General features: G+C 42.4%; 1 protein-coding gene and 1 long non-coding RNA gene across 5 annotated transcripts; one reads left to right on the top strand and one right to left on the bottom strand.

The window, feature by feature from the left end:
• Positions 1-39,347: 39,347 nt before the first annotated feature.
• LOC116784493 lies at positions 39,348-40,119 on the bottom strand. Its single transcript, XR_004356094.1, has 2 exons — positions 39,875-40,119; positions 39,348-39,764 (listed from the first exon to the last, which is right to left on the bottom strand). It is a non-coding gene; the product is annotated as an uncharacterized LOC116784493 (long non-coding RNA).
• Positions 40,120-40,458: 339 nt separating this feature from the next.
• ZBTB18 (zinc finger and BTB domain containing 18) lies at positions 40,459-47,877 on the top strand. Of its 4 annotated transcripts, none has more exons than XM_032683173.1 (3): positions 40,527-40,747; positions 42,051-42,134; positions 44,223-47,877. In XM_032683173.1, the coding sequence occupies exons 2-3, from the start codon at positions 42,122-42,124 to the stop codon at positions 45,803-45,805; spliced, it is 1,596 nt and encodes a 531-aa protein (XP_032539064.1). In that variant the 5' UTR covers positions 40,527-40,747; positions 42,051-42,121; the 3' UTR covers positions 45,806-47,877. The 4 variants fall into 4 exon arrangements, with proteins under 4 accessions (XP_032539067.1, XP_032539064.1, XP_032539066.1 ...); XM_032683175.1 differs by lacking the exon at positions 40,527-40,747 and adding an exon at positions 41,409-41,546; XM_032683176.1 differs by lacking the exon at positions 42,051-42,134 and having other exon boundaries at positions 40,459-40,747.
• Positions 47,878-72,089: the final 24,212 nt, after the last annotated feature.

Below are 72,089 nucleotides of genomic sequence, written 5' to 3'. Positions count from 1 at the left end.
CAGCAGTGCAGAGGCAGCACAGTGGCTCCCTCTCTCCTCAGGACAGTCATGAGGAGAACAGGCCTTTAGCACAGCCCTATTGAACCTGCCTATGGTCAGTACACACCCAGAGCTTTGTTTTCCTCTGTCCCTCACAGCTCAATGCACTTGACACAACTAAACTGACATCACATGGGCTTCTCCTTATCTGCAGTGGTGGAATAAGGGATTGGGACCAGGGCTTTCTCAGTCAGTACATCAAATGTGTGGGCAATTTTTACTGTAACCATGGGGATTATTTACAGCCTGGATACCATGACCCTTGTCTTTATCTGTTCATTTCTCTGCAGCTACATCCTCTACAGGAAAAAAATAATCTTGACATTAAGACAGAACTTGAATCATCACACTCTATTTAATAAGATCAAAATAATTTTGACCAAACACAGGATGACAAACAAAGTTTTGTTTATGGCGAGATAAGATGTAAAGCAGTTGTAGTGGTGATTTAGAACTGATTCGATCTAAGTGCATCTCAAAAAATTGTGAAATAGAATCTACCAGCTAAAACTAATGAGCACAAAACTACGTTGATTTGGCCCAGGGTGGACAAATAGAACATCTGGCATATTTGGCACCGATGACACAGCTGGCATTGTTGGACCCGTTTCTGCAGAAGGTACAGATGCAGAAATGGGAGAATTGGTACAAACAGTGCAGATGGAACAGTTGGAACAGATGACAGTGGGCAGAGCTGGCGATGCTGGCACAGGTGTCATAACCTCAACAGCTGGCACAAGTTGTGACAATCCTGGGATTTCTTAGTGCAAGGCACATGTTCATTTTGGCTTTGGCTGCAGAGAGATAAGAGCATTTTATAATTAGTAAATGTGCCATTTAAAAAAGAACTTTTTTTCCCATCCTTAAGGACATCCACCTCCAACTGTTACAGCCTGGAATGTGGAGCATTTCTGAAAATTACAATTTCCCAGAGAAAGCCACGATTGATAAATACAGATTTAATATAAGGTAATTAGACATTTTTATTCTCATATAGATAATAATCATGAATAGGATTTCTTCATAAGAGGTTTGTTAAAAAACATGGTCAGATCTGTAGCCTGATCATGGAGATTAAAACAAGCTTTGTCTTAAAGCCAAGGCTTGTTTGCCACCAAATTGGTGGGCTATATTTTCCAAAAGTGCAATGCTTCACAATGAAATGGAGTTTGACAGAAGCCACTGGGAAGAGCAGGGCATTGGGTGAGCACCACAGAAATAGTTAATTCTTTGGCTGAAATATGAACCACACTTAGGGCAAGAATGAAAAAACAGAGAAGCTACAATATTGCCTTTTCTTTAGCAATGCAGCTTTGTTAAACGTTATTGAAAATACTACCGGTCAGAGTCTGATTTTCATCTGAGAAAGCAAATACCTTGCTCTCCCTCGAGCCTTTGCTCTGCTAGTAGCTGTAACGAGGCAGGATCTTTGAATCCCATGAAAAGATAAGCAACGAGATGAAGTTGCTTGCCAAGAATTTAAAACAGAAATTAATTCCTTCTTTTATTTTGGTTGTTAAGTGCTGTGGAGAGCAGGCAGGAAGCAAGTTTTGCTGAACTCTGGGGCCTGATCCTGTGAAACCTTATTCATAGCTGTCTTCAATAGCAACACAAGCCCACAGTGGAAGGGCTTGGAGGATTCAGCTTCCCTTTTCAGAAGACTTACACCCTGCAGAGCTTACTTGTTAGATATATTTCTGAATGCACCTTTTATCATGCTGCTTGCACAGAACCAGTTTTCACCAACCTGATTTCACCGCACAAAGAGACCGTTGGTTGGTATTTTTAGTAATGAGAATTTACAGGAAAGAGGATTTAAAAAAAAAAAAAAAGACAAGACCCAGGACAAACCAATAAAATACCGAATTGAAAAATATTTAACAGCTTGAAAAACCTCAAATGAGTACGCACTGTCACGGCTGGAGAGGTTTTTAGTACTCAGCCATTTTAAGCAATTCTTTGTCCTCTGTTTAGTCATGTGCTCCCCTACCCTGTGCTGTACAGTATGAAACCACTAGTTAGTCAGCCACACTTTACATCAAGCGATAACTACAACCTAAATCCTCATAAAACAAAAGAAAAAATAGTTTGGAGCAGAGGAAGTTCCAGCTATACCACGAGGAAGAGTGACACTGAAAGCAAGACCCAAATTTCCTGTCCCTCCATTTCCAACATAGATAGCTATTGGTCTTAGCAGATTGCTACAAAACCCAGCCTACAAATGTTTATAAAATCGGGAGTAGGCCCTTTATACTGGCACAGCTGCAGTAAATTTTCTTTTCTAAGTTGCCTAGCTGATGAGCTGACCTTGGCAAATTAAAACAGGTCTGTCTCCTTCAAGCCAAGTTCAAGGAATAGCCATAGCTCTCCTGTTTTCCCAGATGTGGCCATGCAGCCAGCACCACCACCAGCTCCCGATGGGGACCAGGAGCATCCTCCACAGCTGGTCGCACAGCCATCCTTTCAAAGCTGTCAACCACCACTGCTTGGTCACTACTTGTCACCCACAAATGGTGGATGCACAACAGGAACTGATCCGAATGCTTGATAGGAGGAGAGGCAGATGAGGACTTCGCCTGGGCTGCTGCCTCGCTGCTTTCTGGGCTTCTCAAGGAGAAATAAACATGCAGTTTCCTGTGTTTTGTGAGTGCTTTGCTCTTTGCCTTTTATTTAATAGCTGTCTGCACACGCAGTGCTTCATAACCTCTGGATGTCTCATGAAAACATTCCTCTCTTGCTTCTGGCCACAAACTTTTATGATGTGCTTTAATCCCCCCTTCAAACAGTTGCTGTACATGCTGTCTCACTGTTGTCCCTGGAGAGCTGCTGCCAGGGTGTGATATTCCAGCTGGAGTGGCAACTGGGGCAGGCAGCAGCTACTCCCGCCTTGTACACCAGCAGATACACCCCAAAGAAAATTTCTACTGACCTTGGGGTTGAGCTTCCTGCTTCTGGCAAGTCCTACAGTAAAATACAGCCATTTGTTCATGGAAAAAAGGTAATGATGGATGTCTTTTTTTTCCCTTCTGCTTTATTTAAGCAGTGGCTTTCCCTTCGTGATGCAGAGAGGCCTTTTGCTTTTGTATTAGGTGTTTCATTTTTATTTGGTCTTTGCATATTTATTGCCTGAGTCCACCGTGTTCTAAAGACACTAAAGCTTACTCATAAAATTAACTTCTATGCACCATTTTTTATTCCGTTTAAATCTTCAAAATAAAGGTCACATGGGATTTAATTACTGTATATGACAGGTGTCGCCTCTCTGTACAGAGACCGTATTTCACCCAACCCCCCAGAAAGGAAGCCTGTTAATCATTCTCAAGATGCTGCTCTGTCATCACAGCTCAACGTTTTCTCTCGTCTCAACATTCCGTGATTGAGGGTCAGTTCCCCAGCAGATATGAATCATTTCATCTTCTCCAAAGTCAACACAACTCTGCTGTTTGCCTTATTGAGGATCCAGCCCTGTATACTATGGAATCAACATCTCCATGAAATTGATTTTGGAAGCAGAAGTCTAAGTTTCCTAATATGACTAAAGCACACGCTGTTATGACAGCAGTTACAGGTTGGACATGGAGTTAGTAAATAATGAGTAATGGCCCTTTGTATGCTTAAGCACCACTCTCGGTGATCCCCTCCTTTACCCAATCCAGATGCTGCCCACTGTGTGTGGCATGCTATCCCAGTACCATGTAAATCTGGTTTTCTGGGTACTGGTTTAGGATCAAGAAGTCTGCTCTATCACAGATTCCTTGTGTAAACTGGAGCAGGTCTTTTGTCTCCCTGCCATTCCTGAGTCTGCCTTGGTACCCCAACTCACTTGCATAGGACACCAATACCCACTTGTCCTCTTGTCTTTGCTGCACTTCTGCAAAGCAGTCACAAGGAGCCATGGTGTGCTCTGGCCAAGTGGCTGACCCTGCCTGCCTCAACAGCCAGGGAGACTGGCTTTCCAATTTCCAAAAAACTCCATGTATAGCTTTTATTAAACCATCAGAATAATCCTGTGCCCCCACCATCATCTTATACCTTCTATCTCTTTCTCATACCTTTGCTACACTAAGTCTAGCCCCCGGAATAAAAAGGAGTACTGTCTCCATTTACCACCCATGAAGTGCCCAGAGCCTGGGAGGCACTGCAGTCACAGTAAGCAAAACAGTTGCTGATCATTTATGAACAGAGTACCACTAGTTTTTGCTGTAATTCCATACCTTACCTTGAATTGATTCCTATGTTAATGGAGTTAATCCAACTTTCTAAATTAATTTTTAACCTGATTTCTCTTCACTGAAATGACGAACTCTTTCATTTAGCACTATAACTTCTTTGCTATGTCAGAAAACTGTCTAGGTGGGGGTTTTCCCCCCAGTATTTTATGTAGATCTTAAATTCAAATCTGGGTCTTGCTCTTGCAGGCTCTGATCCAAAACTCAATTAGGTCAATGGAAGTCTCTCCTTGGGCTCTAAATCAGGATATTTTCAAGATTACCTGCTCCCCACATCATTCCCCCAGGACTTGTCTAGGTGTTTCAGCTGCATGCTGGGGATCTTCTTGGGGGCCTGGAAAGAGGAAGGTGCCTCCCTTTTTTTTGGTTCAACATTAATGCACATTATTTGCACTTTCATCCAGAGGTCCTTCTGGATTCCTCTCTGAAGAGTTTATGGAGCTAAATAATCAGGAATTAACAGCCTGTGCCCTGAAACTTGCTCTCCTGGTCCACAGGGCAAGTGTGCTTTTGCAGAAAAATCCCAGATTCTGGAGGTCCCTTGCAGAATATTTTCTCTGCAGGTTTCAATGGGAGTCAGACAGGCAGCTCTGCCTCCTCTTTTCTTGTCCTGGTTAATTATCTAGATCTATTAGCAGAGCACCTGCACATGTGAATAACCTCCAGAAGTGAGTTGCATCACTGGAGTTAGCACTACGCAAATGCTCAGGAAACAAATGCTGGGATCTTTACATTGTGCAAATTTATCTCCATAAACTACCTCAAATACTTCGCTGGTGCTGTTTGCTGAGCACAGTACTGTTCTTCTGCATGCTATCAGAATACAGCCCTAAGTGCTTTCCTGGACTAGGTCCCAATACCTGTACATTTGCCTTGGAAGATAAAATAAGTAATGATATATAGGGCTGGGTGAGAGTCATCTCATTACATTGTCTGCTTTTTCTTGGCTACTGCAGGTTTTCTGATGTGACTGTGGCTGAGAGAGGACAAATGTCTCTGCAGGTTCTGTCTTTGGGATTTACTGTGCTTTGCACACTCAGGAAGTGTACAGTATTTTTTCCAGACTAGATTAAACCTTCCTTTCCCATCCAAATATGAAATTTCAGTATTGGATCCATCTACCCAGAAGAACAACGTGTCCAGGCTCTTCAGAGGTCTAATTATGTCTCACAGTAGCTGTAATCGATATGGAAAAGAAAGCCTTACTTTTGTCTCAGCATTGGATCATCTTTGTCATCTTGAGCCTGTGTGACCACCCTCCTCTTTTCATTCTAGGTATTCCTTTTCACTTGTAGTCTGAGACTACAAACTTGTGAAATGAAAAGCCTTCTTCAGCACTCTCTCAGTCTTTTAAGACACCAGACACAGCTCTGTATTTCATCTCAGTTGATGAGCCTGGGCAGGGTTTGCACAACCTTTCTTCCCTGGACTCTGAAAAGGAACCTTCTCCAATGTGGAAATGCACTTGCTATTATAAATGGCAATGCAGGACATGACAAAAAATGATGATGCTCGTTTTGTCTCACTGAGATATTCTTTTCTTCACTTTTTGGTACCCTGCACACCAGGATCTTGGATGAAGCACAGTTTATTGAAATTTCTACCACTGATATCACTGAATTATGTTTAATTCAGCTCTTCAGCCACAAACCCTCAGTGCTGAAGGGCTACATATCAGGCTTCACTGCCTTCTGTAGGTTTCTATATTTTTCTCTTTTTTCATCACTGATGTTCAGTCAGTGTGGAAATTATTAGAATCATCTCTTTTGGGCTACTCATCTTCAGTGTCTTGGTAGCCACTCCGCAGTGGAGTTGCTTCTTGTGTTCGTTCTTGTGTTTTATCAGGTGTTCATGTACCTTCAAGCAATTCTAGATAAAAGTCCTGATTCTGGGCCAAATATTTCTCCAACGTGTGTTGCACAGTTACTATTAACAATAATCTCCATACTAAAAGCCTGCCGCTGAAGGGGAAATGAGTTCCACACTCTGTCAATATTAGAAAAGGGGACTGCTCATTTCTTGTAGCTATGTCGATTTTGTAACCAGCATAAAAGAGTAGATTTCCTGGAAGGGAAAGGTGGTGCACTGAGGGGATCTAGAATTTGACAGGAGAGTCTGGGGGGAAGACTTTCCTAGTCTGAAAAAAGACAGCTGAAAATCAACCCTGTTTTGAGGGAGAGGGAGAGGGAGGAGAAGAGAGAGGGAGAGAGAGAGGAAAAGAAAAAGGAAACAGAAAGGGAAAGGGGAAAAGTGATAGGGGAAACACAGAAAAAGCAGCTTGCTAACAAAAAATGTATTTTACACCAGTTTTTGCAGGATTACTCTTTGAAGTCAAGGAGATTGACTGATCAAGGAGACAGCTATCTACTTCACAGGACCATGACCCAGAAGCTGGCAGCTTAAGAAATCAGAGGTTAAGGGGAAGCAAGCATTTGGATAAGAAGGAGAAGGAACAGCTGTCTCCTACGTGGGAGGTGATCAGCACATAAAAATGTTTGGTCAAGGAGCACAACACCCACACCTGGCAGGGGCATATCCTCCTTAATCCCTGCCAGCAGCTGGCTGCCCGCATCACCCCGGCCTTGGGCATGCCTTGCTGTGGTCAGGGCTTCCTGGTGCTGCCAGCCGGGAAATTTAAAAGGCACTTGTGACCCTTCCAATGGGCCCATGGAAATATTTACCTCTGCAGCCTGAGGCCCTGCAAACTTTCCCTATACAGCTGAGTTATTCCTATCATCTTTCACTATGAGCAGAGATAGCACAGTTCAGTTTTGTCATATCTTTTGGTAATTATGTAAATAGACCATCTAATTTACTTCTGTCATAACCACCCACTAGTCAATATGTGTGCCAGTCTTGGAGATATAATTCGTGAGACTGGAAGGACAAGACTGCACTCGATATGCAAGTGTTTCATTCTTCCACTCGTGCCTGTTGTGCATCCTTAACTTGCAGTGCAGGACATACACTGCCTTGGCAGCAGTCCTGATTTGCACCACCAAAAAGCGGGACCAACTGAATTTGCATGCAAAAATATATGATGATGTGATTTTATATCTTCAGTTACCTTATTACCAAAGTTTCTAAGTTCTCAGACACCAGAAGGCAAGGATTGCACTGCGGAAGCACTTGGCATTAAATAACACTTGCACTCTCTTATCACCCCTGCCTGCTTTCACAGAACAGGAACTTTCTTTCCAGCTTTCACAGGTGATCACATCCAGTGGTGTACCCTGGCTCTCTATTCATCAAACCTGACAAAAACCTGTGCACTGATCCTAGACTTTCATTGCAGTCTGTGCACATTCCACATATGCACACACAGGATCTCCAGAGCCCTCACTGAGTTTATGTAATGCTTTCCTTCATCACATGTTGAAACCACCAAGGATGTCTCCTGTGAGACATCTCCCCTCGTGGAGGGAAATGACGATGAGATTTTGTATTAAAAAGGAAAGGTCTTCTCTGAATCCAGCTGAAGCATTCAGATCAGTCACACTCCAGGCATCAGCCAAAAAAAAAAAAAAAAAATTAACAATAAACTAGCGTCTGCACAGTTTCTGTTACTTGTAATATATAAGAAGAAACAAATCAAACCGTCATCTCCTTTAGGCCTGGTTGAGCTTAAGGTGTAATAAGTAGCTAGAGAAAGCTCAGCAATTCTGATATGGTTTTTACTGAAGAAAAGCCAGTAGAGAACCCAATGAATTGTTGAGGCAATTCTGTATCCATAACCAATGTCATCATGCTGGCAGGCAAGTTTTTGTTAGGCTGTCACATCTACGTCAGTTCAGAAGTGGTGTCAGATATTACCACAACAAATTCTCTTGTTATAAAAAATTGGGGTGCGTATTTTTATAACATTAATATATAATACATAAAATGGTTGGAATTCATACCAGTTGGCATTCAGTATAAGAGTCTTGTTTTGGCTGATATATACAGCATATTGGGAGAGGAGGAAATTTGCTTTCTCTGCAAACATGATGACTTTCCACAAATCAGAATTCTTCCTCTCCTGTTGAATATTGCGGGGGCTTTTCACAATTGAGCAGAACAAATTTAGGGCTATAAGTAATTGAGAGTTGGCTGCTTGCACACAGGAAAAAAAGAAGACAAACAAAATGTCACAGTGATTATTTTTATCTCTGTAAAGTGTGTGAAATTAATTTATGAAAGCAACATTTTTGCCCTTTGGAAGTATATGTACACAAGTTAGAAGTCTAGGTGGTTCTCTCCAGGCTATCAGGAAAGCAAAACATCTACTGTATATCTGCCCTTTAATCTAGCAGATCTTTATTTGCAGATCTGGCTGTGCACCACGTTTCTGTATCTGTGCTTCTGCCAAGTGCAGAACCAGATTTGGTTCTTAGATGTAATGGTTCAAAACTGGAGGAATCTCACTGGCTCCAACACACACTGATGAAGGAGGAGAGGAGAAGTGGGCATCTTCTCTGTTTCACCCCAATCTTTTCTGTCTGTGGGGATGTCCCTGTCTACAAGGAATTTTGCTACTTAGGTATTATTTATTTTAGATATTATTATGTATTCTGTCTGTGGTTGGACAGATGGGAAGAAATGAGGTAATGCTCACAGGAGCTGAACCCTCTCACCTTGTACTGGGGCTGGTCCCTGGTATGAGGTGGTTCACTGCAGCTTGTCACTCCACTTTGATAACGCTGTGGAAGTAGAGCTGTTGCTCAATACCCTGCATGCTGCCAGTCATCACACTAAACCATCCTAATCAAGGTCATTAGGAAGACCCAAAATTCAGGGATCAAATGAAGTAAAACAGACATAAGCAGCAGATAAGTCAGTCTGTATGAGCTTGGTTTATGCAAAGTCAAATTGACATCGGTTATACAGGGAAGGAAATGTTCTGAAAGCCAGTTTGCACAGCATGGAATCCAGAAAGGGCCACAATGGACAGCAGTGAGGAAGCAAGGAACCTCCTTGTTGGGAATGCTGAGCTTCCTTATGTCCTCCTTGGAGACTGCCCTGAGCTGCTGATGGTTTTACATACTCCTTCAGGCATTGCCCTTGGAATAATGTAAGCTTTTAAGGTCAAACACAAGCAGAAGTGTTAGGGGAGAGATTTTAGCTCGGCTGTTTAAATGGCAGATTGTCTGACACAGGGGAGGGGTGGGAGAAGAGGTTGCATTTTTAGGTGAAGATCCAGCAGTTCAGCCCACAGACAGAATACAAGATGTGCTCCTCTTGGGAAGAAAAACTAAATTACAGTGCAGCATAATACCCCTCTTTTTCCTCTTTTCCAAATCCCATCTCATCCTTGGCTTGGCTTAATTAATTTCCCTTGTCCATAAAATTTCCCGTAGTTCCTCATCTTTCTGTAGACTTATATAGTTCTTCAACCCTCCCTTGACCCTTAAAAAAATCTTTTTTTTTTTTAGTTACTCCTGCCATGCCCCTAATGCTACTTCTTCACATATTTTCTAAATATGGCTAAAATGTGGAGCTTCAGTTTGCTGTCTTAATTTACAGGTCTATTGAGTAATAAAATGCAGAAAGGCCTTGCCAGGAGCAACCACCAGTTACAGAAGGGCATGTTACATTAGGGAATCAGATGAGGAAGTTGGGTACCCTGGAAGCACTCCTGCATGTCATGGCATTTGATCAAAGCAGGTTGTAAACCTTCTGCTTCATCAAATGATAGCTTCAACAGAAAGCAATCAACACAGCAGGAGAGACAACCAGTACAGATTTCTCTATTTGTTATTTCTTTTTTTATATTTGTTATTACTTTCATGTTTGTTTTTGAGAGCGAGGGGTTGAGAAAGCCTGTAAAATGAAACGGACTTGGTGTGGTTTCTGAACCATAATTTAGGTTTTGGCTATTTGTTTTCCAAGAATATGAGTGAATTCTTTCTTCAGTCCCATTTCTTTCAGCTAGAGGTATCTCCAAAGACCAGGGGAAGAGATGCCCCTTAAATAAGATAGCCTATTTTTAGTAACATGTTTCCAAATATAACATCCCTATTGTCTTAATTGCATTGCTACAGTGGCCAATTTGGAATGGGATGGAAAAGCTTTTGGAGCTTTTCCATGCCAGATTCTCTGCCTTGAGTATGGAGCAAGTTTAATTTGCTAATTACAGCTGAAGGCTTATCCAGACACCGTACCCCTTCAAGCCATAAGGGGTACAGTGTCAAAGTTTCAATGGGCATGACCTCATCTTGACTGATGCCACACGTTTCTTCCAAGGTGAACCTTTTATGTTCCTGGATGTGAGCAGTGTGTAAACAGGTTTATGCTAATGCCGTGGATGTTCTAACAACAGAGGAAATGTATCAGATGTAATAATTGTGAGTCATCTCACTCTTAATAATAATAATTGAAGCTGAAATATTAAGGTACTCACATATACAAGGTGAATCTATGTATGATTTTGAGCTGTTGGGTTTGGTTGGGGGTTTTTCGCATGAAAAATGTAATTTAATTTACCCCTCATTGATGAACCTATTACTCTCTTCTACAGCCCAAATCCTGCCATCCCTACTTGCAAGACTGCACTCTGATTCCAGGTTTCTACTGAACCCTAGCTGCCAGTTGCTTTGCCCAGCTAGTTTGCGCTCCACACAAGCCAGGGTTATAACACAGAGTAATACGTGGACTGATACTCTGAGATCCAATAGCACCTTGAAGAGTCAGATTACAAGCATAAGTAAGGCCACAGACCCTGATTTTGCACAACTTGTTCACCTAAAGCCTTTACTACCTCTCAGACACTTGCCATCACTCATGTTCTTGTGATTAACCCAAATTGTTTTGATGCAGATTTAATCACATCAAATGAAATCACCTCCACTACTGATTTGTGCTCACTTACTTCCGGGGTAGAAGGAGGAGTACTAGCTTTTCCACCCCTCTCAAAGAAAAGAAGTTGGAAGCAACCAGCAAGAACTGATTATATTTCTTACCTTTTGCAAGGTAAATGTGGGGCTGTGGTCATCCGACTTTGGTAAGCTCAGCTTTGGCTGAGGCACACAGCTTTCCTCAAGGGGAAGGTTAATTCCCTACTGAAAACAGTAAGGAAGATTAGAGTTTAGTTCAATAATGCAACTTCTCACCATTATTAAGACCTCTCTCAAAAGAATCTGACAAGTTTTGCCCCAAGGTAATAATCCTACTAGAGGGACTTAGAAATGTTCATTATCACTGAAAGTACATTTAACTGAAACATAGAGGTTTCTTGTTGCAGAAAATGAAGATGATTTTATCAAAGCTACTACAGGATATATAGAATGTATGAAGGGGTTTTCTTGTTTCATTGGGTTTTTTTAAGTGGTGTTTGTCTACCAACAGTTGCAACTATGTCCTTTACAATCCATAATGTAATGTGCTGCTGCTGGAGCCCTGGTACTTCAGTTATTTTAGGGCAGTTATGTCAGAATGAAAGGAAAAAAAAAACCCTTCTCAGTGCTTTACATTTAAAAACTACTGGCATGACATGTGCTAATTCATTAAAAAAAATCCCATTCATCAAAACAATTCATTTTTTGTTTGAACAGGCTGAATAAACAATTTCTTACTGATTTAATCCTGGCAGCCTTTCGAGCGACAAGTGCCTCCAGTTCATGTACAAGCACCACAGTGTCCTTAAGTATCAAGAACAAATTGGGTACATAAAGGACATTTAGTGATCACCTCTGCATGACTGCCCAGCATTCCCACTCGCCTTTTTCTCCCCCTCTTTTAATTATTTTTCTATTGTAGCAAATGCCATTAAAATCTTGAGTTTATCAGAACATTCTGAGAAACATCTGGGTTGGATCCTTTCTTTTCTTTCTCCTGCCAATGATGGGCTGACATGGCATGAAACATTGTCCTGAATCAGCACTAGATTGTGTACTTTCAGAAAAGGTCACAGAATAGTGCTGGAACACTGAACAGCCCCTTGGAAATGCATTTAACTGTAGAGCTCACTCTTGTGAAAATAGAGGAAAACTTACAATATTTTCAATACTTTGAAATGTATACTTTCATTTTGATTATTATCTCCTTTTTCAGTCTTACAGTAAGCATAAAGGCAAAACCTTTGTGCACAATGGTGAAGAATATGTGCTAATATCCAACAGTTACCTAAGTGTGTTACAAAATAATAAATACATGAAAAATAGATCAACAACTAGTCCACTTGCCATGAATGAATCAGACAGTTGGACTAAATGATTGCTGTATGCCCTTTCAAACTGAAATATTCTATTCTATTCTATTCTACTCTACTTAAGTCGCTTGGTTCTTCTCTGAGTCGGGTCCAGCCAATCTGAGATGAACTTTCTCTCACACTAAGTCGCTGTCTGTCTCTACACTCTGAACTTCAGACTGGGTCCCTCGGTTCAGCACTATTTGACTACTCTCTGAAACACCTTTCAGAACAGTTTTGCCTTGAAACTGCTAGGAAAAAATGGTACCCTCTTATATTTGAGTTCTCTTTCTTTTTCAGATATAGTCACACTACCATTTCAGCAATGAACATATTTTTTTCCTGGTTTTTGTAGGATCAAGTTCTGAAGAGTGACAGCTTTCATGTACCCAGGTTGTTTTCCCTTTCCTGCACCAGCCATACCACCACTAACCCTCAAACTCCACGAGATGCCTAATTCTGACTGTGAAATACACTCAGACCATTCCACAGTGACTGTGAGCCAATACAGGGAGAAGCAAGGAGACTTGTTCTACCTGATTGGTAGTATACACAGTGAAATGGGAACCAGAAGATGCCGAAATAGAAAGCCATCTTATTTCAGCTAAGGAGAGCCAGGGAAAAAGATGATCTCTCCTTTCATATTCTAGGTTATTTTTCAGGCTTGACTACTAACAATGAAGTTTTTTTTATCTTATCAGTTATGTTTTACCACTATGGGTGAATACAAGAGTTTTTTATATCCACCTTTTTCATCGATTTTCATCAGAAGATTCCACACAGCAGCTTATGAGGACACTGATAGGTAGAAATATTAACCTTGCAGTTGCTCTCGCACTTAATTTTCCCCTCACAGATTGAGAATCAGGACTTTCCCAACCGGAAACATATTAGCTTAAACATGGGTTGCCAACAACAGAAAAAATTAAGTTACAATTTGAAGAACTAAAATAATTTTCCTTCAAAATCACATGTGAAAGTAATTTTTTTTTTAACCCTTCCTCATGTGTCCTTGTTGTATATGACCTAAAAGCTACATGACCTTGAGCTGAGCAGTTGGTACTTTTATTAGTCAGTACTTCCAACTATAATTCTCATCTTTATGAAGAAATCTCACCCTATTTAAATGGAACAAATTGAAAACTAAATAAAAAGAAAAAAAAAAACCTTGAGAAAGCTCAGCTCTGCCACTCCTGGGCATGCTGTAAGCATAGAACTCCTCTTCCAGGTGCACACAAGGAAAGAAGGGAGCCTGGCAGTTACTGAGTGATTTGCTGGAAATCAAATTGACACATGAGAGTTTCCAGAGACTTTTAGTTGCGTATGTTCAAATGAAAGCCCATGCAGGGTTTTTGGGAGTTTGGCTGATTGATTTTTCCATGGAAGCAATTTAAAGCTGACGGTTTGAGCCACTTTCATTCTTTAATTAAAGCTTAATGATGGTGGAAGGAAGGGAGGACTCTGCCAGCCTGATAAAAGTAGCATGGATAAGTCTGTCTGGAAGATATTCATCACAGCATAAAAGCTGCATGCACTGGGCAGCCTGCAGCACACGTAGAGAGGTTGTCAGCATCATATAGCCACTAATTTCACATGGGGAAACTCCCAGGACTGATTTTGACCTTACAGTCTCCAGTGGCCTCCAAGCAGGAATGTAGCCAGGGGAGAATGGAACAGTGAAGAGGCCAAGGCAGACGGAGGAACGGAGCCAAGCAGTCCAAGTTCTTACACTCAGGAAGGAAATACGTAAGATTTAAATCTCACGCCTTACAGATTCATGGCATAAACCCATATTTTCAGGGAATATTGATGGAGGACTGACTGCGGCATTTTGAACTCTTGAGAAAAAAAATGTTAGGAGAGAGATCCGACCAGCCTACCTCCAGCTGCTCCTCTCAGTGTCCCCAGCAAGAGGATGAGCACATATTGTACCTTCCAGGGGATCTGTAAGCAGAAGATTAGCAAGGCTTTGGAGCACTGTTGTTACTATTAGGAAAACATTTTTAATGCAGCCAGAGAGATTCCCCCATTTCAGAATTAAAAAGTGTCTCCCACACCTGGATGGGATAAGATTCACATTCCTGTTTCTCCATCTCTTTCCTTTCTGACATTCCTCCTCTGAACAGGATCAATTCCTTATCTCACAGCCAGCTTTGCTTGCAACACTTACTCTTCCCGTTTGCATCCTTTTGTCCTCCTCTTCTTTTACTCTCAAGCTTCCCCTTCAGCTCCAGCTTGCTTCCTGTCCCATATCACCTTCCCCCATCTCCCATATCCTCCATGCAGTCCCCAGCTCCTTCTGCTGCTGCGGGACCAAGCAGTGCTGGAAAACGTCCTCGTCTGCCTTGGGATATAAAATGTCAGGTTTAGGAGGACTGGTGGACCCTGGAGAAATTTGCAGGAGCAACTCGTGCATGCCTGCCTGTGGGTGCAGAGAGACCCAGAGCCATGAATCTGTACTCCCTCTGGATTTGGAAGATTTTTGGGGTAATCTTGGGAGAAATTAATTGCTCAGAAAACATCTGTTGCCATACAATATCAGAATAGAGCAGGAAAAAAGGAAGCTACTCACCTCAAATTGTGTCATTTTATAAGCTGCCACTCCCAGTTTTTGCAGCAAAACAAAGAAAGTCTTGTTGGGGCAGTGGGCACCACTTCCCCTGCAGCTGGTGCTGGAGGTGGAATAGCTTTCCTTGCCAGTTGTGGGCTACTTCACAGATGTCCTTTTGTTCCCCTTTCACACTAGCCACAATTTCCTCTTAAACTTTAATCCTCTCTCCATTTTAATGTATGTAAATATATGCCAAAAATCAAGTCAGAGTTACAAGACAGAGCAAGTTACTGGGGTGGGGGTGGGAGGGAGGGATGGAGGCAAGGAGGCAGTGGAATTTCTTTGTTAGCACAAATGTTTCATGGATCAAAATAGTTTAGAAAAATACCCAAAAGCAAAGAGTGAAGTGCCTTTATTATCCATACTAACCTGTGGGAAAAGGGAACAGCTGAATTTTCTATTCTGCACTATTTACATGAAAAGGGCTCTCAATGCAAGGAAGAAAACATCTGCTTGTCCTGCCCATGTACCAGGTTTCAGCCAATGTGCTGATGGAGGAGAGATTTTCCCTCTCTTGGGATTCCTCAGTATTCCCATTCTCCTAGGTCCAGGCCTACATCAAACCACAATTCCCATGGCTGCTCAAGTTCCATGAGCAAATGCTTGGAGAACCAGTTCTCAAAAGAAGCAGATGCACATAATATTCTCCAGTAACAGATGAGGCCCATAACCTCTATCTTTCCCACTTCTGAATGGAAACTATTTCCTATTGCCCCAAGTATATCAGCCAAAACTCACTGTCACCATATGTGGGTGCAAAGTAGTTGCATTCAACGAGTTTCTGTCCCCTCATCTTTGTGTAGTGCTTAGCTTTCCTCACAAAAATGAAAACTAAGGTAACTGCTGGGATTTGAGGCTCTTGGAAAGCTTACTGTGCAGTTCATATGCATCTACTCTGTGCTTTGTCTCCTTTCCTTTTAATGACACCTAGTTGTCTCTGTCATCCGTACTTCCCCCTCACCTCCCTTTTCTCCTTTGGTCGATGCCCTCATAGCTACTTCTGCCATCATGTTCTACTGTCCTACTGTCTACTAGTCTTTCTCTTTCCCTCAGTCCCTGAAGTCCTGCTCATTTGTGAATATCATGTAAAAAAAAAAAATCTCAGTGCTACCTAAATTGTAATTTAGAAAACCTCAGTAGTAACTTTTTGATAGAAAGGGATATTTTGGTCCCAGAAATGTTGGGTTCTACTAGAGAATAGGGAAGAAGAGGGGGAGATGAAAAGCATGGTTTAAATTGGTTGTTTGTTGGTTCAAACTGAAAAACATACACCAGGAGATCTTCTTCTGGGTCCTTTGTGTAGAGCTCAGCATAGCAGGGGATTTTCTTTACGCAGTGGTGCATACCTTTATGAAGAAATACAACCAAACCACTGTGCTGTTTTGGTCTCGCTGTCTGCTAGGTTTACCCCTGTAGTTCCATCACATATAGATCTGCTACAGTTCCCTCTTGTTCCTCTCCTGCTACTCCCTTGGGCCATCAAGTCTGGAGCATGAACACCCACTGCTAGCAGGTTGGGAGTGCTGGTTCAGTCTCTATAGGGCTGACACAGCAGTTGTCACTGATATGGTATCATCTGACCTTTAAAGTCCTGGGGGCCTTGGGCATTCAGCATATGCTTTTGCTGGCCAAAGGAAACCTGAAGCCTGCTGGCCAGGATGTATCTTACTAATCTCCTTTTAACAAATTCGTGGATTACATTAAGATTTTTGAGTAGGTGCATCAGATGATATCTGAATGTCTCAGCATCTTTTAACATAGTAATTCGCTGTGAATGCGAATGGTTTACCTCAGTGAGGTAAACCAGGGCTATCACTTCTCCTATTCAGAAATGGAGAATAAAAGTGTGGAAGGCTAAACTGGTTGCCTGATTTAATCACCCATAGGAAGTCTCTAACAGGGCCTGAAGTAAGAAACAGCTCTATGAATTGCTCTGCCACCTCTTTCATGAATCCATTGTGATTTCTTAGACAAAAAGCACAGGCAGACCGTCTGGATGCAAAAATAAAATTATGCCTTTTCAAAAAGTACAGATATGAAAAAAGTTTTAGATAATGATAACAAAGGGGAAAGGATCCCAGCCAAACTATGAATGCCCAATCTGGGGGAAAAAATGCCATAATTTGAAAAAAAACCAAAACAAACAAAACCCCCCAAAACTAAACAAAAAACAAAACCCAAACCAAACAAAAACCCTCAAAACAAAAACAAACAAAAACAAACAAAAAAAACCCAAAACCAACCACAACAACAACGAAAAAAAAAACCAACCTGACAAACTATTTCAAGTATGTGTCTATAGTGTATATAGGTATCAACATGCTGTTCTATCAGACCTCTCCAATATCACACACTGTAACTTCTGATTTTGGGTCACTCACTTGTTCTGAGTGACCCGAGCTTGTGAGAAGATATTTTTGAGGTAGACCAGGGTAGGAAGACAGGTAGGGTTGCTGTTTGGGTGTTCCTGACTCCTGCTCTGATGTTCCCCTAACCCTGTTATGCGATAATGCCTTTCAGAACAACTATGGTCTTGTAAAAACCATCTTCACTCTATTTGGGAACGAAAACTATATATCCAAGGCTTCCATAAAGAAGCTTATAAACAACTTTAATGAAGGCTTGGTAGGTGCAAGGCTATGTAAATGAGTTACATTTGCATATAAAGGCCACACATAAAGCCAAGACCCAGGAAGTAAATATTCTCATCTTGAAGCTCGCTCACAACAAACTTCAGATTCTGGAGTGAGATTTCTGATGCTGGTACAAAAAACTGCTGAGCCCAGTTCTTTGTTGGAAGATCAACTCCAGAGCCCCGCCGAAACCCTAGTAAACATCTCTGAAGAAACAAAGGTGTGTGGGATAAGTCTTGATGCTATTCTTGAAGGGCGGATGAGCAGTTTCTAAGGTAGCTGTTGCATGAAGTATAAGATCAGTGACATGCATCCAGTAGTTGCACTCCTCGGTAGCCCTGGATATGTTCTGCAATTCAAAGAGAAGTTACTGCAGATGGACTTATGCATACCCATGGAGCAAGGTATAGCGTTCAAACTATAGGCGCAGTATACATGCATGCCTGCTGTTCCAAAAGTTCTGTCACTTGACCTACACAGAATATTTTTAAACTATAGTTTTTGGCTGATAAGTATTTCAATTTTGGTTTTTGCTGAGAGAACCTCTTTTTTTATTTTATTTTTCAGCAGGAAGGCAAATCATCTTTGAATACTGCCAAATATAACAAACATCTACAGATGGGTTGGTCTGCAGCTGGAGGCTTTAACTTCATAGTATTTATTTGAAATATCAAAGCCAGCAGAGCAAGGCTAAAACATAGTGGGCACAATTCACAATGTTTTGGCTCTTGAGCAAATAGCAGTTGAACTTAGAGGTTGGGGTTTTTTTCTTGCTGAAATGAAATTTATGCAGATGTGCTTTGCACTAAATTCATTAACAATTACATCCTGGTGCGGTTTTCATATTTTTGTAAGGGATCTGCATAAGCGCTAATTAGATCTAAAACAATGTTACTGTGCAAATTACAGTGCTGATTGTTCAAGTCGCCTTACATTCTGCATCTGCTTTGCGATGATGATAACATAGGTGCATGCAGTACAAATGCCAGCTTTTTACATTTAGTAGGACTATTTATTTAAAAGATAAGATTTAAATATCTCAGAGATGCTTTTAGGTAATATTGTAAAGTAAAATAAATACTAATGCTAATAAGTTGCATAAACTAATTGCCATTTCATTAGTCCAGAGTGATCTTCTCTGAGGCACATCCACATTCCATTTGGCAACAAGTACCAACTGGGTATAGCTAAATGAAAGCAGTGCTTTGCAAAGATTTCATTCTTATTTGAATGGGGGACACACAAGAGAAAACATCTCAGTTCTGCTGCTTCAAACCATGGAAATGAAATCACTGACTTACTTATTCAACATCAGTTCCAGATAACACATGGTGGTGAAAGGCCACCAAGAATACAATCTATTTTTAAGGAAACACTAGTACTTCATCACTCCATCTGTAATGCCTCCAAGTGTGATAAGGCAGCATTAAGCTTTAAATTCAGTCATTGTGCTGCTCTCTTTATTAATTTCAGTGCAATTTGAAAAAGCAGTACAATAGAATGAGATTCAAGATGTCATGATGACATTCATGTACACAATGAATGTGATACTGTCAGGCCAAATTCAATTTCAGGAGAACTCATCTATGGTTGTCAAGTATTGGAAGGAGCTGCCCAGGGAAGTGGAAGGTATTTAAAAGATGCGTAGATGTGACACTTAGGAACATGTTTTAGTGGTGGAGTTGGCAGTGTTGGGTTAATATTTGAACTCAGTGATCTCAAGGATCTTTTTTCAATCTCAATGACTCTGTGATTCTGTCATAAATATCTTGCATCCCAACCAGCTATACCTTCACTCAGAATACTAACCAAGCACCTGGACATGCCAGGAGTGTCCCGGTATGCCTGTCTACCCCAGCCTTCCTTGCAGGTGGAAGCAGTACCACTAGACCAGTGCATGTGTGTGAACTCAAAGGCACTATACTCAAACTTACTGTCTTAATCACAATTTTTGTACTAGAGCACGAATAATGTCTCCTCTCACTGGGCTTTCTACAGCATTGATGGGAAAATAGCATAAGTGGAAAACTTATGAGGGTTTGCTTTTTATGGTAAATACTGGAGGGATGTTAGCCCAAGAGAATTACCTGAGGGACTGAGGCAGAAGTTATGCCTCAGTGTGGGAGATCCACAGGCTAGAAGTACCACATGTACCAAAGCATAACAATTTTCCTGATTCCTTGTTTACTTGCACTTAAGTACTCCTGTTCATGTATCCACTCTAGCTCTTCTTGAACAAAACAATTTAGCTTTCATCTAACTTGTAGATTCATGCACCTCACATCAAGAATGACAACGTAGAACAGAACTCTGGAAAAGAAGGGGAGACGGTAAAAGCAAAAAAAATTAATGGTGTAAAAGAGGCTGAATAGGGATGGTCTCTTCTGAAATAAGACTATGCTGTTAGATGGCAGGTACAAAACACATAAAAAAAGATTCACTGCCTTGACACATAGCATGTAGTTTAGCTAGAGATGGTCTGCCACAGGAGGCTGAAAGTTTATGTAGGCTTATGAAGCAACTGGACAAAATCATATAAGAAAATAAAATGCACTGAGGACTCCAAGATACCACCTCTGGCTCAGAAGGTCACTGAGCTACAAATTGCTGAATGCTAGGGGACTGTTATGTGGGGATGTTTCACTATATGCTTCTCTTGCTCTTATAGTCTTCCCACAATGTATTTTGGTCACTGCTCAGTGCAGAATATTTGTCGAGATGGACACTTGATCTGACACAGCATGGCTCTTCTCGTGTCCATCATACCCTCTGTCAACCATGGAACTTGCACTACTGAACTTCAAACATTTACTGCAGGGTGACTTTTGTCTCATTTCCTTGGATACATACATGCTTTAGGCATAAAAAACAGGCATTGTTTTGAGTACACTATGGAGAGGACTCATGCTAGCCCATTCCAAATACTTCCGTCAAATATGCTGCTCAGCAGATATTCTCTGCTTCATTTCCCCTATGTCCTGGACCATAAGTTGGGCAGAACTCTGGAGTGCAGATCTAATGAAGATATCTCAGGGAGTACCTCGCTCTTTACTGATTAGAAAGAGAGTTTTGGGAGCCTTTTAAAATCAAATTAAAGTTAGTATAGTGGATAACCCTCAGTTTTATATTTAGAACTGTCTTAAATGCCTGAATCCTACCGCCTTTCATGAGCAGGGCTATCAACATGTCTAATCTCTTTGAATTTACGCTCTACAATCACTCACATGCAAATCTTGTATGCATGTTTGAAATAAAAGAAGTTGGAATAGTATTAAAAATAAAATTAAATATAGTGGCATGCTTAGATGGTAGGCATTTTTCTGCTTATTTTATGAAAGTGCAGTAGTCTCCTAAATTTAATTAAGCCAGTCTAAGGACATGATGAAAGGGTTCTTTAACATAAAAGACTTTGAAGTTTCTAGAAAAGAGTGAGGTATATAACTCTGAATAAGGGAATCCCATAAGATTTCTCCGTGCTGAAATTAAAGTGCAAGCTCTTACCTCAAGGATGCTATTTCCATCATCTCCAGGGTATTATTAGCTTTTGCAGCACATGCTGCTGTGAATTACACTGCAGTGCCCACACAGGCCGAAAGGACAGAGAAAGAGAGAGGATCCAAGTAATCCGTAGGAACATGTTGATGTAAGGCTGGGGGTATGTGCATCACAGTCTCTCTCTACCCATGTACCAGAGGACATTTTTATTGTGTGGTCTCACCTCCTACCTTAAACACATGCCGGCTATTCTTTCCTTCATTTCACAATTTACACGAGGTCAGTGTTAATAGAGGTGGGAGACAAATTCTGGCTTCTCACATGTCACATTTAGCCATTTTTTCAAGCTCTGAGACTCCAGCAGCTGCTTTCCTTTAATCAAGAAAAGACTCGGGAGTCTGGCTCTCCAGTAAGTTATTGATGCATTGCCAAATACTTGCGGAATCTATCACTTAATTCTCTGTCAGATTCTCTTCCGTAGGTAGCCTATATAAAATACATTAGTTGCTTCCCTAAGTAGTATTTATCTGCTAAGGTAACTGAAAGTTTGTGGTTTAAATCTGCATGATGACATGTGCTCTTGTCTTCTTTTCAGTTTTCCTTTTTTAAACCTTCCTGCTTACATAATGAAATAGCATCCTTCGCACAATTTTTGCTACTAACCCCATGCAAATCTAAGACTTTGGTTCATTGGGAAGGAGAACTGAAGCTGGTGGCAGTTTGGTCCTTTGTCACATGTTCCAATTGCTGGTGTTACACCTTGACAAAGCTGAAAGGTGAGAAGCAGATTTTTTCCGACTACATGGGGCACATTTATGCTCCAAGTCTCCTGCAGTTGCTCCTGACTTGCTTTATCTAAAACTTAATGATTTCTGGAGGATTATCCTAGCTCAAGAAATCTTCTTGAGACCTAATTACTGTAATGGCATTGAGGTGCTTTCACTGGCTCCCTGGAAAAATCCAGTTATTACCACCAAGCAGCAACAGCACGCACATATTGCAAGGTGGCAGAACTCTTGTGTCATGAATGTAATACAGAAACATTTGCCTCCAGCTCAGACACATTCTGTCAGAGCATCCTCGACGCATCTCTCCCGAGGAGTCAGATCTGACACTTGGAATGGCTGGCTGTCTACTCATCCACCCACTTCTTCTCAGGGTTTCTCTTTGCCTAGCAGGAGTGGGTACAGGGTTCACTGAGAACCCTGAAAGTAGGCTATTAAGTGACCTAGATTATTGCAGGGGGGATGCTATTTCTGTGCTTCTCGGCCTGTGTGCTTATGTTAGTCCCTTTGTCTCTGGGGCAGTCTCTACCTAGCAGAAAATCTGGTAGGGGGAGTAGAAGATGTATTAGGGAGAGCAGGCTATCTAGAGAGAGGAGAGGAAATGATGGTGAATAAAAATAATGGACCTGAGGAATAACTGAAGTACAAAAAATGCAGTTGAAATCCAATCCTTTCTTATGTTTGTGGCTTAACATGTGTCAGTTGGCACATTAACAGTAGCATATGGGTTGCTCTGATGTGAGTTACTGCATACAGTATGTTATGTTCAGGCCTAAAATGTGTAATTCTTTTGGATTAGTGTTGGCAGATTTCAGTGTGCAGCATACAGTAAATGTTCATAAATTTAATATATTTATAAGCTCTTCTGTGGAGCTCATTGTCGTCTGATCTGAGAACGGCGCAAGCAGCTCTGCAGAGCACAGCACTGGTAACTCGAACTTCCTTTACCGAGGTAAGGGATGCCACATGGTGTCTGCTGCAGGGCTGAGGGCAGAGCCTAGACTACCTCCCGAGTTCAAACCAAATGACTTAAATTACTTGATCTCTCTCCTTGAGATTCCTACAGGGAAACCCCCATATCGCTAACGAAAACACACGTTTGACAGTGAGCTGGTGGCAGGTAATGTAGATTTAGTGCTTTCCACCATGCTTTTCCTCTTGGTACTACAGTTAAAACAGAGTACCTTCCAGGTCACTTCCTTGCAGCTCATCTCACCATTCCTACAAAAACCAGTCTGAACACAGAAGATGCTGTCTGAGAATGTCAATTTTTGTGGAACATATCAACAAATAAGCACACTCCATGTGAGCTCTGTCCAGCAGGACAGGAGCCAGTGCTTCTCCAGAAACGAGGCGGACAAGTTAGATTTTGCTTCCTGGCTCCCACTCTAGGGAGGGTGGCAGGTGGTAGGGAGAGGGTGCATGCAATCACTCTCCCTGACCAAGGCTGAGTAAGGTCTCATTAGATGTGTGAGTATCTAATGGTTTTAAAACAAAGGAATGCAGACAAATTCTGTATTTCTTTAAAGCTCATTTTAACAGGGTCTCTTTGTTCATTCCATGCCCTGAAATTATTGGTAGCCCCATGTTCTCGGTGAAGTGGGAAAGCTCTGGCTGTGGTCAGTTCCCATGGGTCTTTGTCTCATCAGCAGAAGGTCTAAGTATCATCAGGAGAACAAAATCTTTGGTAGAGAATATCTAGAAAGTGCAACACTATTGCTCAGCGTTGCAATATGTTTGTTCATTTGGCTGGGGCAAGGAATATTTTCTAGAGATGTGCACAATGTTTTTTCAGCCTTTAGCTAAAACTGGTCAATCTGAATTTTGCGCTTTGAAAAACATGTGACTCCCTGTCAAGCTGGCTGCTAATAGGGACAGATACACAGGAAAAAATCGTGGTACTTCTAACATTTTGTGATGACTAGAGACAAAATAAGACCAACTAGTAGAAAAAAAGGATGAAAATCATTTTTGTTAGCAAGAAAATGCAATCTAAGAATGAAAAATCACCACATAAATCTGTAAGAAATGCTAGAATTGAGCATTTTGTCCTGGCTCTGGGCCACAGTCCAGCCTCTTCACTAAGAGCTGCTTTGGTGGATGTGAGCTCTTTGTGTCACACAGGAAAGACCTGGAAGGTTTCCCCTGGTGCCTGGTGCCTAAGTCCAGAACAGTGCCAGAGACTGAGCAAGCAGACAGAGAAAATGGTAAATCCCCAGAGTCACTTCCCACCTGGGCTACTGGGGAACACTGTGCTCAGGGGCTGCAACTGCCACTTACCCCCCAAGGGTAGCCCAGGTGAGGCTGTGACTTGATCAGGCATTTGCCCATTTCCAGGATCCCCAGGATCTAGAGAGCAGGCTAGCATACAGCCATCCCTCTGCATCCTCAGCTGCACCTATGGAACAAGTAAAGCCCTGCAGCAGTTGTGGTAAATATACAAGACAAAAAGAAGAGAAAACCAAAACCAGAAAGCAAACAAATTTGTTTCTAAAAATGTGGTATGTAACCAATATTTTCAGTACTGATTAAATCAGGTATGAAGATGGCAGTGGACACGGTTATGGAGCTTGATAGTCTGCTTACTTTCCCTCAGTACTTTGATTTTTGGCAGAGTTTGTTTATATTTTTACAGTGATTAAATGCATGCTTTTTCTTCTGAAGCCCACTTATACCTGTTCCTCCTCAAAGCCTCACTGTGACTGTCTTAACAGCTCTGAAAACAGATTTATCACTTTTGGTTCTTATCTTGAAAAAAAAAAATTAAAAAAATACCAGCAATGATTTTTTAACAATGAAAACTTGCATTTTTCTTGGTATTAGTAACTAAAACCTGCTTAGCCGTATCAAGTCAGACAAATATTCAATCTATGACTGAAAAAAACAGTGTTAACAGGACTAGTTTTTAAACTTGTGGCCCACTAGCTAGCCTTCAATCCTCTTTAAACTGGAAAAAAACTATAATATCTTCCAAAAAATGGGTGTGATTGAAGAGGAGAAGAATTATTACCCAAAACAGCCAAGTGCTACTGAAAGAATAAAGTGTACCTGCACAGCATATACTGCATTGCATGGCACAAGATGACTTTGTTAAACAGGAAGCAAACTTCAGCTTTCCTTCTTCCTCAAAGGAATGGAGAGGTAGGGCAAAGTGAAAGTGACTGAGAAGCCAGAGGAAGCACTGGCTGCCTATGGAGCAGTGCAGCTCCCTGCCTGGATGCGGGAATGACATCGACCCCCCTGGACTAAGGAAACTTTTGTTTGCTATGCTTTTTGTTTGCTTTACCTAATTTTAATTGCAAAGGGTCTCCCCAGGCAAACACACTTTCTGGTGTGGTTTGCTCCTGTTTGGTTATCTCCTCATCCAACCAGCATCTGCTGTATCCTCAGGAGTGTGTGGAAGCTAGTGGGCACAGAGGAAGCAGCTCTGGCACCTCCTTCAGAGCCAGGATGAATACAGCTGTCTGGAAACAGGCAGCCCTTGCTTTCTGATTGTTAGTCTTGCTACTTCACGTTGCTGACTGGACTTGAGTAACACTGGCCAGCTCCTGACAGACACCCAAAGCAGCATGGGGTCTTTGTAGTGGAAGTACAAACACAATGAGTTGGCACCTGTTCCCATTTTCTAGTTTTCTCCTCTCCTCCAACTGAGGCTTCACTTGCCCCTCTCTGATGATATTCACTAAGCTCATTTCTTCCATCATGAGTGGAAGTCTTCAAGGCCAGATTGGATGGAGCTCTGAGTAATCTGGTCTAGTGGCAGGGTGTTTAGAACTAGATGATTTTTAAGGTCCCTTCCAACCCAAGCCATTCTATGATGATTCTATGGTCATTTCTCAGTGGATTAGAATATGAAACCTATCTGAGGATGGACTGGGCTCACCAGGCACAGACCTGGCATGAGCAGCCATATAAACCACGTTGGGATGAATCTTGCATGCCTGGTTGGGGTCTGGTGACTACAGCACTAGACACTTTCCACTTCACCTCCTTAGTTCTTGGGAGGAGCTGTGAAAACAGCACCCTAAAGCCTCTGCACATCTACAAACCCACTTTTCTAGTAGTGTTGTGTAAAAGGGTGATGTGCAATGCTAACAACCGCAGTCTGCCGTCACATTTGCCTGAGTATACTGGAAGTGTTCTCCTCGTTTCTTGTGGTTGCATCACTCAGTGTTAGATATGAGTTCACAATGTGACATAAGAGCAAAACATCCCCAGCGACACCAAGACCAGAACAGACCAGATAAACTGCTGCTGGCTCTGAAGTGAGCTCCTGAAACTCTAGGTACGTAACTGAGGCTCAACATCAAAGAACTGATAAACCAGAGCAGAATCTACAACTGCTCACAGGCTTGGAAGACCTAATTCTGGGGGAAATACTGAAGAGGAAAGTGGAAAAGTGCTATATGTTCATTAAATTTAGGGCATAAAGCTGCTAATGTTTTAAAAATATATAGGTAAGAGAAAAAGGAAAGGGATTCTTGACTCAGCAAGACCCAAACTAATGACATGACACTAAGAGAAAAGGTATTTTCACCAAAAATCTGACAAAACTCTTTTTATTTTTACTTACAGAATCACCCAACAAAGAGCCAGCAACTTAGATTGGGTAAAACACTAAAAATTAACTACACCTCCATCTGCAACAGGAGGGTTGGGAGAATTCAATACATCTTTCTAGCTTTATTTTATTACTCAAACAGTAGAAAATCAAATTAAGTTACTGCTGAAGTAGTTATTTGAACAATAATATTCCATTTCCATTACTTTTGACTTTTCAGAAATTTCTGCTCTGGATTGAAACTTGCTGTGATGATCATTAAACCAAAACAACTTGTTTGAAAACCCCAGCAAACCCTCCTTTCTTTCAGTCAACAGAATTGGAGGAAAATAGGTACTTTTGCTGGTACACGTACACCTGCACCCATACCAAAAGTGGTTGAAATGGCAAGTAAAAAGGTGTTCTGATGTGCAAACTTAAGAGCATTTTTGAGGAAGGAGCAGGGGGTGATGCGGAGGGGTGTCTGTAGATGGAAGAAAGTGCTGTGTGCCTGTTTAAAGATCCCAAGTGTTGCATCAGATATACTTGTAGGACATTAAAGCATAGCCAAGAGATTTGTGTGGATGTATTTTGGGAAAAAAAGGGTAACCATTTTTATGGGATGATCTCCCATATATATAGGAGTGGGTAGCACTAACACAGAAGACTGGAGTATCAGACAAAGCTCATGAAGCACGTATGTGTTCACAGGCACGTTCACAAGGCAGAATAAGCATTTGTGGATGAGGATGTAAAACGTAAAGCTCTTGCTTATGGTAGTGTGGTTTCAGGATTTTCGCCTGCAAGTAAGAACTTAGGAAGGTTGCGTTTTTTTCCCCCTTCCCTTAAATGAAGGGAAGAAACTTGGGTCAATTTGTGATGAGGTAAGGGAACAGATTAAGTCTGCAGTGGGTTTTCTCTCCCCTCCTTTTCTCCTGAGTGGCATAAAAAGGAGCCTCCATATTCCTCTCCCACATGCTGTCCTGAATTTCTCTCCTTTCCTCAACACTTAACTTTTTCTTGGAATGCCTTTACGTGCCAGATGACAGCAAGTTACTGTGCTAATTGCTTTATTCTTCAATAAGGACATTTACTATACCAAACTCCTACAATACTTATGTGTAAATTAGAATTTGGCCTTGGAACAGCCCTCTTTCAACAATTAAAAAGCTTTCTTGAATGGATAGCTTTATAGATTAAAAAAAGCTTTGTCTTGGATAGATTTTTTTCCCTTTTTCTGTCTTTTCTCAGCATTAGTGCCTGTTTTCACCCTTATGTACCCTTATCAGCCAAGACTAATAAGTCTTACAAAATTTCTCTTGTTTATGAATTAATCTGCATTCACATCTATTCTGTGATATGGAATTATGGAGCCTGCATACAAATTCCCTTCTCTAAATCACAGTTGTCTTCAAATTTATAAGCTGAGGTTTTAGACAAATATTTATCAACCTGTCAGCTATTCTGAACAGGGTTGCAGCTGCATGGTGAGCACAGAGAGCCATGGGGAATAAAAGAGGAACTTACCACTTAGTTCTTTTTGCCCAGAGAAGAAAGGATAATTTTAGTTATACTTTGATCGCTTGCAACAATAAAAACAAAATGAAGCCACAGAAGAAAACTGTCATGTTACACCCCTTCCATCTGGCCTGTGCTACACACCCACATATCCCGTCATTCTACAAATTAATCTTTCACACATTTTTAACAAAAAAAAGTGTTAATGTTATAGAAGAGAAAATAAGGTAAACAGAGAGCTGTGTAAAAATACATTAACATTAGAATATGGTGGCAGTTATGGATTTTCTTAATTGAATAGGAGAGTAAATATTCACATCAAATCAATGCCAATGGCATGCAAATTAAAGCTGCATTAGGGCAGCCTTGATATAGGCATTACCATTTTTGACACTTCTGTGATTTAAAATAATGTGCAGTCTTTATTCGTGAATTTTTTTCTCTTTTTTTTTTTATGTTATCTTTGAGTGGGTAATTTGCCATTACAGAGCAAAATCCTTCTCCTGTGCCCTCTTATGTTACACTACCTTATTTTCTTCTTCTGCCTGGACAGCCCTGTGAACGTTGGCTCAGCTTAATTTAGGGCTAATATTGAAGCTTCCCCATGGTAGGACAGAACTCTTTGAGCTGTTGCCTTCAAACCGTATCTGGCCCCACAACACAGCTAAATAACCTGTTGAAAGAGTCAGAGGAAAGGTGCCTTTGATTCACTGTGCCAGGTCCTACAGGCATCCCCCTCTCCTAAGCTCTGCGCCTACCTCTTCCCCAAGATCTTTCTACCATGTTCTGTCAAAAATTGCTTTAAAAGAGGAGAAAAAAAGCTAGGCCCCTAGCAGCTCGAAGAGGAGAAACCTCACAGGGCTATATGGCTCCAGAGATGAAAGTAGGAGCTATGAAACTTGCTGCATGGCACAAAAATCAACTTCACTCTGCAAGGAAGTGGGACCGATGGATCTATATGGGACAGAGATGAAGGAGTACACAGTCGATGTGATGGCAGCAGCTGGTGAGTAAAAGTTGTACCATAGCGTGGACTATGCAGATATTTCCTCCTGAACGACCAGAGGCAGCAGCAGTCAGACATGTGCAGCCTCCACTCCTATAGCACTTCCCTTCATTTGGAAGCTTCTCACTTCCTTGGCACTTTTCCAGTCCTCGTCAATCACTAATGCTTCTGCATGCTGCCTCCAGATTCTATAAAGATGGCTCCACAATCACAGCACCGTGCCCCCAGAAGAAGTTACATGCACAGGCCTGCTCACACATCAAGTGCCAGTCTGTGGCCCAAAGTGCTCTCTTTCCCCTCACAGGGCAAGAGAGGGGTCTGATGGACCACAGAAAGCAAGTGCAGGAGGAAAACAAAGAGCAATGCTATATCACCAATTTGACTGTCCACTGTCAATCCATACAGACTCAGGGGGGGACTAGCTTCTTCTACAGTCTACATGCCCAGCTAAAAGCTCTAAAGCTTAAGAAAGACTTAAGAAAAATTTGAACTTTTCAAAACACGAAGTCCCAATAAAGAGAGTCTGTAGCAGAACTCATGCAACTGAATGTTATACAAAGCTAAGAGCCAGCATTCAGGTTTTCTTTCTGCTCTTCAATGCATTCCAGGAAAATCAGGTACGAGTCATTTGCAGGGTCACACTGCCAGTGTTACCTGTCTCAGATGCTGCTCATCAGAGTCCACACGAAAGGGGCTGTAGGAAGGACAGCAAAACTGCCACAGCTTAGGAGATTTTAACTCAAAAGAGAGTCTGAGAACCTTTGTTTCACAGGGCATCATGCTAACTTGGATGTCCAGCAAGATTAGGACAGAGGAGTCTGTGAGGAGCCTTTTCTGCTTTGATCTGGTGAGCCCTATCTCATTCACCAGTGCTGATGTGACTGGAGAGAAAGGGAACAGGGGCTGTGAGGGCATATGTTTTGGTTTCAGTGGCTGTCTTGTACCGAAGCAGAGAGCTCTGAAGGTTGTCTCTAAGTTTCTCACAGGCACTGAAGATCGCAGTTATATACATAAACCAATTTCCTCCCTTTTACTGCCTAATTTCTTCTAACCTTAGCTTTACCTCTGACTCCCATTTTCCTTTTATTTCTCCTCAACTCTCTTTCCGCCTCCCTCCCTTATCTTTTTCTTTCTCTTTTACAGTTTTCTCTTCCCCATATTCCCAGGTGGTGGGCATGGGGGTTTTGGGGGTTTTCTTTCTTTGTTACAGGGAAATAGGGAACTTCAGAGTTAGGACACCAGGATGCTGAGTTCTTATAGCAGCCTGACTCCTATTTACTGCTAAAAAAATCCACCTCATGGTCCCATCTCTGCTTTTTAATCTGAAGACCTGAGAGGATAAATACCAATTTCAAAGACAGTTGGCTGTAATAGTTAATGTTTGTGCAACACTTCACATGTCTAACTATTGTATCCAATCTTCACCACCAGAAAGATGCAGAGCTGCTGCCACTGCCTCCCAGACTGTCTGTGAACGTGATGATTAATGAGCTCACAGCCCTATTTTGCTGTTGAAGTTAATGTTGCTTCCTGAGGGCAACACGCCTGATGAGAGAATTTGCAGCAGTCCATACGCTATATTGATTCAAAATGCCACTGTATGTTTTAATTAGCTTTTAACCATTAAAAAGTGGGGTTGGAAATTGAAATGGCACATATGCTTATGCAGCACATGTCTGTATCCAAAAGGTGAGCATTAGGTCGAGTTATCGACCCGTGTGCTGAACCACAACTGGCAGTTAAACCCCATTTTTTGTAGCAGTTAATACATTTCCATGGCTTTTCTTTTTGTTAGCTTTATGCCAAATATCCACTTACATCTATTTTCAAGCCTTGAGGAATGCATTTTTCACCCACCCACACTATCTTTTGAGAGTTATAACACGCTAGGAAAGTTTAATTTTGTGAAGCTGCGGTTTAAGAGCTAACGTGAGGGAGTGGGCTCTGCTCAGGCTGGTGAGAAAGTGGTGTGTTGGGATGAAAGGCTGCACTGCAACTCCTCTTTTGCACCACCAAAGAGTTTTGATTAAGTCATTGATAAAGTGCTCATTATTTCCTACCTTATACTGTACTTATCCTTCATCCTCTTGATAGCAAAGGGCTGGTTGAAACCATATCCTGATCAGTGGGATTTTTTTTTTGAGAGCTCATGGAGGACAAGTAGTGTATCTTTTCCTTCAAGGAGGATGAAAAGAGAATTATGGGCCAATTACCAAACTTAATGATTTAACATATTAAACCACCTAGAAGAAAACAAGGAGATGAACATTGGTCCACACTAATTTATCACAAATGAAACATGTTAAACAAATCCAGTTCCTCTCTGAAATAGGTTAAGAGGTCTTGAAAGAAGGGGAGGTAATTGACACTACATCTTGCCTTCAGCCAGACTGTTTGCCTTGCCCTACTTGATACACTTGACTAACCAGGGAACATGGTCAAGCCAAAACTAATCAGTGGTGGCAAGAGTGGCTGAAAAGCCATGCCCAGGGGATTGTTACCAAAAATTCACTGCCAAACTGAAGGACTATATTGAGTCCAGTTCTCTAGATAGCTGACCTAGATTTGATACAACTCAATCTTTTTGTTAATGATACAGATAAAGAGATTAAAAGTATAACTCTTAAATTTGCAGATGAACCAGCTTGGAATGAGCTACAAGTGCACTGAAGGAAAGAACCATTCAAAACGGTTCTGACATATTGGAAAATGGACCAAAGGTGCTGGGTGCATGGCAAATAGGATGAATGCAAAATTTTCTGCTTCAGTGGGAATAATAAACAGTGTAAATGCAGGATCCATAGCCAGGACATGGTTGTGAAGGATGTGGACCAACCAGAAGATGAAAAATATGCAATACAACGTGACAAACATGACCTACAAGGAGCTTAGAGGGTTGTGTAATCCAAAGAAGACAAGGCTCGACAAGGTATGATCGCTGACCTCCAGTACATGAGCTATTAATGTAAGAAATAAACTCTTCTACATGATCACCATGGGTAGGACAGAAGTAAGCTTCTTATGACAATACTTGCAAGAAGACACCAGGAAAAATATTATCTCTGGAAAGGCTAATGGAGCAGTGGGAATGATTGCCTGGGCGGATGATGGGATCTCCTTCACTGGAGACTTCCAAGAACAGGGTGGACCAGCACTTGTCAGAAACAGCCCAGATACGGATGATCTTGACAGCGATCCAGGCAGGGAAATGAACTAAGTGACCTCTTGAAATCCATTCAATCCTTTTTTTTTTTCATTTTATTTCTATATTACCCATGGGAGGTACAGAACTGCTTTGTGCTTCAACTCTGCGCCAGTGAAACAGAAGCGTCAGGGGCCAAATTAAACAAATCAATGAAAATTACTCGCATTGAGCTTGGCTGTCTCAAACTGGTTAATCACTTGGGGTTTGCAGCTCATACAATGTATCATCTGTGCCTGCTTTATCATCAAAAGCAGATATTTGCCAATCATTGTGTAGAGAAAATCTGACACTGTTGTCATGACTGAATGCTCTTAAACACATTTAAAAATTTACAGACTAGTTAGATGTAATGTATATTTAAAATTCTTGAAACCAGCAAAAGATCAGACTGAAGAAGGAAAGAAAGACGGTAGAACAGTGACACTGTGCAAGTTAGTTTAAATAAAGAATCTTATCAAATCTACTGACTACTTGTTCACATCTGTCCAAATATAACTTATGCCATATGTCCTACTATGTAAGTCAGCTTGGAGGTAGGACACTTCCCTAAGCAGCAATTCACTTCCTGAGTCTGCTCTATCTTCTGGAGAATAAAGAGGAGGGGGAAATGGTACATCACAGAAAAATCTAAGAAACAATCAAAGTAACCTTCTAAAAGCCTCTGGGAAATAAAAATCCTTTCTCTACCCTGACAGTATGGTTAGCTGAATCTTTTGTCTTCTTCTGTATTAGGAAAGGTATCATAGCTGATCTTACCACAAGCCATGAGCTGCCTTGGAGGAAATCAGATGCCTCAGTTTTACCTCCCCTTGCCAAAGTGGTAATTACTGTCTTGTCAGTCATCTCAGTGACCATCCTCGCAGCACAGAAACACAGCTCAGGTCAGACTCCCAGATCTGTCCAGTCAATCTCTCTACCTTTTAAGGGTCTCCAAGGGCCGAGATGCTACACCAAGCAGCAGGCAGGGGAGCGCAGACTCAGCCCTGCCCTGCCATGGGGTTTCCCAGTGAAATGCTTCCTCATGGGAGCTTTCAGCTGGTAGGGTCAGATAAAAATATTGTCATTGAAATCCCATTTCAGATTCCAGAAGCCTCCTTATGGCTCTAAGAGTTTAATTTTCATTTAAACATCAGTAAATAGAGGCATAAGGGTTTAAGATGAATTATGTAACCTTTTCAGCCATAGCCATTACATTCTGCCACAAAAATGAGCTGCTGTTCTCACTTTGTTTTATGGGCTCATTGTAGCCTGTTGTTATTGTTGCTGCCAAATAAAAACTATCAAAGCGTGCAAATGAAAATACAATCTTTTATGTTTTCACAGTCTTAGGATAAACTGGTAAGTGCAGTTTTAGAGGGAGGGATTATTTCGCAGTTACCTAGCGTTATGCACCTGCCCTGGGAGCCTCTACAAGTGGAGAGCAACAGTAACTTCTTGACTGGGCTGCTCTCCCATCTCCAGCTGCAGCACTGTCACAAGCTCAAAATCAAGGGAAAGCACAGTAGCTTCCGGAAAGTATGAAGAAAGTGTGGATTACAGATCCTTTCATAAAACTGGAAAGTCTCTTTGCTTTAAAGATAAAAGATTTTCCACCTCTAACTTCTCTTAAGCCTTCTCGTTCCCTGATGGGAGCACATACCCCAGGACTTGCTCTGAGTCATGTGTTTCCTGAGGGTCTGTCACCCAGCAAATGTGCCAAGAGAAAAAGCCACATACACAAAGTAATCATGACAGGGAACAGCAGCTGAAGCCGAGTGGCAAAAGCACATGACTCCACACAAAAATACCTTGGACAAAATGTGCACCAGTACACAGAGAGATAGAAGAGCTAAGAGGGAACCAGGTCAGGAACAGGGTCTTATTCGTGCAATGTGAAAAATGGGACTTTAAGCACAAGTTAATGTGCTTTCAAGTTAATTATAGCTGAGCACTATATTAATGGCAGAATACAGAGAATAAGAGCACATAAATAAATATGCAACATTTAGTCCATAACTTTTCCATCCAGAATTTATATTCAAAGACTATTTCCTTCATCTTTGCAATGCCTTATCTCTTTCTTTTGTCTGTCTTGTTTTATTTTCATAGTCACATTCACTGGTGATAACATTTTATATTTTGTGCTTCCTAGTGGGAGCTATGCTGGATGCTGACACCCACTCTTGTGCAGAGATTTTTGCATATTTTTTTTCTCTTCCACCCATTTTACACAAGATGGTAACATATGGCCTTGGGTGATTAAATGATTTAGTGAATGAACTGAGCAGAAAGAGCAGGCTGATTGGAAGAAGACAGCTTCTGTTTAGGCATAAATGTCTTTGTAATCTGTAATGATAGGAAAGAAATTGCAGAAAAAGCAGAAGACAATTTAACAGGGTTTTGGCTAAATACTATATTTTTCAGGTCTGTTTTAAATACACTGAAATAATAGTATAGTGGCTATTACTTATTTTATTTCTACACCATGTCCTTGTAGAAGGGGCACCCCATAAGTGTACACAGAAGCATATACCTACATGCAGCATATAAAGAGAGAAAAATTAACCCAACAGTTTTGTAAAACTAAGTTGGCATTTTATTTATTAATTTCTGAACAAGGAAGTCCTGCAGAACTTGGAGTGGGCTACACTACTAGCTGAAAAGGCTTCAAATACCTTCAAACTTTCTCAGAATTACTCCAACTACAATAACCAGTTGCACCTGTGCAACTTCATCAGAAACCTCAGAAGGTTTTGTGAAAGGAAGACATCTAGGTGCTCTCTGGGCAGTCCCACCCAGTCTGCCACTGCAGGAGCTCAGGGCACAAGTTAACAACCACTCCCACCCTCTTCCTTTCGGGGCATCATGATTTGTCTCTTTTAACTCTAGGTTTTGTGTTTTATATCTTTGAGATAATACTTGAGTGTTCTCATGAGCATGCAGCAGCTCATGGTGTAGGTCTGTCCTGAACTAAGCATCTGTTCATGGTTGGCCAGGGTTGTGGGAGACTGGACTCCAGCAGCCAGGTGTTCCTAGGATAGAAATTTGAAGCCAATTTCTTTGTACCCAAAACAACAGGACTTTATAAAGAAAACATTTCAATTTCTGGTTCCAGTGATGGTGTGCATATCATTAACAGTAAACAAACAAAGCCAACTGAATTCCAGTTCACATCTCCACCCACAAGTCCAATTCCATTCTTCATGATCAAATTGAAATTTCTTGGGACATCAGAAAGAAAACCCTGTCCCCAGTAATAATCCCCATGTGAAGCAGAAGCTGTAGCTTAAAGCTAGACAAACCTGTACCGCACAGAAGGACAGCTGGACACAAAGAAAGTTTATCAGTGGTGTCTGACCTCAGCTTGCAGCATGAACACTAGCAGCCACCTCGGTGATAAACCTCGATGCATGGCACTCCTTCTCTGTCATGTGACAGTATTTGAGAGGAGAGAGGTTTTTGGCCCACCTGCTAAGAAAAGCTCTTAGATGAGCAAATCCTGATGCCTTACCCAGCATAGTTAGGGCTGATAAGAATTACTGATCCAGTCAGTCTCTGGCACAATAAGATGTGCATTTAGCCAAACCATGTAAAAGCTGTATTATATTACCTTGGCACTTCCTCAGCACTGGCTCCCCAGAGAGAAAACTACGTTCCATGGTGACATCAGCTGAACCTCAAATGTGGTGACAGCTTCAGAAACTACTTACCTTTTAATTTTTCTGAAAACCAGACTGATATCAATTAAGTCATATTACAATTTAAAAAGAAATATATTAAAAAAAATAAATTTAAAAAGTCAAGGGTGCCATGATCACAAATCCTAATTTTCACTTCTCTGAGATACATAATACTGGTGATATTTGCAGCTTTACCTCCAGTCTTATTAGTCAAAACTTTCTGGGAGAGTTTTAATTTACCAGGAGGGTATCCACTTTCTATTGTCCTATCAATGCAAACAGTAGCAATGCATATGGGTGACAGTATGCGGTTCAAAATAACCCATAGAGCATAAGTCTGGGATATATGATGACAAATGAGCAGTTTTCATTGCCAGTTTCTTTTTTGTCATGGAGAACAAAACGGATGGTATGTACAGTAATTTGCACACACTAGTCTACAATTCGATGAAAATGTAGAAAATTCTGTTACAGCAGGTCATAAGAAAGTATGAAGGGCCAAATTTTCAGCTGGTTCCACGGTATAGCTGTGTTGTGTTAGCACCTAAATCTGTGGCTCTGGACTCAAATATCACACAGGAACCTTTGATCCTTGTCAGCTCAGGCTCTTCTGCTTGACTGCCCTCAAGAAGAGTTTCCAAGAGCATATAGCTCCATTCAAACTCCTGAAACAAATGCAACACTTTTAATGCTTGCAGGCAAAGCTGGCATCTGCAAAGCAGCTCCCTACGTATTAATCAATCTTGAGCAGCAACAAACAATATTGGGAGATTCACCACACAAACTGTTTTAGAAAAGACGCCAGGAAACCTCAATGTTCTCAGATCAGAGGCAAGCAGGGAGGCTCTACTCGAGCTCCTGTAACAGCATGCTGCAACGTCAGCATTGGTTATGAGCCAAAGGCCTTCAGGCCTGCTTGTTGCCTGGAGGATATAAATGAAAGTCAGCAAGTGCAAAGGTGCAAGAAGTGCAAAATTGCATCATGTCTTTCCAAACTGTGTTTGTGCAGTAAAGAGTCTCATTTCTTTCCATGCTATATTGAGATCATTTTTATTTTCCTTGGCTTATGAATGTTCTTAGTTCAATTTGTGTGTGTGTGTTCTATACAGTACCTTGGGATGCCTGAGGTGATTTATAAATATGTGTAGAGACCAGGTGTACTGCCAGATGTTTATGTCCCTTTACAACAGGGCTTCACCATCCCTTCCAAAGAAACACCCGTTTTATATTATTTTTTCTAATAGAGGATCAACTGGACTGTTGGGTATTTGTAAGTTTTCCCCTCTGTTGTTTTTTTTTCTTAATTCACTTTTATCATCCTGTTTCTATATTCAAAATAACATAAAGTCTTTAAACCTCTCTAAGTACTCTCTTGAAAAATTAGAGTTCCTTTCACATTAAAAAAATCGCAGATAAATGTCAACAGTTCCAGGTTTAAATCAATGAAGTCTGACTAACTGCCAAAAAAGATTTTTAATATTAAAGTGTACCTACACTCACTTTTTCTCTGTCTCTCTTCATCTCCGATTTAGAAATAGAAAAAAAGTCGTTTATTATAATAGCTGTACAAGTGGTAATTGCAGATAATTTTCTTAAATATAACTGTAGTAAGAAATAACCTGTAGCCCCAGGGTGAACCAGCGTGAATACACAAAAAAGACAAAGTGATGTGCTGAAGGTCATATTGCCAAATGACAGAAGGGAAAAGAAAATACAACCTGACTTAATTAGGAGTCAGCATTGTAAATACTAGGCGAGGAGCAGTAATTTTTTTCTCAGTACATCTTAGAACATAAGGAGGCAGGTTCATGTCTATGACAAGGAAATAATAAATGAATAGAATGTACAGTTATGCCCCATTAAATCTTATTTAAAGTTTATTTTTAAATTCCAGGTCCAGCAAAAGTCTGTAATGACCTGAGAAAGTCCACTTGCTAAATGTCATCTTTAGCAAATAAATTCTTTGAATTTCTTCACATTAAGCAGCCTCATTTTTCACAGAGTTTTATACTATGATAATGACTAAACTGTTTCCTTCAGTAAAGCTGTACTTGTATAAGCAAGTATTCACAAACTGAGGTCTTACTAACCAACCCCGAGCAGCTGGTGAGATGGCTTATATTAGGAAGCATGAGGCAGGATGAAGTTTAGAGATCTAGGACAACAGTTAATGTTATCATTTCAGGCACATTCACTGACAGTTTGAATATATGTAACTGCATAAGCTATTTGTACATTTTAGATTATAAAAACCCAAACAGACCAAACTTTAGAAATATTTTCAACAGTATTTCCTATTAAAATACTTTAAACATTTATTTTTGCAACTGAAAGAAAAGGTAATTTAGTACTTATAGGGAAGATGTTCAAGAAATGACAGGCAGCAGGGAATAGAGTACTGATTTTTCTGAGGTGAAGTGATTATTAGCACTAAGGAAACAATCAGGAAACATGAAGAGTCAGCATATTAGCTGGTGCATCCTGAAGACAAGGACAAAACCCTGTTGAGTTCCAGGTATAATGGCATATGGAATATGATGCCAATGGAGAGAAAAAAGCCAAACCCTTGAAGATGGAATTGTATCAGTATCTAAGAGAGACTGAAAGTTAATAATTAAAAAATCCCAAACCAGGTCTGCATGAGCAATCAGTTCACTGAAGGATAGTGAGAAGTCTTTTCTTTTGTATACATCTATATTTTATATTTTCATATATGCACGTATGTAATGCTTGAAGCATATGGACACCTAGATGCTAGCTGCTGTGTGATATACATAGCAGTGCTGTCAAATAAACTAGGCACAGCTAGAATTCAGTATGTTTCTTTAGAATAGTTTCATATTACTGAAGAGACGAAGTACATGTCTTCAGCTTTTATATCTACGCAATCAATTTTGGTTATTAATACATAACCAAGTTCTTTCAATTCAAACTCTGAGGTTCTGTTGGTGAGCCTTGCTTTCTTTAAAATACTGTCCTGTATTATCTCTTTACCTGAATCCAAAGGGGAGATGGGGAAATACCCATCTCCTCGGATTAGTCTTTTGCTAAGGAAGACCTTAGCTCTTCAAACCTGGCCTCCACTGCCCTGTCCTAACACACCATTAAGCCACAGTATTCTCCAAAGCCGTTGACCTCAATCTGCCTGTGAACCATGATGAGGTCTGGAGAGCTCAGCTTCCCCTCAGGTACTATCCTTCCCAGCACTGCCCAGGAATGCACAGACCTGGGCACATACACACCCCCCAAACAACACCAACCTGCTGATACAGCTCTTTTAACATGCCCTGCCGTGGTGGGAAGCGCAAAGATTACCCACAGTAACTCAGAGCTTGAGGTGGAAGCTGTAGTCCAGGGCACAGCAGCTCATTAAAAGAGAGAGAAGTATGTTCCCATCATACCATTGTTATGAATTCGCAGCTGGCTCGTGCCAACCAAGAGAGGCTGGGACAGAAACCACAGAAATTATAAAAGTAAATATTTATTCGTGTGCATAAGGTGCCCGAGCCAAACTGGGCACACCCCAGAGATTTTTCTTTAGGGGTTTTATACAAGGGAATGACATGAACCACCTAATTACCCACTAGTGCACATTTCTAATTATCCAGTCATACATGTGGTAGGGCAGAGTAACTCTATTTTTGTACATCTTGCAGCAGCAGCAGCAGCAGCAGCAGCAGCATCCATCACCATCCTCGTGACTTGCGTTAATCCAGATGTTCCTACAGTCAACTTCTGCAAGGCTAACAGGCACCAGCAATTTGTGTTTGTCTTAGATACGGATCACTCAGTGAATTTTGGCAAAAAGTTTCCTTATCCTAGTCAACTGTGTTGTGTTCCTGGCAGGAGCAGGTGACATCTCTTGGGTCTGGAGATAATACTGCAATATACACTATACATATACACACACGCACAATATATACATAAACGATATAGTTATATACACACACAGTACACACGTATACATATACAACAGACATACATACATACACAATACACTAGTGATGCTCTTGGCTCCCAACGACTGCATGGTCTCAGTACTTTATACCACATTCTCCATCCCGACCGGCCCCGAGGCAGCGCAGTAATGCCCAGACGGGCAGATACGGACACAGGAGCACACTGGAGGCGGCCCGACCCGGTCCGGCATTCCGCCGGGCCATTCCCGGTCCCGTTCCCGTTCCCTATGCCTCCCGCTCTGCGCCGCACCTCCGCGTCCGCACCGTCCCGCCATGCACCGCGACACCCCCCGCCACACCGCCCCGCCCCCAGGCCCCGCCCCAGCGCTCGCCCCGCCCCCGGGCTTACTCGGCCCCGCCCCCTTCCGCCTCGGCTCCCCGCCGGGTCACGCCCCCTCTGCCCCTCCGCGCGCCGCGATTGGCGGGGCCGCCGGCCTTCCCGGGCCGCCCTGCTCCAATGAGCGGCCGCGGCGGCCCGTCAGTCAGCGGCGGCCGCTGGCGGCGGTTGGCGGCGGCCGCGGCGCGGGCGGGCCGCGCTGTCAGTCAGAGCGGAGTCCGAAGTGGGGAGCGGGAGGGAGGGGGCGAACATCTGTCTGCCGCAGCCGGGCCCGGCTGTGCCGCCGCCGCCGCCGTGCGTGCGCCCCGCGCCCCCGCCCGCCCCCGACCCCCGCCCGCCCCCGCGCCCCGCCGGTGCCATGGGGAGCCGCTGAGCCCGGGGCCCGCTTCGCTCCGCCGGCTGCCCCGCTCGCTCCTCAGCCGCCGGCAGGGGGGAGCCCGGGGGGGGCGGCGGCCAGCGGGCGCGGGGGGCGGGCGGGGGGCGAGGCGCGATCCCGGAGCGGCAAGTGAGCGAAGAGGAGCCGGCGGGCGGCGGCGGGAGCGCGGGGACTTCGGGCCGCCGCGCAGTGTGAGTCCCGCTGCCCTCATCCCCACACACCCGGGGCCGGGGCCGCTGCGGCCCCGCGGGGCGGGCGGAGTTGGCGGCGGGTCCGGCGGGGGGTGGGCGGAGGGGCGGGGGCAGCGCTCCCCGGGCGGCGGGACTGGCCGCCCAGGCGCCGCTCCCGGTTACTTTTCTTTTGTTGCCGCCGTGACCCGGGGGCGGCTTTTCCTGCGCGCCGGGCAGCTGCTTCCTTCCCCGCGGGGCGGCTGCCGGCGCGCCCGGCCACGGCCCGGCCCCAGGCGGGGGCGGCGCTGCCTGCGGGACCGGGTCCCCGGACGGGGGTGTCGGGGCCGGGGGGGAGGGACACACACAGCCCCGGCCAAAAGTTGCCGCCGCCCGGCGGGGAAGAGGGGGCTAGGCCCGCGGGGAACTTGGTGCGCGCCGCCGCCTCCCCGCCCGTCCCGTCCCGGGGGGCGCCGGGCTGTCCCTGCCCGGCAGCGGGCAGCTGGCCCGCCCCCCTTGGGACACGCGTGAGTGTCACAGGGGGGGCCGGCGGGGCTCGGGGCTCCTGCTCGGGCGGGGTGGCCACTCGCAGCCTGCGGGGCCGGGGACCCGCGTCCCGGGGCCGCTGCGGTCACAGAGATGGCCAGCCCCGGCCCCCGCGGGGCGAGAGCGGTGCGGGAGCCGAGCCGAGCGCTCGCAGTAGAGCCCCGGCCGGGGGAGCTGCTCCGCGGCTCCGAAGGAGCCCGAGTTGGTGCTCGGTGTCACTTGCGCTGTCTTAAACGTTGGAACTGCAAGGACCGGCTGCGAGGCGGGGAGCCGTGAGGTGATAAATGGGTCCGGTTAATTTCTGCTTGTAACCCCAGGGCTCGGTAAAACCGAGCCGGTGTGGTTTTTTGGGGTAACCCCGTGGCTGGGGTACGCTGTCAGCACATAAAGCGGTCCTCCAACTTAAGGCAGAAGTGTTGCTATGCTGCACATACAGCAGAGCCCCATATGTTTAGGATTTTCTTTTTTTTTTTTTCCTCCCTGTTAGAAAGTTTGAAAAAAAGAGACTTTGAAGTATTTTGTTTATACTAACAGAAGAGAAAAGTTCTCCTAAGAAAAAGCTGGTGGCAGGAGTGTAGAGGAGTAGCATATGGCATTAAAAGGAGCACAGCTGGAGGTAGCATTTCCATCTGAACATGATGTCAGAGCAGCTGACAGCCTGCCATCCCTCAGCCTTTTATTCTAACACACAGACAGGGAGTTAGTGTGTGCAGATCTGTGTGTGGAGAAGGTATCTCATTCCTCTCTAACATCATCTCCACTTTGCATCTGTCTCTCCTAGTCTGCTTTTTTTCCACCGATCTAACAGACCTGGAGCCAGCAAGACTCAGAGGAAAGGACTTAATCAGGTTTATGTGTACTAAAGGTAGGAGTAGCAATAGATTAGATACAGCATATTTCTGTTTTGGTGTGTTGTTTATTGAATTTCAGAAAAAAAATCACATTACTTTTCTAACCAAGTTTAGAGGTAATATATGAAATTGAGTGTTAAATAGATAAGTGGACTTAGTCAAAAGGCTTGGGCTACAGTTGCATAGTACCAGTTCTTGGGCACATTGTTAGCATTAACTTTAATACATATTGTGAGAATGTCTTGATTTGGAAGAAGGAGAGAGCAAGTTCATTCTTCATTTCTAGGACCAAAACTGCAGTGGATTTAGTGGCAAGCCTAAAGAGAGTTCTGCTTTATGCTCTTGTCTTGCATCTTTTAGATGACTTTGCGGGGGTTTTAGTGAAATATACGAAAGTGTGCTTTTTTAGAAAAGGACCGTTCTGGCTAAAATCTGTTTGTGGGCAAGTCTTTCATTAAACTTCACGGTTAAATATCCAGCAGCTCAGAAACATAGTAGCCTACAGCTGTAGTGCTTCTGAAAGATAGAAATCAGTTATGTGTTTAAAAACTTTTGTACCCGGGAGAATGGCTTGACTGGTTTCCTCTTTTCTTTCTTGCATGTAGCATTTGAAATCTTTTATTTAGCGTAACAATAATTATTTGAAGGAGTTTTTGTATTTGCGACTAATTTAGAACTTGTAGATTTGAGCTGCCTGAATTGGCCAGACAGCTGTAATCGCACTCCTCTATTCTTAATCTCTTTATCTGGGCAGCAGCTGCCATATGGCCACAGTCAGCTGGATCAGATGTTTATAAGCTTCCTTCTTCGTCCCTCTCTGTCCTTTCAGCCTCCTAATTTGATCACAGCTACCTTGTGAGCTGCCCTCCAATCTTTATTTTTAGCCCTCTTAAGGATTAGGATTGATGTTGGCTGTGGGGCACTTAAAGTGATTGTATTGTAAATCTTCGTGCTTTACTCTAGCAATGGTATTTTACAGAATATAGTAGGGGTTGTGTTGTAAGTTTTAGTACATCTTGGTTTGTGAGGGATGGGGGTTTTTCAGTAATATCTGCCAGCCTAAGAGTCACGATCTGCTTAGATGATTTGGGAGACCATTGCTATCAATCACAGAAGAATAGATTAAGACAGGTTTTTAAGAGATTTTACTTTTCATTTGAATTTTGACTTCTCTACTTCTTTTTTAAGTTTATTTTTTCTTTATCATCAAGGAAGGCAAATAGAAAGACACTTGGGTAAGAATAGTACTTGGGATACTGATTTTAGACCTGCACACATGCACACACGCTCACGTTGAATGACTTTTTTTTTTTCTTTGAGCTTGGTACTGCGAACTGCCTGGTGTGGGAGGGGAGGGAAATTTCTGTCCTTCTGCACAGGGAAGTGGTGTTCGTTGGCGTTTTGGTTGTTAGCTTTCCTTTGTGTATTCTGCATGTTGGCAAAAAATGTTCATGTTATATTGTACAGTATGGAAAAGGTCTAAAGCCTTAAAAAACCTGTACTTACTACAAGAAGAAAACAATGCAAACTAAATTTCTAAAAACTTTTATTTTTGCTGTTGATATAAGTTGACACATGTAAATAATTTTTCTAGCTTATGAATGTTAGACCATCAGATTTGGGTATATTAGCATTTCTTCATGTATGAACCTCTCCTCTTACTACAGTTTGACTTTAAAAAGAAGGTAGATTATCCGATTTTTTTTTTTTCTTCCGCTTCTGTGATCTCTCAAACTTAGTGTTCAAAAAAAAATTTTTGGGGGGTCTGCCCTCCTATGGATACAATCTGGAAGAAGTTCCCTAAAAAAACCCCCACAAAACTGTTGAACAGATTTTACGAACAGCAGTGATACTTTAAAAAAATTACAGAGGTACCTTTGCGCTTAATAGACTGGCTTATTTACCACAGAAGGGAAATCATAGCTGTGGTGGTAAGTCGGGGAAAGAGTTGCCATCGTACATGCATGTTAAGTAATCTTTGTGTGGTGTCAGTACCAGAATTTCGGCAATATAAATACGGGATTTTAGAGTGGAATGACTTGGATTCGTAAGTTCTGTGATTCCAACCTACATTTAATTTTTAAAAATCTTGTTGCTTATAGGTTATGAAGACAGTATGGAGTTTCCTGACCACAGTAGACATTTGCTGCAGTGTCTGAGTGAGCAGAGACATCAGGGTTTTCTTTGTGATTGCACTGTTCTGGTAGGAGATGCCCAGTTCCGAGCGCACAGAGCTGTTCTGGCTTCATGCAGCATGTATTTCCACCTCTTTTACAAGGACCAGCTGGACAAAAGGGACATTGTTCATCTGAACAGCGACATTGTTACAGCCCCAGCTTTCGCTCTCCTGCTTGAATTCATGTACGAAGGAAAGCTCCAGTTCAAAGACTTGCCCATTGAAGACGTGCTAGCAGCTGCCAGTTATCTCCACATGTATGACATTGTCAAAGTCTGCAAAAAGAAGCTGAAAGAGAAAGCAACCACGGAGGCAGACAGTACAAAAAAGGAGGAAGATGCCTCAAGTTGTTCAGACAAAGTGGAGAGCCTCTCCGACGGCAGCAGCCACATGCCAGGAGACTTGCCCAGCGATGAAGACGACGGAGAAGATGAAAAATTGAACATCCTGCCTAGCAAAAGGGACTTGGCGGCTGAGCCTGGGAACATGTGGATGAGATTGCCCTCAGACTCAGCAGGCATTCCCCAGACTGGCGGAGAGGCAGAGACGCACACAGCAGCAGCTGGAAAAACAGTAGCCAGCCCCTGCAGCTCAACAGAGTCTTTGTCCCAGAGGTCTGTCACCTCCGTGAGGGATTCAGCAGATGTTGACTGCGTGCTGGACCTGTCTGTCAAGTCCAGCCTTTCAGGAGTTGAAAATTTGAACAGTTCTTATTTCTCTTCACAGGACATGCTTAGAAGCAGCCTGGTTCAGGTGAAGGTGGAGAAAGAGGCTTCCTGTGATGAGAGTGATGTTGGCACTAATGACTATGATATGGAACATAGCACTGTGAAAGAAAGTGTGAGCACTAATAACAGGGTACAGTACGAGCCGGCCCACCTGGCTCCAATGAGGGAAGATTCGGTCTTGAGGGAGCTAGATAGAGAGGACAAGGCAAGCGATGATGAAATGATAACTCCAGAGAATGAGAGAGTCCAGGTGGAAGGAAACATGGACAGCAGCTTGCTCCCTTATGTGTCAAACATACTTAGCCCCGCTGGCCAAATTTTCATGTGTCCTCTCTGCAACAAGGTCTTTCCTAGCCCCCACATCCTGCAAATTCATTTAAGCACGCACTTTCGAGAGCAGGACGGGATCCGCAGCAAGCCTGCTACCGATGTCAATGTCCCAACCTGCTCGTTGTGTGGTAAGACTTTTTCTTGCATGTACACCTTGAAACGTCATGAGAGGACTCATTCAGGTGAAAAGCCCTACACTTGCACCCAGTGTGGAAAGAGCTTCCAGTACTCCCACAACCTGAGCCGCCACGCAGTGGTTCACACGCGGGAGAAGCCTCATGCTTGTAAGTGGTGTGAACGCAGGTTCACACAGTCTGGAGACCTTTACAGACACATTCGGAAGTTTCACTGTGAGTTGGTGAACTCATTGTCTGTCAAAAGTGAAGCACTGAGCTTACCTACTGTCAGAGACTGGACCTTAGAAGATAGCTCACAAGAACTTTGGAAATAAAATTTTTATATATATAAATAATATATATATAAATCTATATAGTTGTGGTACAGTCTAAAAGCAATCTTGTTTCCTTGAACTGAAAGTTTGGCTATTAGCTTGTTTTTGCACTTTAAGGCAGCATGAATATTTCACTAATTTAGCACTCCGATAAAAATGAACTGTAGAGGTAATCCGACAAAGTAACTAACTGCGAAGCGTATTTTTCCCCCTTTTCGGAATAGAAGCCAGCGGATACTTTACTTCTAAGGAATCTCCAATTCAAAAAATTTGGATGTGGCTTTATTCTCCCTAAAACACTGCGTTCTTTTAAGCTCTTGATCTTTTTCCCTCTTAAAATCTGAATGTAGAAATCCTCTCTCAATTTTGTCAGTTCCTTTACATTTCTATAATTGCATGAGTCCTTTCTAGCTGTTGGAAACCTGAATGCTTTTAGACCCAAATGGAAAATTTCTGAAATGCTGGATTATCTATTTTTAAACAAGCGGTTGACTTAAAACTTATTATGGCAACTTCTGGATTTCTGACAGTTCCCACTGGAAAAAAAAAAAAAAAACCACAAAAAAAACCAACACAAAAAACATAAAGCAAAAACCCTGAGAGTACACTGGGATCACTGGGACTCTGTCTTACGTGAAGGTTTGCTTGGGATGAAAAAGGATATTGCAGCTTCAGCAGTGATGAACTGTGTGTTTAAAAAATGTGAATTACTGTTATTGTATACTGTAATTGATTACATGGGCCGGGGGGAGGTATCAAAGAACTTGGCAGGTTGTGTTGATGCTCTTAGTTGAGTCTTGAAAAGTAAATATTAACGCTACAGAAATGCATGATTTTCAGTATATTTTTGTCTTTGTTTGCATTGTATAACTTTAACGAGTGAGTTGAAAATTATTTAATTTCCTTAGGAAAAAACCCGACACCGTTGAAAATGCCAGTGTTATGAAGAAGAGAAATGCACTGTTTTTATTTTATCTAATTTAAATTTATTTTCCCACTGTCTTTGAGTTGAGAAGAACTTAAGCTACGAGTCGCCGATTTAGCTATGTTCACAAGGAAAAAAAATTGAATGTTTACAACCAGGCTTCGAGATTTGCATGTGCGGTGTGCATTTACTAACCCCAGACCCCTTCTAATTGCACAGACCCCACGCCAGCTCCAACTGAGGTGCGTCCATTTCCCCAGATGAGCATTTGTAGGATTCCTGCTGCACCACTCCACCACAATAGGTCGTTCTTTTTTTTTTTTTTTTTTCCCCCGCGTTGAAAAGAGGCTGTGGACTGAAAAAAAAAAAAAAAAAAGGCAAAAAAAGCCCCAGGCTGAAAGGCCTGGGCAGGCCTGAGTGACAGGGGGGGCCGGGGGGGCCGGGGAAGGACTATGCGTATCCAAGCAGCAGAGACTGCAGCCTGACGTGTGGTTTTAATGACCAACACGCAGGTCAAAAGCATTTTGCACAGTGTTTGTTTTCCTGTCTTGCACTTACAAATAAGGTCTATGGGAGTAGCATGGAAAACGTTTGCTGTTTTTTCCTTTTTTTTTCTTTTTTTTTTTTTCTCTCTGCTTTTGTTTAAAATTTGATCGCCTTAACTACTGTAAACATAGCCTATTTTTGTGCTTAAGATACTGAATGGAAAACTCCATTGTGTATTGCTGGACTGTTTTGGAAATATTTGGTCAAATGTGTGTTAATTTGGCTGTAATGGCATTTAAAACAAAAAAAAAGCTGTGAAAATGGCCTTGGAGCGTTATCTTTAGTTACTTGAATAGTTTCTAGGTTTTAAAACTACATTCTTTTCTTAAGTTAGAGAAGACAATCAGTGTCTGAGGAAAATGGACTTTCTCTTGGATTTTTTTGTGGTCCTCGTGAGTGATTGCTTTTTTCCTTTCCTTAGTTTCACATTCTTCTTTTGTTCTAAAACTTAGACTGACATCTAGCTTTGACAATCATAGTATGTTTTATTTTCCTGAGGAGGGAATAACTTATAATGCTGTTTAGTTTTGTACTATTGGTGTGTTGGTGAATTTTTAAACTGTGTGCTAACTGCAATAAATTATATGAACTGAGAAATCAATTCCCTTGTCTTTTTTCCCTCTTTTAAATTATAGTTATGGAGTATTTTTTATAATGTGTAACTTTATTACTTTTGTACAGACTTCTATTGCTAACTGTGTATTGAATATGTTTTCAGTATGCTTTTGAGCACTTTGTTGCTAACGTACATATTTACATCTCACTTAACATTTAAAAAAATTAAATGCTTGTGTTTTGAAAGCATTTCTCTGTGTGTAGCTCTCGATCATTCTGTAGAGGTAATTTTTTATAATATTTTTTTTTTCTTCCCCAAAGACTTTTGCAGAAGCAATCTATTCCATTCCAGAAATTTTGCTACCATGCAAACATCTATCTATGCAGGCACACAATTCCTTCTCTGGGCTTAATTTCACTCCAAGGAGCTCTCTTGGGCTCACTCTTTTATATATAAGTCTCTACCAGAACAGTAGAGCAAAAGGCAACAACTTAATCTGAAGCATTGTCCAGGTACTGACTGGCTGTCAATGTTACAGTAGGCAGTCAAAATGTCCAAACCACTGGTAACACTTTAAAACTGTCTGGACTACAGATAAAAATTGAAATAATCCTAAATCCTTTGGGGGATTTCTTTTACAGACTAAATGTTTCTTTAAAAAAAATTAAATGAAGCTCAGTGAAACCTTTGAAAAAGACCTGGTTTAGATGCTTGTTGCAGGATATACCCAGAATTCTTGTTTGAGGCCGCTTCATCCTAGGAATGAGACCAGCACTGCAGAGCCCAATGGGAATACAAAAGTAGAGCTGAATTAGAAGGCTGGAACAGAGACAGCAGGACCAACCTGAAGGAGGGAAAATAATTTAAACATTTCATTACATTTGTCATCTGTGTAGGTACAACTGAAGTTGTGCAGTGATCAAGTGAATCTCGGTGCCTAAGCTATTCTGCTGTCTTCCTACATCAACGGTAATTTGTATGTACGCAAAACGATCTTTTTCACTGTTATTATTCATAACAATTTTCAATCGTCCTTTGCTGTGTTTGGGGTGTGGATTTTTTTGAGTTATTGCAGATATTCTGAAAACATTTCCTTTTGTCAATGTTAGCATCTTCAGCTGCATAGAATTCTCTTGTTCTAGCAGCAGACTTTTTCTGTAGGCTTTCATACGGTAGAATATTATGTGTAGTTAAGACAGTTTAAAGTGTCGTCAAGACTGAAAGACAGCTAATATTGCAGCGCTGAAATCCATGCAGCTGATGAGCTTTGGCTGTAGCTCCAGGCAGATTCACCATTTGTTCTTCAACATTAAGATTTTCAAGGATTGTAGATTCCCAAATAAAACTCAACTTAGAAGTAGTCCTTCTTCAGAAGAGAACAGAAAACATAACTTAGCCATCAATGACAAAATAGTTCAAAATATTCTTTGTACTTTGGAGTTTATCTAGACATGATTTATATGTGTGCAGCACAGGCTTGTGGCTGTCAAAGTGTTTCTTAAATGAAAAGATGAAACATACTCCTGTGTGTTGCTTCTCTCCATAAGGTTTAATGTACAGACATATCTAAATAGCTGTAACTTTTTCCTTTTTTTTTTTTTTAATACAGTCCCTAGATAATGAAGCATGAGTGAGCACTTTATTCAGCTTGAGGATACTGTGGTAACAAAATCCTCACTGTCTGTGTTGCCATGATGGTTGAAGGCAAGGTGCGGGAATGGAAACTGCGCTTTAAACTTCACGGGTTCAGACGACTTTCTCTGACCAGTGATAGTTGTCAGTTTTTAACTGTGAGTACTTCTAGCCCAAGACTCACAGGGAACATGCTAAATATATAATTTGGCAATTTTTTTTAACCACTGCCTGTGACAGCTTAATATTCTCTTAATTTTGTGTTTTCTCTAAACTCAAGCTTAGAGCTTTGGTGTAACAGAGACTTTTGAATCAGGCACAGCATTCTACAGATCATCTACTTATTGAGATATTTGTGTGGTTTAGGTGCAATTTGAAGAAATTGGTAAGAGTTTAAAACAAAACTTTCTGGCCAAGGAAGGGAAGGGATCCTCATTGTTTCTCCTACTCTCCTGCCTTAGGGTAAAAGCAAGTGCTAAACAATCCCATGTACTTCTGTTGAACCTGAATGAAACCAGCGTATCCCCTCAAAACTTGCATCACCTTGTTGGAAACCTCAATAAAATTTTAAAACTAATTTGCAGAGATGCAGATTCCCCTTTGCCCCTGTGCTACCCCACCCCAGCAGCCGTGCTGGCTCACCTGCTCGGGCAGGGCACCACTGTTTTCTCTCCCTGCGGCAGCATAACTCTGTTTTCCTTCTACAGATAATGGATCAAGTGATTTGTTGGAGGTGGACTGACTGCCTCCCCCCGCAATTAAATCTACAATAATCAAATGTTTTAACTTTTTAATGGATTCCTAATATACAACTTTGAAAATACATCCTACTCAGAAATGAAACCCTGAGCCCTCTGTTTTATGACCAGCAATGCTGCAGTGATTTCTGGCTAAGGCAAACTGGGAAGGGGAGAAAATTACCTGCTCCCTCCCCTCACTTTGAAGCAACGCAAATTCCTTTAGAATGAAGGTATGTGTTTCAACCATGCAAAAATACCCTAAAATTAGAAAACTGATTCTAAAATGTTGTTATGTAGTTCTCCGTGGCCAGGTTCTCAAACTTATGTGTTATTAACACTATTTGTCCACGTGATTTCTAAACTGAAATATATCCGCAAAGATGGTCTTTTATTAAAGAAATCTAACCAAAGCATTAAGGTTTTTTTTACTGGCATGGTAAATGTGAATTTTAACAGAACTGTCTTATATTTTTTTTTAAAAAACATGCACCAATCTTCGGGGCTCTTTCAAAATATTCTAGGTCAGGAGTCTTTGTGAAATTTTTGTTGTCTTCATTCATATTTTAATTGTGTCATTAAATGTAGTGAGTTTGGTAGTAAAAAGTATTTTCTAGATGGTAAGAGAGGAGTTATTTGTACAAATGCTTTTGGACAGAAGATGGAAATGTTCCCTTTTGCCGGCAAATGCGGACAGACAGAGGAAGAAGAGTCCTGCTCCTTAAAACATACAGTCAGCAGTTCCTGCTGGTGTGATAAAATTCAGCTAAATCTGTTAATGGGTCTTAGTGATGAGAGATTATGTCCTTTTTGGAAAGATTATCCATTTTATTACCATAGGCTAAAAAAGAAGCATCACTTTTAACCAATTGTCAAATTGAAACGCTCTTGGTGCAAACAACCTGCAGCTTACCCAGCTCTGCCGTAGCAAGAGAGGGGTGAGCCTTCTGCGTGGCCAGGCAGCAGGAAAGCCAAAGGTGGTACAGGCTGAACTCTGACAGTGATGGCAAATGCTGCAGGTGTTTCCAGTGACAGAGATTGTTGCAAAAAAAAAAAAAAAAAAAAGGCAAAACATATTTTTGTTTTTAGAAATAATCCATGTTTGAGGTGGAATATTTCTCTTACATTGGAGCTTCTTCGTTAGTTAATTTTTTGGACCAACAGAACTTTTTAAAGTCATCTGCTTATAATCTTCAGGTTAATTTTGCTTTAATTTAGTATCTTGCTTTCAGGCTTTTTTTCCTTAGAAGACAGTCACTCCACTAATACACTGTTGTCTTCATACAGAATGTACACAGTTCATTCTCGGTTAACTCCTTAACATCAACCATTTGTAGCAGGGGGGGCACAAGTCCTCAACCCTGTGCAAAACACTCCCCTTGCTGGGACAGACTTCATGCCTCTCCTGTACCGTGGCTGTTACCATGGGGCCAAATTTTCTTTCTTTTTGAGACTTTACAACCTGGCTTTAACATGCTTTTGCTTGGGGCTGCAAGGAGAGAAGGTATGCAGTCTAGCCTTGGAACTGAAATTAACATGCAATTGGGTATTTTTGGGATTGCAGGAAACAAGTAAATGATAAAATGCAAAATACAGCTGGTGAATATTTTTTAGGACATTTTAATGTGCACCGTTTTGGTATTTCTTAAACTCAGGGTTGTGCTTTAAAATTCATATTGTGTATGAACATATGTGTGTGCATGTGAGAAAGTAATTAAAAATAACTTGCTAATTTTTATTTAGGTGTGCATCGAAATCACAGCCTCAGTGATTCCTTAAAGATCTTTAAAAGACGTGTTTAGCGTTCATGTGTAGCAGCCAGTGTGATGTGGTCTTGTGCAACCTATTGCTTGTGATTCCTGCAGTTATCAGCGCTAATCTGAGCACCAAGAAGGATTTTTTATGCCACGTCCAAAATATGCCAGATAGGGATTTACACAGCAGTTCCCCAGCCATAACAACCCAGTCCAGGAAACCCAGCTTTAAATTAGTAAAATATTTAGAGAGCAAGTTACATGTACATCATGACTTCCGAAAGGATTTAAGTGGTAAAGCAATATGTTACTGCCTCAGTACTACAGGAGGTATATTAAAAGGCTTAACTGTCTCAAAACAGCTCTATGGCATGGTATACGCTGTATCTGGATGTAAATCTAGATAGGGATTTAAATATTTCTTTCACAACCTTCCCAAAATACAGTTTGGTTAAGTCTTATTTACATCTATTAAGAAAATAAAAATTACTCTCAATGCTATATTTTATGCTTTTGTCAAATTGTCTTCAATTTTAGCATTAAAGCTACTTTTTATAAACTTTTGGATGTGTTCCCAATATACATCTTACAATTTTTTTTACAATTTTAAAAATGTACTTTATCTATAAATAAAACCCCTTGAAACTGATAGAGGTTTATCATACAAGATATAATTTATTTTCAACTACATTTGCCACGTATTCACACTTAGTGAGGATTCGTGTTGAGATAATTTTGGAAATTCATACCAAGATAAAAAATATAGTTAAAATCTTAATGAAACATATCCTGTCTTCATAGGATATAGCTACCAGGTCTTAATTTTCTGTAGCTTACTCTCTCTTTTTAAAGTAGTTTGACTGGCACCATCTATCCAGAATATGATTTCTGTTCGTAGATGATTTTCAGGCTTAAATATATGACAGCTTGAAAACACTGTAAATACCAGTATTTCATTATTCTCAAATGACTGAGTGATTTTTAAGAAAGATCTGTGTCTTAACAAACTAACCCTTAATTTTTGAAGAGTTGTACATCTCTGTATTAATTATGAGGATGTAATTTAATGGACATGTGAATGTTGGGCTCCCCGTTGACAGAGAGACCAATTTACCTGTCCAAGTGTTGGATAACTCATAGCAACATACTTCTGAGGTTTCTCAAGGATGCTACTCAAAGCTTAAAAGGAAAAGCTCCTGAAGCACGAGAGGAACACAAAATTGTGGTTTTTCCAATTCAGTATGATAAACATAAATGATTTCTTTTTCATTAATGATTGGAAAAGTCTCACAAAGAGAAAACTTCCAAAAAAGTGAGGAAAAAAAAAGTGGTTTATAGCAGTACTTGACTTAGGAAATTTGTTATTCTTAGGCTAAATCTGGATCAAGAAACCCATGAATTTTAAAATCTCGGTTAGGAAACCTTTCATGCCCTTAGCCAGTAGTTAAAAATGAGAGATTAAGCTTTTTTCTTTCCTTTTTATTTTTTTTAATGTGCTCTTTTATTTTCTCGAATATATAACATGAAGTTTGCAGCATGAAGGAAAAGGTGGCATTTCTGCTGAGCAGAGAAAATACAGCAGAGCCATATTCACCTTCCAGCCTGGGGGTGTTGTGTCGGGGTGAGGGCACAAGGCAAACATTGGGGCTGTCAGGCAGTTCCCAACTCTCACCAGCCAGCCTGCTGGAGGTCAGCTTCCTGTGGCAAATTGTACCTTCATCCCCCAAACACCAGCAGGTTTGTAGGCATGCTTCTGCCAGAGGGATTGAAAATGCCTGAAGTGTTGCTTCCAGAAAGACGTTGGATAACGTGGATTCAAACAAGGCATTAAAACAACTGTGCTCGCCCTTTCTCAGCAGAGGATGGACATGGAAGTGTTCACTGCCTGCCCTGCACCAATGCACGTGCAATTCACAGAAGTACTTGGCGGTATAAGCTGATTTTAAAATGCTCTGAACTAACAATGCTCCTGGATGCTCTGGACCTGGATACCTGAGTGCTGTATTGCAATGCTATTTAAAAAAAAAAAAGTATGATAAACGTAAGGGTCTGATCTCTCAATCCTTCTTTGTGGAATACAAGCCTCAGGGTGAGCAGAGATGTTAATTTTTGGGACCTACCTGACATGAGCTACATATGAGTCACTTTCAAGACAGTGAGTAGATGACTAGCACTCATCCTAATGTTAGCCTACTATTTTAGGTTGACACTCCAGATTCAGGGCTCCCCCACATGAAAGCACAACCATTTAGCATGTTGGGATTTTTTTTAACAAGAGCCTTTGATAGGTCCTACAGTTCGTGGCTGAGCCAGATTCTTTCAGTCCAATACTGCCTGTACTTATGGTAGGCAAAATTTTGCTTTTGGGAATATGCACCTCCTCTGGGTAGCTATTGTTACTTCCCGAATAGGGTAGGAATATGCCTGGAGCAGAAAAAAATTATTTACAAAGACATCAGTTTAGCGTGTATTGCTAAAAATTATTATTGATGCTCACCTTTTGAAACAATGTTATCTCCTTTTATTTAGAAGAAGGAGAAGGAGCCTTGGACTGTGGTGAGAAGACAGGCAACATCTGTAAAGAATGGCTATTTCTTTTTTTTTAGAAGAGGGATAAGCACATTGTTAAAAGAATGAAGGAAATTACAGAAAAATGAAGTTTAAGGGAAAGCACATGTTGAAAGACAGAGCACATTAATCAGGCTATGGGAATGGGAGGTATAAAGTCTCTTTTCTACACCACTTTGATTCTTAGTAAGGACAAAAGCCTTATGAGGTTTTTTCCTCTTTTTTTCATGCTGACTTTTAGGAAGGAAGCAATATACCATGGCGAGGTTGGGAGCCTCACTCCCGGTGCAGTCCTGGAGGATGAAACATTTTTAACTCATCTCAAAGCCGCCTTCTTTTTTTTATTTTGAACAAAGACGGGAAAGTCTCCTCCTCATAACTTTACAGATGTCAGAATTACAATTTTCAAGCCCACACTTGAAGTCTCATTGTTGGGTCAGTGCAAGATCCCATCCATGAAGCAGAGGTCTGTGGCTTTCTCCTGCCCTCCTACTGAATGATGCATTGGGGATGGGGAGTCCATGGCCAACACTGCTTGGTAAAATGATGCAGCTCGTTCAAAGCCAGTGAATTTATTGAAGAAGGATGAAGATTTGATATTTCAGAGTGTTTTCATCACATCTTCTGTGCTACCTCTCCAGCCCCTTTGTACCCCATGTTTTCTGCCTGATGTTAGGCTTGGCTCCACGCCTTTCTGCTGTCAGCAGATCCAATCTGAACGCATTTTCCCAGAGTTATTTGTTGCTAAGAGAAAACAATTTTCAAGTCCTCTAGAGAACACCGGAGGAGTATGGTTAAATAAAAGTTCATCCCTGGGTTCTGGGCAGAAATTATGGAAGTGTTCGTTTCATCACAAATCCTTCCGAGGTACTTGCTGGTCTTTACTGGGCACTTGCTTAAAATACTGGTTTGTGTCTATACTGTTTATTTAGAAAACTAAGAAAGGGCTAGTGACTTCAGCTGTAGCATTTTCCCAGGTTATGTGGATACACCTGCAACTGACCTGTTTCCTTCCCACATCCCCAAGCCTCATTTTCCCTGGACTATTTGCCATCCCAGGCACATGCCACAAAGGAGGCTTTCGCCCGTTTTGCCGAGTGGAAGTGGGCTGTGAATTTCAGCAGTCGGCACTGTGGCTGTGAGCACACAGCCTGGTGCCTGTCAAGCATCTTGTTAGCACAGCATCCACAAGACAAATACTCTGAGAAGTACAGCTGGGGGGTTGAAAATCACTGCAAAATCTCCCCCCCGTTTTCAAATGTGGTTCTTCTGCTAGACTGATGGGGGGTGGTGAGGAGAATGAGGGAACAGAGAGGTGAGTTTGCTCCTAAAATTGGGGTTCACTTTCATCACAGCCCTATGGAAAGCCTTGCTGCTTCCTGAGCCTGCAGCAGCCACACAGGACAGGGGTCAGCATGGCCAGACAAGTCAGGACAGAGGCTGGTGGCAACTCCATGGTTCTGTTCCTCTCCTCATGGGGAAGGAGAGGGAAGTGCTCCTGGTCCCACAGGGTGGCAGCAATGCAGGGAGGTCCCTTCATCGCTACCTTTCCCAGCCCTTTGGTGAAGGATGGGGATGCTGCGGTAGCAGTGCTGGGTGGTTTGGCCCTCAGTGCAGCTGGGTTTTCCCATACCGTAGCCACAGGGTGCATTTCTCCGGGCCATGTGCTGCTTCTGCACAAAGGCTCCCCCTCCACGGCCAGCTCCAAACTCCAGATTCTACCCTACACCTTGGGCAGAGAGAGAGACACAGCAGCTCTCATCTTTTTGGGGTTTGGGACATACTCTAGTATTTTGGAAGCTCTTGCCTTATGATGGTCTCGGAGCAATTTCAGTCTGTAGCTGTCCATCTTTCTGGGGCCTCGGCTTGGGCACATTTGTGAGGCAACCAACACAACAAAAACATCCGAGTGCGATCTATTTTTTCCTTCTCCTTTGTTGCTTAATGGATGACTCAACTTTCTTTTGTGACTGGATAGCTTTAATTTATAGTTTTTAGGCGAACGATCATTCCTCTCATTATTTTGGGTTAAATATTCTTATTTGTTGATTATTTAATAGTTTGTTTGGATAAAGATGGGGGAAAAAAAAAACCAGCTTGGTGCCATAGACTGAGTCCAAAAGAAATTAACTGCTCTGCTGCACATATTGGAGCAGGGAGTTTGCGGAGAATGCAGCTCTGCTAATGGACTGGCAAACTGATAAAGGCTTTAAAGATTCCATATAACCCCACGCTGCCTCGTTTTATTAATTAACTCTCCTTGCTTTGTAGCAAGGTTGTCCTGGCTATGGAATAAATGAGTGAGAGGACTGGCCAGTATACATTAAACATGATTTTATGCTTAGCCTTGTGGAGGATTAGGGTTTGCAAGGATTTTGGGGTGGGTTTTTTCCCAAATATCCTTCCTCTGCAGAGGTTTTTCTCTGGGCTGGAGGGGGGAATAAGGTGAGGGATTGCACCTGTGGCCCCTCAATGCCGTCCCACAGACAGTGGCAAAGGTGGGGCCTGGGGGGCACTGGAACATTAGAGCTCTCACGCCCATGGGTCTACACATAATCCACCGGCAGAGGGAAAAAGGGGGGGCTGGGGTACCGGCAAGGTGATTGTAGTTATTCCAGTAAGGGGAGGGGAAGGAACCACAAAAAACAAGGCACCGCTTGCAGCAGCGGTGAACGATCGTTCTCAAACAACGATTGACTCTTCAGTTCGGCGTCCTGGAGAACAGGCGCTGTTTTGATGGACTGCTTTATTTAATCACTGTTTAGCTGGAGAACGGCTCCGCTAAGGCATTAAATATTTCCATCAAATAAAGGTCATTGTGATTTAAGTTTTTAAATGATTCACTAAATATTAAAGCTGGTTTTTCTTTTGCTGCATTAATTTTCTAATATTCCCTCTGTATGTTTTCTTTTATAGAACATTCAGGTTATTGTAAAACCTGTCAATAAAAAAGGGGCAAGAGTTGAGACAAAAAACATTTATTTATTTATTCATCTAAACTACTGTGATTCATGGGACAAAGTTCATTGATGCATCACACCATCCACTCTCTGTCTGGACCAACGCAGGGGTTTTTTGTGAGATTTTTTTATGGTGTGTTTTTTTTTTTCTAAAACATTACTTCTTGGCAAACTAGATATGCAAATGCCAGAATACACTAAAACCACATTTAATTGGACCCACTTGCCAACTTCTTGAACACAGCTTGGATTATTTCACTGGAGGCTGCTTCTGTTAAAAGATGGGGGAGGAGGAAGTGGCATATTGACAGGGCTTCAGATAATTTTTTTTCCACTAGAAGTACAACGATGCCATGAGCCAAGTTTGGAAGTATTTTACTATGTTTAATAATAATTATTATTAAAGGATATTGTAAACATATGCGTTTAAGTGGAATGTAATGGGAATACAACCATGTCACTGTTTTAGCTTTGGATTAATTTTCAACATTTTTATTGAGGGGTATCTGACTCCTGCAGTAACTGGAACCCACGCGGTGCTGTGAAATGCTAGTTTAGGGAGCAGACACATATTCTTTTCCCTAGCTAAATGAGCTGATTAACAATACCCATTCCTCTAGAAGATCTGTGAAATTTTCATCTCTCACTAACAACCAATTAAATATAAACCATATAATGGGATTAAAATTACAAAGTTTATGGAGTTCCCAGAAATTTCAAGTATATGTATGGATGCACATGTTAATACTTCAGTATTTTAAAGAGAAACAGAAATTATAAAAAATTATTGCCCATTAACACTGATGCTGTGAAAAGCTAATAGAAGGGGGTTACAGACTCTTTCCAGAGCCCCTTTTGTACACTGATGGCTGCTTGCAAATGTGGGTAAGTTGTGAGGCACTAGACAGCCAATTTGCTGATGCTAGTGGCAGCCAGGAGCCTGGATAAAGGTAGGCACGAATGCTTTTGGGGGCTCAGTGCAAACTTTGCCTTTGCCGTGTACTGCCCCAGGTGATGGGAGTGGCCCTGGGGTGCTGTAGCCACCCTGCTCACAGCAATTTGATGGATGCCCTTTTGGCCCAGGGACTAATTCCGCCTGATGCACCCGGGCATGAAAGAAGCTTTGTTTCCACCTTTATCCCTACAGGAAGAAAAGCCTCCGTACAGGCAGGCTGCGCCCCTGCCTGCCGTGGTGACTGGGCAGGGATGCTGTCAGCCTCCCTTGTGCCTAAATCCTCACGGTGACGGCAAACCTCCCAGATTTTCCCAGCCCGTGAACTATCGCATCGCCTGGCTCACGGCGATCGGGAGCCGCGGCTGCTCCCCTCCGGCGGAGTGCCCTATCCCACCGGGACAGGACATGTGGCCAGGCCCTGGCACGACACCAGGGGCTGAATGAACAGGAGGAGCGGGAGCCGAAGCAAACAAACAAACGTTTTTTGGTGTGTGCAAGTTGTCAGAGATGTTGGTTTTCAGTGTCAGCCTCAGTTTTTTCTGCAACCGCCTCCCAGTCGAGGGTTTTGTGCTTCTTTTTATTCCCATTTGCGATTTGGGGCAGCAGATTGGATGTGGCGGGGTGAGGCGAGGACAGGAGCAGAGCAGTCCTTGCAGCACGGCACAGGCAGCCATCGGGGGGGGGACCCACACCTGCCCCCATCTCCGTTAGCAAGCAGTACCTCTCCAAGCAAGGCTCGCTCCTGAGGTTAAAACGTGGTTTTACTGTCTACAAGGGTTTGGGAAAAAAAATTAATCTCGCATAATAGTGGCACTGCAATTAGGGAAGAGGCGTTACTTTAGATAATGAACATCTTTTCAAGGTACTTATGCAATCTGAAAAATCATAGCTGGGCTGGTTGTTCTTTAATCTTACCATCTACCCAAAACAAATTTGTGGAAGACGGGGTTTATTGTTATTAGAGGAATTCTTTCAGCTATCAGAGGAGAGAACAGTTTCTTTGTCATTAGCAAAATCCCTGGCTTTCCTTCAGCACATAAACAGTTTACACGATGCAGTTTTAAAATGTGCTTGTCTGTAAGCCTTCGCAGGAGCCTGAATTGTGAACATTTCAGCGTTTGGATGTAAAATCTGGGATCTCGATTTAGCCTTCTGTAAATGCAAGGATGAAGGGCAAAGCACAGATCTGGGCATGAATTTTTAAATTAAGGGTATTCAGTTTCACAGTTTTAGGATGGCACCTATATGCAGTCGACAACCAAGATGTCTGAGCAGCTCACAGTCTGGAGTTTATTCTTAAATAGTCTGTGAGGCCTGGAGTGCCTATTGTCCCTCGTACATAAGGTTCGGAGATGCATTGGCCCAGGCTACGCCAGCAAAACTTCTCCATGCAAACCTGGCAAGCAACAGCAGTAGAAAAGCTTTGAAATAGTTTGTGTGCCTCATCACGATACCTGTGCTGATGGAAGCATAGTGGGGGCTGCATTTGGAGGGGTAAAACTTTCCTTCTGTGTGTTAGGTCATTACACTTGGGGAGCAGGTTTTCTTTTAAGGAAGTCCGAGGAAAAGTTGTCGCTGCAATGGACTGTAATTGTTTTTCAGTGGTGGAACTGTCCTGGCAAGCCCTTTCTGGGGCACTCAGAGCCAAAGAGATCAAGTGACTATTCCAAGCCTTGTGGGAAGCCGGTGCCAGAAAAGAGATTGCAGCACAGTCCCTTGTGTTTCCTCTTGGTGTCCCGAGCACTGAACCATTCCCTCTCTAGTCCTAACCCTGTTTAAAAACAGCAAAGGGATGGTGTTGAACCAGAGCTTTGTGTCAGAGCTCAGCGATCAGCCCCTCAGCAAAGAGATCAAAACCTTTCAATACCATACAAATCAGTTGCCTGAATATAAAGATGAACGTAAGCCAGTGACTGTGGCAATCTGTGGCCAGGAAAAGTGAATGCAATGTATTTTAATTGATAGAGAATTCTTCTTTCTGGAAGAGCAAATGAGTTTCTACAATGGGGCTGGTGGACTGGTGTGTGAGGAAGACGGAGGTAATCAGTATGAGTAGGGTGCAGGGCCAAGACAAGTGGGAAATAAATCCACTGGTGTGTGAAATGTAAAAGGAGCCAACAGGTAGAGGCTCTGAAGGGGATGAAATGATACAAGGGACTTTTTACATTCAGGCTGCATGAAAGTCAGGGTGGGTTACACTGCAGAGTACATGGAGGACTAGGACATGGGAAACCTAGGTTTGGATAGTTTTTGTCTTATGCTGATCTGAACATTGGGGTCACAGGAAACAGAGAGTGATGAATGTGCAACCTCGGTGAAGGGAGGCACATTCTAACCCCTCATGGTTAATGATAGAAGTAAAGGGAGATTGATGTCTGACCACGGTACCACGGTGTGTGCTGACCCAGGCAAAGCTACACTCACAGCAGTTCAACTTTTTCACCTGTATGTAACTCTGAAATGTGTCAGGCTCAGCAATAGCAGTTTTTCAGCTGAGGATGTATGTGTTGTTTCTTTCTGGCCCAGACATGCAGACCTGCAGTAAATCCTGTGGGACAGGAGGTGCCCTCCCTGGTCTGGAGGGGGAGCGGCTATCCCAGCAGCCCTGCAGAGGCTGAGCCTGAGCCCACAGCAGGACCCAGGCCACAGCTCTCCTCCCTGCGGGCAACTTTTTCTGCAGACCCACACTGGCTCTACAGCATGAATGGCCCTACAGCACTGGTCAGTGATTAAGTTGCTGTGACCGGCCAAGTGGGGGAGGCTGATGTGCTACCACAGAGTCAGAGATCACAGAAGGCTTGAAGTTGGAAGGGGCAGGGCCACCTAGAGCATGCTGCCCAGGACCAGGTCCAGGAAGCTTTTCGGTATCTCCAGTTGCAAACACCAAGCAAGACAGATGCCATTTTGCCTGGCCAGTTTTCCACAGAGAGTTGAGTTTGTGCATAGGACCAGAAATGCCATAACTCCACCTGCACTGAACATCAAGTTTAGTGGAAGCCCAGTAGCAACAGGGACAACCCAGCTGCCTACCTCGGCATCTCCCGTGCTACCTAGTGAGGGGCTGCCAATAGCTCTTCTAACACTGCAAGGCAACTGCTTTGCACTGCAGAAGTGTGACATCTGAAGTGGCTTTGGAAATATCTGAAGGCAGAGCAGCTCTCAGATATGAAGGTGGTATTTTGGAAAGGGCAGTGGCCAGTTTGTCTGCTTTTAAATGAACTGTGATCCAGGGAAATAGCAAAATGTTTCTAAGCTGCAAACACATCAGTGTTTATCTGACTTTTAAAGAGCTGAACAAAGTTGCTGTTGATAATAATCTTGAATTTGAACCAAATGTGAAAGCTTGAGGTCAAATCTGACTCGAAAGCAATACTAGCAGTCTCTGATTAAGAGGTGGTCAGATAGCATTTGATAAGTCAAAATCTGATCCAGATTTTCAAAAATGCAGGTAGATTTCAAAGGCTGGGTCATTGCAGAACATGAGATTTCTGTGACTCAGCATGTTACATGGTCTGATGTATTGAGACTCAAACAAATGTTAGACATATGGAAAGACCTCTATATATAATGAGAGATGTGAAAAACAGAATGACTGTTTAATTTAGAAATAGGATAAGGAAGAAGGGCACATTAGAGGTATATAAGGCAGTGAATAGCACAGCAGAGATAAGCCTGTGCTTCTGTTCACTCTCTGCAAGACTGTAATTTCTATTTACTGACACATGATTAGCACTAGAAAATTTTCTCCAAGCATGGGTAATATACCATTGGATCTCTGTGCCACAAGGTACCTGTCCTTGGAAGAGCATATAAAGAATCTAGAAAAAAATACATATTTATATGGATAATAAACTATAAATCATGCTTTAGGAAGCAAGCCAACTAAAGGTTGGGGAAAAGTGTCCCCAGTGTTTTCCAAACTGTCCAAACGGGATTCTCATACCTTGTTGTCAAGGACCTGTGGCTGTTGGCAAGAGCAGCAGGTGAGACAGGTCATTGATCTGCCCTGTGGTCTGAAAAATTATTGGTTTTTTCAGTAGTAACTGCATCCAAGATGTCCTTCCGCACCTGGAAAGAGCCACTCCAAATATGGCCCAAGAGAGTTGGAGATGCAAATCCCAGGGCCCCAGCAAACACAAAATGATCAGTGGAACAACACTCCTGCCCTGGAGATTGCATTTGGTGTGGCTTGAAAACGGACTATGGACAGCCCATGCCAAGTGTATGCTGGCACTTAAATTGGTGGCCACTCGACCACACTTCCCATGTCTGCTTTGGTTGGTGACCTGTGTCTGACTGCAGCCTGGTGGCACTGGCTGAGGGGCCGGGCAGGCAGGGTGGGGCTCACCCACAAGCTTTGCATCTCCGTGGGGTTTGGTTGATGCTACTGCAATTCATAGCATCCTTCACAAGGCTGGTAAGGACTAGCACTCTCACTCACAAGTGGGAATGCAATCAGCCTCCTCCTTGCTGGAAGGGAACTGTGCTAGGAACCAGGTTGGCTCCATGAGACTGCTTTTCTGGGAGAAAAAGCAATGTGGCAAGAAATGTACATGCTCAGACCAAATGGCAGCAAACTTATGGTAAAGCTCCTACACATAATCTATATTCTAATTAATACTCTGCATCATCTAATCAACAGAAATCTTCTGGCATGCACAGTCCAGTTTGCAAACTATTCAGCAGAGAGGCTTTTCTAGCCTCTCCATAAAACAGAGTAATTAAGCAAAGCTGCTGGAGGGGCTTCCCTCCATAGCTTCTGGAATACTGGGAAGGGGGAACAGCGCTTGAAAAAAAAAAGGCAACCTCTGGCAACCTCCCTTAGCCCTGGAAGGCTCTCTGGAACAGAAAGGGATAAAAAATTGCCTTCCTTTGCTGCTGCTGCTGAGCTGGTCTCGCTCCCATTGTCGCGGTGCCAGTGCCGAAAGCCCATCCTGCTTCCCTTGCTCTAAGTGTACTGTCCGTCCTAGAGCAGATGCAAAGGAGGCAGTGGGACCGCTCAACTTCAGAGCCTCTCCAGCAGCCTCTGAAGTAGAAGAGCACAGCTCTCCTCACAATATGCTGTGGGGGAGGAGGAAGGAAGGACTTTGGCCCTGTTTGCTTGTGCTAATTGATGGCTTCTGTTGCAGCTATTCACACTTTTAAAAGATGGTAACAAGTCTACTGATTTAGAAGCAAAGAATAAAAACCCAACAGCCTCAGGAGTGTGTTTGGCGCAGACAAAGCTGCATTGAAGAGCATTTAGCAGAAGCGCAGCAAGGGGCTGGGCAGAAGAAACTACCCACCTGCAAACGCTGAGCTCTGCACAGATGCACAAAAATGCTAAAATATGCCGTTTTGTTGGGATACACAGGGATAACCTCCTCTGCAGCTTGCAAGTCAGGGCTCAGCCCTGCCACTGGCCTGCTCTGTGCTCCACCTCCCTGCCTCACCTTGCTCAGCTGTGGTGGCTTCTGCCTCCTTTATAAAGCAGATTCTATGACTCTGACTTTAGTGCTCTCCAGGTAGGAAATATCTTTCTTCATGTAGCCTTCTCTCTGTGTGCTGGGTCTCCTGTTTGAAGAAAGGTTCTGTATTCCCACTCTCCTACCTTTTTCGTTTCGGGCAGGCATTGTCTTCTCCTGCTGGGAGAGCACTGTACCTTGCTTAGCAGTTTACATGGTAAGTCTATATTGCAAGTTGGAGGTGTGATCACAACATGCCTGGGTGAAACCCTGCTTGCTTTAATTTAGCGAGCTGAGATATTAATTTCAGAGGAAGAGGCAGCAGTTATGCACTTTGGAGCCTATGGTCTGGGTGGGCTTGCCGAGCCTGCAGTGTTTCAGCTTCTCTGGCATCGGTACCCAGGCAGCTAGACGGAGCGAGCTGGGATGTGTGAATAAGCAGCACAGCAAGAGACAACTGTGCTGAGCAGAGGGAGCTGGGCTCCAGCCACACACCACAGGCTGAGTGGGGCGAAGCCTGGGCATTTAACAAAGCCCTGCCACTGTCATCTCTTCTCCTTCCTGGGGACCCACTAAACGCAGCTCCCTACCCAGCAACTCCATAATTCTCCTTTAAGGAAGGCAGACCTGAATCTCATAGGGAATTTATCTCTGCCAGAGAGACCCCTGGCAGCTGCCGAGGTGAGTCAGCTGCTGCTGGCTGCTCAGCGGGTGCCTCTGCAGTGGCCGGGGAGGGGGAGAGGCTATGTCCTCTCACCCTGCTTCCCTTTCCTCAGTCTTCAGCAGCATCTGCACAGTGACCTTTGCTTACTTTTGCAGCCCTCTGCATACTCCTTGTGATTCACATCTGGGTGCATTCAGCCTGGTAATTTCTTATTCTGAGAAGGTCACCCGAAATATGTATTTAACAGAAGCGTTCTCTATTTTTAACATAGAGAAACTTCATAAAAACTCAGAAGACTAAAGCAAAATAATAAATGAGATATTTAGTCATAGGTCTCCATCACATTCACATTATAAAGAGTTCAGAAATTATTTCCACTTGCGAGATAAGATTTAACTGTAAATCATGGGAAATGGTGAGATATATATTGTCTGGAGCAGGGCGGTAAACATATTTCTGGGTCTGAAGGGAGAACATAAAGCAAAATGTGTGTTGTAGCCAGAGTGGACCCCGAGCACATTTAAACCAAACTGCATGTCAGCCCAGGTAGCGGCTGCTATTCTCTAGAGCAGGACCACCAGTGTTCTACTGAAGGCTCTTTCTTCTTAGCTACACCAAGGGGCACCTTTCTGCTGCAATTTCGTGGTACCCGAGGCTTTGTTACTGCTTTCTTCCCATGAAGCTGCTTTTATTCCCACTTAAGCAGCATGAAACCAGCTCACAACTTAAATGGCAAATGCACGGCAGTAACTTCTCTAGCTGCAGAAGGTGATATAGACAAATCTGTTGCTGATACCAGCAAGTACTGAGCCGAGCCCCTGCTTTTCATTTGGAGTGCATTGCTGTGTCTCCTCTGACATGTTTCTTCATAGCACTGAAAAAGAGGCACTTGGAGAAACAGCTTTTCCACTCAGAGAAAGCTTTGACTCCAGGGTTGTAACTTGAGTGCTGTAGTAAGTAATCAGCAGAAATCACAGCGCTTACGTGTTTTTCCAACGCAGAAAGAGGAAAGATCAATCTATTTTAAATAGTGGAATCTGATTTTTCAGTTGGCTAATCTGTTAGCTTGCTCCTGTAGGATGAAGCCTATGTAGGGCAAACACTTGGATTTATTGTCCATTTATTTGTGGGTTTCAGCCATTCAGTTGAATCAGTACTGCTGGTGAAGTGGCCAGTGGTCCTCCTGTGTGTGCTTCTCTTGTTGACTGCCCACCCTGAGACTTAGCTACTGTCCTTCAACAAACAGTGATGTGGTTGTGTTTTCTCTGCGTGATGCCAGAGAAAGGGAGCAGTCTGCTTCAGTCTGCTTCTTACCCAGTGAATAAAACAGGGAGGAAACAGCAGCACCTTTGAAAGAGGGGCAGCCCCAGCCTGAGAGCAAGCAGCTTTCCTGTTGCTGAAAACAAATATGATGAGGAGAAGAGAAAGAAGCTGTTGGGTTGTGCCTCGCCAAAGAGAGTTGAGGGTCTGCCTGGTTGAAAGCTTTACAGGTGATAAGAAATAGACACTTTTTAGACCTTTTACCCTACTTTTCCAGGGTAGTTTGCTGGTCTCCCCATGCTGCTTCATGCTGCAGTTTTCTTGAGAGTTCACATATATAATGTTTCACAACTGAAATATTATATTGTAATTTTAAACTTAGTGTTTACAATACAATACAACTGTTTTCCAGCATTTGGGAGATTTGAAGACTGAAGTGGAGTGGCTCTAACCTCACCATGTCCACCTGAACATCCAAGCAGCGCTGCAGAACTGCATCCCCCTTTGCCGCCCTCCTGCCTCTCCTCTCCCGGGCTTACCCGGCTCCAGACAACATTGCCTTGAGATGCACATAATTTTTTCACTAACTGGAAATAGGAATCTTACTCTATCCATTAGTTACTGTATATGCAGTTTGTATATATAATATTTATATTTTTCCCCAAAGTTGTGAAATATATAAAATATAATTCCTCTAGCTGAGAGCTCATCATTCCCATGACAAGGTGCAATCAATAAATTATGCACCACTTGTGGTTATTCTGCATGTCAACTCATATTTCCATGTCGCTGTCCTGACTGTTACTGAGTGTTTGTGTTGTCGTACCTTTCCACCTCCTCAGTGTTGATTTAGGAGTTATTATTCTGGGCTCATAGTAACTGCAAGAAAATCAAGTTCCAAGTGTTTCTGCCAAAAGAAGGAAATGAAATGAGCAAGTCAACAGAAAATTCCACTTGTCAAACACCATTTGCTTACGACTACGGTTTTGTTACGGAAACTTGCATTCGGACAAGTTACCCAAAGGAAACAATTCGCCTTTGCAGTGGGATAACCCCCATGCCCAACAAGGACTCTTGGTCGCGACAGCTGTGGTCCTCAAATGAGCGAACAGGAAAAAAAACCAAAGCCACTTCTGACACTTACAAATTATATCTCCTGAATAATGCATGACTCATCCAGATTGGCTACAGGAGGGGGGTATGGGGGGGATGCTTTTTCAATGGACAACCAGACGGATAAGGATTGTATTATAAGAAGAGTTTGACATACCAAGAAGGGAAAAAAAAAAGCAAAAAAAAAAGTCCAAGTACTCACACACACTTCGAGATTGACTGTCAAATCATTTCACATCTGTACCTAAAGCAAACAGACATAATGCTAACAGCTTGCTGGAGCTCAGAAATGCCACCCACTAATCAGTCCACCTGTGGAATTCTCAGTCCATCTTGCAAGTCGTGTACCCGATTGCCAAGACGCCTGACAAGAAAATGTATATTAAAACGTTGAGTAAGACTAGAAATACAATGTGGTGTAGTATAAACAGAATGCATTTGCTGGGCGGGAAAACAGAGATGCCTTTTAATTCCTCTCGCCGTGACCCGGTGCCGCTCGCTCCTGCCTTCTCTGGCGCCGGATGGTGGGGACTGTTCACCACCCGAAAGGCACGTTCACCTCCTGTGCATGATTGTGTCTCCCTCTGCTTTTGTGCAAAATAATAAATAAATAAATAAATAAATAACTACCCCCTCCCTGAAGTCTTTATCCAGCTTAATTATTTTTCTCTTTTTTTTTTTTCGCATGGGTATAATTAACAATCGCTTAAATATAGGCGTTGGCAAGATAAGTCTCAGCAAAAAAATTAGTAAGAAATAATCTCTCCTGAGTGATGAATGCACCCTTCGGGGTAAAACAAAGAGGTAATTCAAAGGAATGGTTTGTTGAGATGGTATGTTGCAGGAGCACAATTCTTCCAGGTTAAATTACATCGAGGATTACAGCACCGGATTGTCAGTCGCTGTTTAACGTGCTAGCAAAATGATAATTTTGCTCTTTTCATCTCCAAAAGGAATGAAAGGAGAAAGTTTACTGGGATTGTAAGAGGAGGCAAGAAAGGATGGGGAATGCCCCAGGGGAGGATAATTATTCTGTACAAGGCACCATCAGAAGGTTACGGGGTTTGCAGTGTAGCAGGAGGCGGCGTGGCACAATTAGATGCTTTAGCTTTGCTTTTCTACACATCCTGAGCTTTTCCATTTTCACGGTAGCCGTTTTCTCTCTCTGAGTACAAAATGCTATTTTAACATCTGTTCTTTTAAGGCTATTTGCTCAGGGAAGGCAGTGTGTTTTGCCATAAATTTAGGTCATTAATTTGTATCTGTTCTTTGTTTATTTAAGAAACAGGACAAAAGGGCAGCTGCTGAAACATTTGGCTGTGCCGAGGGGTAGTGGAGTCGGCATGCTGGAGTTGTGTGTGCGACCAGCTTGAGTTTGCATCCGCAGCTAGAGGACAGATCTTTATGGGAAACCCTTGCCAAGGCATGCGGTGCTCCCCTCTCCAGTGGAGCCCTGCCCTCCTCATTACCTGCGTGTGGAGAGGCGGCTGCATGCAGGGATGGGGCAAGGGGGACACGTATGAGGACCACGTGCTGATGGCAAAGCAGAAACCTGGAGAGTTGTATGGGAACTCCGGTGTTGCTGTTGTTTCTGTGAGAGGTTTATAAAGGAATTGCTTTTTACTATATTGAGTCAGAAGTCTGCAGTTGGCTACTAAAGGTAACAGGCTACAAGCAAGTCTGACCTATATAATTAGACATTTATAAACAGAAGCACAATAATACCCAGCAAATTGATTGTTCACAGCATTTAATGCTCTTAAATTGCTCATTAAGTGCAGACTAATTTCGAGGGTATTATTGATATTATGAAGCATTAAGAGCAGTTTTATTTATTCTCGTAAGCCTAATGGACTCAAACAAATTGAATGTGTTTGGAAAGGTCATTTTTTGCTTCTTGATTTTGTAACATCTTCTAATCTGTTTAATCAGATCAAACAGAAACAATCACTCAAGTATCCTGAAGCATCTTTCATTTCCACCTTCCCATTAGATACGAATGGGTTGTATTTCAAAGAGCCCGGCATTACCATCTAAGTGTGAAAGCCCAAGCTCACAGTTAAGGCCAAAGGCTGAAGAAGTGCTGGTGTGCACACTGACCGGCACACAGAGCCTGCTGTACAGCTGGAATCCAGCTCTTTGCTGCTCTGTGGGCATGATGCCTTACTTCTCCCCTGAGCCCACAGAAACCAGAGAAGACAACTTCTCAAATAAGTCACTGCAATGTGTCACTAAGTCGTTTAGATCTGGTCTGGCTTCTGCTTTGACAACAGTTGGTCTCACATAGCAGCATCAGACCCAATTTGCAGAACTGGTCCCCAAACTCAGACTCAGTATATTCTTCACTGACACTGATCTTCAGATAAGAAAATGAAAGGCAGTACTTCTGACAGTTCAAAGTTTGTCTCATTTCCCTTTGTGTTTGGCAAAGAATTTCTCTGATTTTCACTGCGTATTTATACACCATAAATCTTAAAGTGTTTCGGGTGCCCAGACACAAATGGTAGGTTGTGTCCCACAAGTAGGTTTTTAAACAAGTTTAGGTTTTTACTTCCTTAATTAGTGAGGAGCACATAAATATCTTTATAAATCTGACTTTGAATCAGGCATCACTGAGGAGCATACTATTCAGCAAAATCCCCGTGTAACTATTATAAAGTGAATGAAACCAAGAGTGTTTTATAGGAATATTTGGAGTTAATCCATCCGTTTGTGGCAGATCCACCATTTTAAATGCTGAGACTGAGCAACAATTTTTAGTTTGCTCGTATTAAAACCTTAATCTTGCCACAGTTTGACTCATGACCTCTAGCATCAAGGTCCTTCTGATTGCCACCAGATTCGAGGTGAAGTTCATACCTCTTTTTCTGTTCTCCCTAACCCCACTACCACCCATCCTTTAGAAGATCTTTCCTCCTGTACACCCTTAGGGCAGTCCTGCCAGCCCCTTTATCTGCTGTGTCTTTCCAAGGCTCCAGCCATGTTCATCCCACATGTGGACATGACTCAAGAGAGGTGGGCTGGGAGCCAGAAAGAAACAGAGTTGACTGGGAGAAGGAGTCTGGAAAGAAATAATGGGCAGCAATGGTGGAGGACTGAAGCTAACAGGAGAGCAGCCCAGGTTGAAGCTCATAGAAGCAAAGAGCAGAGGGAGGGACAGGTTCGAGGGCTGAAGGGGTCAGGCTCAGGGGAACTGAGACTTTAGCTTGGTCCTCAGCAGACCTTGAGTTCCACTACAGACTTCAGCGTGCATCCCTCCCCTGTCCCAGCCACCCCAAATGGGAGGGAAGTAAAGCTCAACATGGACCTGGAGTCCAAGGCAGCGGCTACTCAGCCACAGAAGCTGCACTGCTGTGAACTGTAGATCATCCAGCAGAGAAATCTGTAACAGTGTTTGCTTTATGATGTGATGGAGAAACAGTTAAAATTAAATTTCTCCGAGAGCATTTTTGGTGTGAAAGAGGAAGAAGGAAGAGGGAGACGAGGGGGGTCTGCCAGGGTTTCACGCTCTACAGCAAAGGCAGTCCATATGGGTAGCGGAGAGATTTTCCTTTATCGCTGTTCCCCAGCCATTGCTGGCAGAGAATTTGCAAACTTGTGTCTTAAAACTGGACTCCTCAATGGACCACTGAGCAGATCAGTCACATGAAAATGTACAGATTTTGATGTATAAAAGCTTAGGTGGGAGGGGATGCCAGCCCTGCAGCCCTGTGATTTTGGAGGGCTTCTTACTACATACATGCTCCAGAACAGGCCATCTATGTAAGAAAGAGCATTTTTATCTTTCCAGGTGATTTGATAAAAGAAAGCAAGAGGCAAAATAAATCAGAGAAAGAAAAGTAAATGAACAGTTCAGGGAATCAAACTACAGTTGTCCAACCTTTGTAAAATCAGGACATTCAAGAACACACAAGTGTTTTGTGAAAGATGTGGATGATGGTTGACATATGTTTTAAATTTAATTTTCACTGAAAAATATTATTTCCCTCTTTCAAATAATGCAACATATTGTGAGTGCAAACTATTTCATCGCTGTAACTCAAAGGCTAAAGCCTACAGCTCTTGCTCATTCCTTACTCAAATAACACTCCTACTTACTTGTGGATAAAGAAGGGATTTAGAAAACGAATTAAATGCTGCATGGGTGAGAAGCAGGACTTGGAGTCAGACCTGGGAAATGAATGGTGTGTACCACATGAGGTTGGGCTTCTTCTTTTTAAACAACAGGATGGTCTGTTTGAAATTCACTTCTTTGTGGCTTTTGCTATCTTCAGGTAGAGTGAAAACTAGCAGCTGGAATGGGAAAACGAAACGTTTGAACCAAAATAGCTAATTCTCCATTCAAAAGCAACAGGTGGCTTGCTGAAGGTGGCAGAGGCACTTCCTCTGCTAGCTGGGAACTCATTTACTGGTTATTACATTCAAGAAAGCAATGTGCTTTGCACGTGTAACCTCTCTGCACTTTAACTTCCCCATCTGTAAAATAAGAGCAGCAAAACACAATACTCAGCTTTCTGAAGTGTTTTGGAGTCTTCAAACGAAAACGTTGCATAGCTACAGCAATGTGTGTAACATGCATATGTGCAAATACACATGTGAGATTTTTTTCTGAATTGCATGTATTACATGCTTATATTTATATTTATACTTATATTTAATACAATGGTATTTATATTCAATTCCAGGTTTACTCATGTCATTTCCATATAAGTGCTCCTTTCTACCTATATCTCACCATCTTTTCTCAATCATTTGAAAGTGCTGAAATGTCTGAGTAGCTTATTCATTTCATGCAAAAGTCACCTCCTTGATTACAAAACTTAAAAATGTCTAGTTGGAAAATGTTTGAAGGAAGAAGGATTATGGTAGCAATAAAGACTGATTTTGCTAAATTCTGCATCATTCTAATTACAGAAAAGATACATTTGCAGGAAGTATCCTGCCTTTTTTCTTCTCTGCTAACACCCTGGACTTCCTTGCGGTAGCATCAGGAGATTATTCTGTAGGAGCTTATTTTGTGTTTTCTTACTATTTTAAACCAATTTAATTGTATTTGAAGAACAGTACCCTACCCTATTTACATATGCAGCTCTCTCTGAAACATGAGTGAATTTGGCTAGCTGCTTTGGGAATAGGTCACGCTCCTATGTAATTTTTTTTTCTTCAAACT

This window comes from Chiroxiphia lanceolata, chromosome 3 (genome assembly GCF_009829145.1).
Source record: "Chiroxiphia lanceolata isolate bChiLan1 chromosome 3, bChiLan1.pri, whole genome shotgun sequence".
NCBI classification, from domain to species: Eukaryota; Metazoa; Chordata; class Aves; order Passeriformes; family Pipridae; genus Chiroxiphia; species Chiroxiphia lanceolata.
The sequence above is the reverse complement of the archived record's forward strand: the minus strand, read 5'-3'. Positions and strand labels throughout refer to the sequence as shown.